Genomic DNA, 60,948 nt, shown 5'->3' with positions numbered 1-60,948 from the left:
TTAGGAGAGGGAACAAAAACTTCAAGCAAAGCAACCAAACTGAAGGTAAACAAATCCCAGTTGGTCAGTTCAGCAGCATGACAACTCCATAATGTGAACTGTAAATTTCCCTGCCCCCAAAAGATTTCTGAAAGACTCCCTTGATCTCTCTACTGAATAATTGAAAACTATTTCCTTTGTGTAAATGAGGCAAGCTGTAAAATGTGCAAGTGATTAAAGGCTAAGGTGCAAACAAGCAGATGCTTACTTTCTGACTAAGAAATCAGAGACAGTATCCTTTCGACTGCGGCAACTTGCAATACTGATTTATGGGCAGAAAATGTCCAAATCCTTTTGGAAGAACACTAACACGTTTTAGAATCAAATTGTTTTGACTAATTCAAATACTTCCAGAGCAATGTAATAACAAAAGCACATGATTGTAGTTTATTTAAAGCATTAAAAGTTTTAAAGTCTATAAAATGTTCAACTTTACAAATGTTCAAATACAGCCTTCCGAAGTGAAAAAGGTACTGCCTCTTTTACAAATATGGTCACTTGAGAAGTCAACTCCAACTTACTCAAAGGTCTCATCAACCCTCAACAGCACAAAAACATATTCGTAGGGTCTTGTGACTCAGGGGTAGTATATCTACCTCTGAGCTAGAACACCCAGGTTCTTGTATCACCTATCCTAGACAAGCACCATAACATGTCTGAACAAGTTGATTCACTGAAAATATAACCAACATTTTTGTAGTTGAGATGATCAGAGGATTCGGCCTCTAAGCAGGAAGGATGAGGCGGCGTTGGAGTGAAGTGCTTGAGGTTGAGAATTCCACTGAACATGTCTGAACAGTCAAGTGAAGTGAGACTTGAGATGAGAAAATAACGTGCCCTGAGATTCAGGGTGTGTAGGCAGGTGGAGGCTGGAACTGGTTGACAATTTCATATTCCACTGGATACGGTTCGTTCTCTTCCATTTCTGATAGCAGTTCCAGTGCTTGTTCCTCTTCCTCAGTTGGGTAGTGTCGAAGGAGGTTAGCAGCCGTCGCCAAAATGGATGCTCCTCCAGCACCTGCCACTAAGTAAAAGCTAACTGCAAAGGTCACATAGACACGGGAACCATGATATTTTTTGTGTTGCTGCTGAAGTGCGAGGATTAATTCTGAGGCCCAGTAGCAGAATCCAATCACCGTGGCACACTGCAGAACTGCAAACAACAAACAAAGACAGTGAGTGGAGCAAGGATGGTGGGTGCCAGAACAAAATCTGAACAGAACTCATGGCTAATTCATCCTTATCCACCAGGCTTCAACACCATAAGGTTTGTTGCCAGGATTCCAAACAGAATTGGAAGGTTATGCAATGAGATGCTCCTCGAAGTACAGACAATTTAGTGAACCAATCAGCAGGAAACATGGGAAACAACTGGGGTCTAACTGGAAGCCTAGCAAACAAAGCCATCATTCTCACCGGGAAAAAGGAGGAAGGAAGACGCATGTGGGGTAGCATGAACTGGAGTAGGAAAGGGTAGTGATGTGTATCAACAGAGTTTGTACATGCAAAGAGAGTGCTCACAAGTGGTTGGAAGGGGACAAGAGATGGAGTAAGGACACTAGGGTAAGACTGCAATCTTGTCTCCGAGTGAACTGAGGTGTAAACAGGTAAACGTTCACAGCGAAGTGGGTACACGGAAATCATTTTCTCCTTTTTTCAACTTCATACCCACAAAGCGGGTTGCAACAGCACAAGCTTAAATGTAACCTGCTCCTGATGCCCACTTTTCTCCTAACTCCACTGAAGTCAGCTGGAAGCATGCAATACCAAGTCTGAGTATTTTGGTTGATATTTGTTTTAAATTCAACCAAGCCCAAGCTCAATCTCCACTCCCTATCCTGATTCTCACCCCAAAAGCTGAACATCTGATGTTTGACACATTTTTACAGCCATTTTAAGTTATTTATTTGCATTATTCTTTGTTCGCTTGGAGTTTTTCTCTGAAATTCATGTTTACTGCAGTGCCAAATCACCCCTTATGAAGAAAGGGAACAACCCTGCACCAAACAATGGCAGAACAATTATGATTAGTCAGTTCTGAATAATAAACACAGGCAAACAGCTCTTTCACATAATTCATGGGACATGGGCATTCTCTGCTTCAGCCTGCATTTATTGCCCATCCCTAATTACTTAGAGGACATTAAGAGCAATTCTTCAGAACGTTTGGATGAAGAGTCACGGGACTTGAAACAGGAACTCTACTTTCTCCCACAAGCGCTACTGGACGTGAATTTCACCAGCAATTTTCATTTTTGTTTCAGATCTACAGCATCAACAGTCATGTTTCATTTAGAAAGACGGAAAAAATATGTACTCAAAAGAAAAAAAACAATATGCTAATGAAGGGCCTCCTGCTCATGCACTTCAGCAGCAGAGCTGAAGGAGGAAGTCACCAAGTACTTATGCACTTCATATTAATGCCACAAATGCTGATTCACAAAGTAGAAACATCTTCCTTCTGAGGATGTAATCATTTCAAAAGCACCTTGCATAATGGTGGTTTAAGGGTTAAAAATAAAGCCAGATCAAGATATCACATTTACAAACATCTAGTTTCACTTGGACATACCTGTGAGAATATGAGCAAAGGCATATCTACGAGTAATCTTCAAAGCTGGATGTTTTGGTCCAAATACATCAAGGAGAAAAGCAGACAAACTGCAAATAATCCCCAGGAAACAGAAGGCACCAATGACCCGCAACAGGAGCACAGTCTGATGGTTCATACAGTAATCTGGAGACCAAAAGATTGAGTGTCAGGCCGTTTCACCAAATAATCAACAATCAAGCAAAATTCAAGATCATTGAAACTAAAATAAAACAGAAGGTTTTTTTAAAAACCATGACTGTAACTTTCCACTAACTTCAACTCATTGTTTAACATCAGAGGGAAGAAAATCTTCCTCCTTATGTCAAGATTCATGTTGCAAATGGATTTCTGTGGCAGCGTTCTGGAAAAGGGTCAATGGACCCCAAATGGTCACACTGATTTTGCTCCACAGATGTGGCCAGACCTGCTGGAATTTTCCAGCAATTTATTTCTTATCAGTTGGTACTTTGTTGGTCAGACTCTTGCCTCTGAGTCAGAGGTTATGGGCTCAAGTCCACTGTTGGACTCACAACAAAGATTCACATTTCACTGCTCAATTGAGGGAGTATTGTGTGGTTTGACATGCCCTCTAGACACAATGGAGCCTCTCTCAGGTGGACAACACATATTACAAAGCACCATTTCAAACGACAAGTAATAAATCGCTCGACTTCTGACCAGTATCTGGTATTAAAGTATCACGTAGTTCAATGGTTAACACTGCTGCCTCACAGCACCAGGAGCTCTGGTTCAATTCCACCCTCGGGTGAATCTGTATGGACTTTACATTCTAACCAGGTTTGCCTGGCTTTTTTCCAACTGCTCCAGTTTCCTTTCACAATCCAAAAGATATGCAAGTTATTTGGATCAGCCATGCTAAATTGCCCGTAGTGACCAAGGATGTGCAGGCTACACGGATTAGCCATGGGAAATACAGGCTTGCAGGGATAAAGTTGCGGGGTTTGGATGGGATGTTCTTCGGAGGAACTGTATTGACTCGAGGCACCAAATGGCCCCCTCCCCCACAGGGTTTCGGACGATCTGGTCACTGGGACCTTATTTGCTGCGCTGCCGGATTTGGGACACCTCGTCGTCGTGAAATGCGCGTTTTTCCCTCGGTATCGTGGACAAGTAACAAGTCCCAATTTATCCTTCGAGTGTGGTCAGGGAATCTGACACAGTTACAATCTTGAGAAACTAAAATGTCCAACATCGAGGCAGTGAAAGAGGAAATACGGAATGCATTCCGACGATACCGAGCCGAAGCGTCAGCACCGCCCTCTCCTCTCGGTCTCCACCTACGCTCACATATTACCTTCCCAGTTCATTACCTTCCAGCAGGGCCGAGTCCAGGCGTCCCAGGACATCCGCAACACCGAGCTCCTGCCGCGGGCACATACCCCCGTGCGCGCGCAGCCAGGCCGGTTCCGCCAGCGCCGTGCACAGCGCAGTCACCGAAAGCGCGCCCGGCACCGCCGACGCCAAACTCCGCTCCGTTTGCTTCGGTAGAGCACCCCCAGCTCCGGAACGCCGGCGTGATCCTGACAGACCGGCTCCCGCAGGTCCATACATTGTCCTTTCCGGCCTGGGCCGCCACAAGAGAACAACGAACCACCGAAACTCCGATATCAGTAACGGACGACGACGACGACGACAATAAACGATTCCAGCGCAGCCATCAGTTTCGCATCCGTTTTCGATCCGGATGTGACGTCTGAATTGTTGGGCCAGACTGCGCCTTGGTGATTGGTGATATCTGCGCTTGATGGACGGGGGTCTTAGCCAATAGAAACTGGATACGGGCAAGACCTCTAACCAATCCGGAGCAGGAGTGGGTGTGGCGACGGCGCTTCTGGTTCGGGGGAGGTCACACGCGCGCCTGGGATGAAGTGGCGGTTGACGCTCGAGTCCCGCTTCTTGGCGCATCCCGACTCCCGGGCCTGGTATGTGGCCTGGAGCCCGAGCGGTACGCTGCTGGCTTCGTGTGGAGGCGATCGGGCAGTGCGTATCTGGGCCAGAGAAGGTGCGGGCGGCTTCCCGATTGATCTGCCGGGGCGGGGGGTACGAGGCCTGGACAACCGCATTTCATTCTCCCGACTCTTGTTTTTCCACACCCCCCAGGGGCCTCCTGGCTGTGCAAGTGCCTCCTGGAAGATGGGCACCAGCGGACCGTGCGGAAGGTCTCTTGGTCGCCCTGCGGTACCTACCTGGCTTCGGTCAGCTTCGACGCCACCACCTGCATCTGGAGGAAGAAGGAGGCCGCATTTGAGGTAGTGCACTCTGAACTCCCGCGATGGCTTCATGGTTTTTGTTGCTGGACTCTTCATCCAGAGACCCAGATAATGTTCTGGGGAGAGATAGTGGGAACTGCCGATGCTGGAGAATCTGAGATAACGTGGTGTGAAGCTGAATGAACATAACAGGCCAAGTAGCATCAGAGAAGCAGGAAAGTTTGACATTTCAGGTCGAGACCCGACACGAAACGTCAAACTTTCTTGCTCCTCTGATAATGTTCTGGGGACCTGGGTTGGAATCCCACCATGGCGGATGGTCGAGTTTGAATTCAATGTCTGGAATCAAGAATCTAATGATCGTGAATCCATTGTCGATTGTCAGGAAAAACCCATCTGGTCCGCTAACGTCCTTGGGGGAAGGAAACTGCCATCCTTTCCTGGTCTGGCATACGTGTGACTCCAGACCCCAACAATGTGGTTGACTCTTAACTGCCCACTGGGCAATTAGGGATGGGCAATAAATGCAGTCAAGCTAGTGATGCCCTTACCCTGTTCATGAATTTAAAAAAATCACTTTATTGGGGAATAGGTGTTGAGGACAGAATCTTGTCATGAAGGATCATTCATTTAAGACAGAAACGGAGGAATTTCTTCTCCCCTGGGCTAGTGAATTTGTGAAATTCTTCACTGCAGACAACTGTCAAGATTGGGTTATTAAACGTATTTGAGAATGAGAGACAGATCTTTAGTCAGTAAGAGAAGGATGTTGCGAGTGTTGGAGTCTTTGAGCTATCAGGAGATGCTAAATAGGCCGGAGCTGTTTTCCCTGGAATGTCAGAGGTTGAGGGGTGACCTTATTTATAGAAGTTTGTAAAAGTATGGATAGGGTGAACAGCTAAGGTTTTTTTACCCAAGGTTGGTGAGTCCAAAACTAGGGGGCATACGTTAAACATCAGAGGGGAAAGATTTAAAAGACCTTGGGGCAACTTCTTCATGCACAGGGTGGTGCGTGTACAGATTGAACTGCCAAATGAACTGGTGGAAGCTGGGTCAGTCACAACATTTATAAGGTGCCTGGATGGGTATATGAATAGGAAGGGTTTTGAGGGATATGGGCCAAATGCTGGTAAATAGGATTAGATTAATTTGGACTATCTGGCTGAGTTGGACTGAATGGTCTGTTTCCATGCTGTACAGCTTTTATCAGTCTGCAAGACGCAGATGAGCAGAACACCCTGCCAAACCCACTGCTATCGTTGCGTTCTGAAACGGCTTTTGGAAATAATGTTTTCAAAATAATGCTGGCGACATTTCTGGCAGCAGTTTTATTTATAACTTGAGTCTTGTGTCAGCTTAAAACATGAGATAAAGTTGTTAGTTACATTGGGTCTTCTATGAACTGTTTGAATGGAATGGACTCGGTATAAGTTTGAGCGTTTGTTTCTCAGGCCTAGTGTTTGTTTTCATAGCTTTTGACAACACTGGAAGGACACGAGAATGAAGTGAAATCTGTCGCCTGGGCTCCATCTGGCAATCTCCTTGCAACTTGCAGCCGGGATAAAAGTGTATGGGTTTGGGAAGGTGAGAAGATATTTTGCATAGAATACCCTTTGAAAATGCCATTCTGTAAAAAGCACCCGAGACACCTGTCTTAAATGGTGGTAGAAGCAGAAACCGCTTAATATTTTAAACAGTTGGTGGAGATGCACTTGAAGTTCTGAATCTTAAAAGCAGACTCAGCTGGCACAAACATGCTGGGCTGGAAAGCCTCTTTTATACTTGAAATTTGCATAATTCAATGAGATATGTCTTGGCTGTTGAGCCTTAAAAGTCACCCACGATATTGATAATTTGTATAAAGGGTGTATTCTTTCATGGGCTGTCCCAACTTGTTAAGACTCAATGACTGTGATTGGTGAACTAGTAAGAATTGCAGGTTTCCATAGCCAAAAATCATCCATCAAATTAATACACACATTAATAGTATTATGGTCACTGTTGCTCAGATCTGTTTTCAGTTCCATATTTTGTTAACTGAATTTAAATTTGACTGGCTGTCCTGTTCTAAACCCACATTCTGCAGAACGTTGACCTTGGCCTGTCAATTCCGATTGTAATGATGTCAACCCTCTGCCATCAACTCCTTTAAAGATCATGTATTGTCTCAATGATAACGAAGCACAAGACATAAAAAAATGTAGATGGGAGAAAAACGTTACAAAGGCACAATAAACCTTGAGTGGATGCAAGAGTCAAATAGAATCAGATTTCACATAAAAACTGAAAAAGCTGCGGATGCTGTAAATCAGGAACAAAAACAGAAGATGCTGGAAAAGCTTAGCTGATCTGGCAGCGTCTGCGGGGAAAAAAAATTCAGAGTTAACATTTCAGGGCTAGTCACTGGCTAAACCAAGACATAACTTCCATCCAGAGCACTGTTTAAACATGTAACTTCCCTTTTGCCCCAAAAGGTGTGGCCATTGCAAAACTTGATTTATGATGAGATTGAGTCTGAGATACTGAAGAATAATGTTCCAACTGCATTAACAGTTTCAGAAACTAATCAGGTGATGCAATAGACTCCAGGACCAGTTCCTTGTCCTGTTTCATCATGCAGATGTTATGACTTGTTTATTACTGATGGGGAAATTAACAGAAATGCTGTGTATGGTTTTATAAACCTGTTATAGGCCTGTCACAGACTCTCAGCTGTCTGAAATTGGTAGTGTACTGTGTTGAAGGATTACAGCTCAGTCCACGGAGTAAGGACTCTATATCAAAAACTATTGATGACATTCTTATTTGCCTTTTAGTGGATGAAGATGATGATTATGAGTGTGTAAGTGTACTGAATGCTCATACCCAGGATGTCAAACATGTAATTTGGCACCCAAATGGAGAGGTAAGAGTTCACAAGAACGACATCGTTGACATTTCCAACTGCTGTACTTAGTTATTTGCAATGTCCGTGTTTTCTGATTTAGATTGGATATGTTGTCTTATGAGCAAGATACTGACGTACCTTTTCAAAGACTTGACATAATAAGGACTGCACAAGTAATTGTGGATGTGTATTTTGAATTCAACACTAGCTCCTGGCTTCTGGAAGCTATGATAACAGCATTAAGCTGTATAAGGAGGAAGATGATGACTGGGTCTGTGTTAACACTCTTGAAGGTCATGAGTCTACAGTTTGGAGCATCGCATTTGATAAAACAGGAGAGCATTTGGTATCTTGCAGTGATGACAAAACTGTTAAAGTCTGGAAAGCATACAGGCCTGGAAATGAACAAGGTAGAGTAACTGAACTGAGCATGATGTTATAATTATCATATCATCTTGTGAAATGTTTAAATTTAAAACTCATGACACTTACCCTCAGAGAGAGGTGCAACTGCAGGGTGGAGTGCGTTATCTACCCCCTTCAACTTGATTTTGATTTAATCCCTTCCATGGCACCCAACCCCCTCCCTCACCTTTTGGTCACATTACACTGTTGTTTTTGGGCTTTGTCAGTAATCTGATTAATTGAGAAGATGGGTGATGAGTGGTGAGTAAAAGAAGCAATCAGTTGTGTGTAATAACACTTCAGCGTGGAAAGAACCTGACACCGGATACTCCATTGGACACCCAAATCCCCTGAGCTTCCAGACCCCGCTGTAGCTGTGACAAAGTATTCCACTACTGTTTGTGTGGATTCCCGTGCTGGGCTCTGCTGGTTCAACTGCCAGGGCTCCTGACCCACGAATTTTCATCACCATCACCTCGAGTCGTATTAGAGACTTGTTCTCTAATCTTGATTGGAAGTGAGGCTTGTAACTTGGAATACAGTTAGAAGAGAAGATTTCAGTCCATCCCGTTCTGTCTCAGGTTATTGGGTCACAGAAGAGGTGGCTTTTGAGTTAATATTTCAAGAGGCCAATTAAAAATGATTCCTCTTTAAAGGTTTTTGTATTGTTGACAAAACAGTGTTGCATATTTTACAAATGTCCTTCCAACCTGAAACATTGCAACGTTTTGATTGTGCAGTGGGAATCAGTCTCACGTGGACTTGCTAATTCATTATCTTTTTGGTGCAGGCGTGATATGCAGTGGATCAGATCCTTCTTGGAAATGTATCTGCACTCTATCTGGCTTCCACAGTCGCCCTATCTATGACATTTCTTGGTGAGTTCAAAGACATAATTCCATCAGTAACCTTTTCAAATGGCAAATTCCCCATTTCAAATGCTTTTATGACTGTCACACCAACACCACCCTCATTCTAACTGGTGAGAAGAAACAGGATAGTTGCGAGACACTGGGCTCAATGCCTCTTTTTGATCTCATGTGGAGCCATCCATTGAAGAATTCACTTTTCAGCCAGTTTCTCCAAATTTATTTATCCAGTTTTAAATTTAATCTGTTGCTTCTGTATGCTGACTTGGTGCATTTAAGAAAACATTTTCTCTTTCTGGCTTTTCACCAAGCAACCTACATCTATGTTTACTTGATTACTAAGCACTGTGATACAAAACCGTTGATCTTGAACATCTTCATCAAGTCTTAGCACAATAACTGCTGAGCAACCTGTTCACATTGCCTCTTTCTTTCAGGTGTCACATGACGGATGCAATAGCAACTGCATGCGGTGATGATGCAATCCGGATATTTGAGAAGGACCCTGATTCGGACCTCCACCAACCCACCTTTTCACTCACGGCTCACATTCCAAAGGCACACACAGAGGATGTCAACTGTGTGGCTTGGAACCCCAAGCAGCCAGGGTTGTTGGCATCCTGCAGTGACGATGGGGACATTGCTATCTGGGTGTACAAGTTCGAAGATTAGTGCAAGCATGCATTCAGAGGTATGCTATGTGCCAATGCAACTATCCTCCGCAACTGCATTGCATGTGCACTGTCCAGTCTGGAATTATGCACCGTGACTACTTCATGTACCCATTTCCACATTTGCACTAATTATTTTGCCAGTTGCTGGTCATGTTCTGCAGATTAATAAATTGTATAGAACTTAACAATTAAAAACAATTTGTTTATACATTTTGGAAGACAATCAAAATTACTTTAGACTTGTACACAAGTAAGTGTTGTGCATCTGAAATTTGAAACAAATTCTGCAGATTTTTAAGCTTTATGTTTGGTACAAATACTTAACCTGCAAATGGTATTTGTGCATTCCGACAGGCCTGATCAAATGAGTAAAACAGTGCTAGTCCTCTGGTTTTTACAAGTTTTCCCTTGCGTAAGTCTGCACTACAACACTAGATGCGATCATGTTCAGATGCAGTTTGAATTTTCTTTTTTAAATGCTGTGATGGCTGGAGGATGATGGCAGGTTCTTGAACTGTTTCCAGCTCATGCATATAGCCCTGTGACAGATAGTTAAAATTTACACACTCCTAAACTAAGATTTCTACAGCATAGATGACCTTCATTCCATTTGTTTCTGAGAATTATAAATCGGTACTTACCAATTCACAGTTCTTGACCGTAAGTTTCAAACTGAATCACACTGCTCCAATTTCTGAATGTGTAGTTTTGGTAAAGATCAATCATAATCCACAATCCTTCACATGGAAAGAAATGCAAAAGAACTGGATACAAGGGACCGCTAACAGCCGAACAGGGGCCAAGCACTAATGTGGGAATTGTCATTTGAAACAAAGTGATTCTAAGAGAAACCAGTGGATTTAATATTAAACATTTATTCTGGCCAACATTTCATCAGAATAATTAAGGTTTCAGCTCACTTCAGACTGAACAACACTTAAAAACTGTACATTACCAAGGGGCATGTAAGGGTTAAAAAAAAATGCAGGTAGCCAAAGATCCAACTACAATTCGTAAAACAGGTATAACAAATGAAACTATTGCAACTCTACATTCAAAATCATTGCTCTAAACTGTAGAGACTGAACAGAAGTGTCAAGCCATGGTGCTTAGAATGAACGTGCTCCCCAGTCATTTCAGAAGAATAGCATGTACCCATCTCTCAATCATTGAAGATCTTCAGAAAAGTTTTTACAATGACACAGATCGCACGTGGATGCTTAGTCAGAGTCACTCTCGCCTTCACTATCCGCTTCCTTGACATCAATACTGAATTTGTATTCCTGATCACAGCCCATGTACGCATCGCTCATGAAATACAGTGTGTAATGTTGGGTACTTGGAGCTGGTGCAAGAAAATCGAGTTTTACCTAAAACACACAAATACAACCATTATTAATTTGCTCACCTTCAAGTCAGTTACTGGTGACTCCATCTATACAGAAATTGCTTGTGGTTAACAGGGCAAAATGTTAGTCATGTTACTGTAACAGCACAGAATGGAGCATTTCTGTACGTCATTCCAACTTACGGCTCAGGGAAACTGGCTCTCAAGCAAGTTATGTTGAAATTATGTAAAAGGAGCCTATCACTCCTTTTAAGCCTACCTTTATCTCACATCATCAATAGCATGATTAACAGAAATTTTCTGTAACATGCACAACTGAGTTGCGAACTTGTTGCACCTCAGGTAGAAATGTTTCCTCATTTTAATCTGTGTCCTTCGTCTAACTGACAAAGTTTTGAATCCACATCGAAGAAAAATATGCTGTAGAATCAGATACCTTGCAGTTCCAAGTCAGCGCACGTGATTAAAATATTCAGTATCCCTCCCATCCCCCACTCACTTTTGCTTTCTGTTGTAAGGTCAGTCTCTTGATGGATATCAGACTGTTTGTCTTGGGGTCTCCAACCACCACCCACCAACCTTCCTCGCGTTTCTGAAGGAGACAGAACATAAATTTGTCAGAAAACATCAGAATCCAAGATGGATGCTTGGAAATAATTTCCATCCTGCTAAATGGACTCACCTGAGGGAATAAGGGTGCAATGACAGGTCCAGTCACCTCCTCCTCTCGCTCCAGTTGCACCATCACTACGACTGAGGAACCACTGAACAAAATAGCATATTATCTCAGATGAGTATCTGGAAGTTGTATAACTATTCCAATCTCTGTGATTTCTTTTGTTAGTTGGGGATGCTCAACTCTCTCAATTCCATTGACCCAATAAAATAAAGTCTAACTTGCTCCTGACTTTCCTTCCATCAAACTATGGGAGATTCAGCTTCCAGTATCCTCTGTGTAGCCATCCATTGGAAAAATTCAGTCCATATGTTGGATTTGGAGACTTCCTTCACAAGTGAATAAAAATGTAACCCTCATCTGTTGAAGATTTGGTAATGTCCATTTCTGTAACTACCAAACATGTTCAATTCTTACCCTCTGTCATTGGCAACATGCAGTCATTTTCCGTGAAAAACATGGGACAAATAGGAACTTTGATGCTAATCTCTGCAGTTGGACTGGGCTTGATTTAAATTCACATCCTGCCTGAAAAGGGCGTAACACTCTCTGAGCCCGGGTAATTTTTCATTTACAACACTTACCTTTTAATATTTTCCCTGTCAATCACCTCATAGGAAAGCTCAATGTTGGGGTAACGGTTACAGAACCGGGCAACATCCATCATCTGTGCATCAGAGAGCTGGAGCAGTGCATTGCGTTCGTCATCCTCCATTTCCATGATATCAAAAATACTGTCAGTCCCCTGGAAGAAAATTGCATGATGTTACATGACTCAAATTCAGACCTGGAGATCACCTCAGTTCTCAACTAGTTTTTTTTCCTAATACAGCAACAAAGATGACGTTTCTGACAAGTTTCATAAGCAGACAACCAAATACTTAGAAAAAAAAAATTAATGTCAGACGCTCAAAGTTACTGATTCATTCATTTCATCAATTGTTCTTTTATCCCCGTGCTGTGAAGTCAATCCAAATCCCAACTAACTTGGTGCTTGCCAATACAGACCATTAAAAAAATACAAGCTGGCCAAGTTGAACACTTAGTCCGCTGTGATAGTTGCTGCTGTCTGGTCCTGCACTCTTTGCATAAGTACAACTGTAAGCCTAACTATGTCTTTAAACTGTCTGAACAGTGCTCAATGCCTGCCTTTTAATTTATCCCGCCAACATAACTGTGCGCCTCGTCCCATATTTAGCCATTTGTCACAGAATTCACTATCCTCACCCTGTCAGTACAGCGTTTGACATGTTCTGAAGTGAAATGTGGAAGCTGCTTCAAATAGGAGTCCTTGGACCACATCGCCTGGGTCACCATCTGGGCCAGTTCCATTGCGGCCAGAGCTGGGCTGAGCCAGCCGTTACTGGACAGTACATCCACACAAGCTTGGATTAAACGAATTGCCTGTTAGAAGATAAAACAGTGCAGGCTAACACCCTTTATGAAGGCTCCAGGGTGGAGCATAACAATTGTTATGTAGATGTCATAACATTTGACTACTTCAACTTTCAGTTTCACTTCTCACCTTACTGAGGATCTCCTCTGTGTCAGACTGTAGTTCGGCACTCAGTTGCATGCGGGAAAGATGTGCCTGAAGGAGCAAGTTTGTCTTCACATGAGGGTCATTGAATTTTGGGTTGTTGAGTTTGTGAGGAACCTTCTGATACAACTGTAAAAGTAAGACGTAGAAACAAAGTTCAAGTAACAGAAATGTGACCACTGACTCTCACGACATGACATGCGCGTTTCTCTGTATGCACTGACCTGTCGCAGGAGGTTATCTTCATGGTGCCTAATGGGAATATTTTCATACTCTGCAGCATTGGAGATGATTTCAATCAGACCTCGGATCTTTGTTTTGGCATTCAATGACATACTGAACAGCTCTGAAATCAAAACACAAAACTCATTCTTTCAAAGTCAGTGATGTAATCATGTTTTTAGCAACTCTGCTCACTGTAATATGTTATGATCTAGTAGCTGGCCACGCACGTACTCAATGCTACAAGGAGATTGCACAACAGACTGCTGACTCATCATTGAAGATAATTGATTGTGAGATGGCAACAACACACCTCAACTCCGTGACATTGCAGCACTCACCAATTGTGGTGTAATTGATATAGTAGTAAGCTGCAATCATTCCAAGATTCAGTGGTGCCACATCCATCTCATCCTCAATGCTGATGCACTTGGATTGTTCTAAGTCATTCAGAGTATTTTCCACCAACTGAGAAAGATGATCTGAAAGATGTCTGTGTGACACACCTGAAACATGAAATTAGATGCCATTAATAAATAAACCCAAGTGCTCCAGAAAATGTCATCACATCATACCCGAGACTCAGTTGGCAAAGTGGAGCAGGTTCAGATAAATACTGACGTTAAATATTTTCTATATGTAAATGTAACATCACCTAAAATCTTGGCCCCTCGTAAAATATACTGCCTGCTTAATTCAGGGAACATCTCTGCCCTTTGGTAGGGGACAAGTTTGATTCACAAGTGCATGAGTATTCACCCATGTCTGTCAGAATCACCCTTCACAAAATTTGAGGGTTAGCCAAGTTAAGATATTGACTGATCACAATTCTGTGGTCAGAGTGGTTTATACCAGCCCTTTTGCAAATCGGATGGATACTGCGAAAACATTTTATATGAGAAGACTGACTACAGCAGATCATACACACTTACATTGATGCAGAGCCTGTCACAACCTCAGGATGTCCCAAAGCAATTTAACACCATTTTAGTCTTCTGTAAGAGTTATCAACACTGGAACCTAAGGAATGCAATGCATGACCAAGTCATCTGTTTCAGTCATCTAAGATGAGGCGTAATTAATAACACTGGGTCATTTCCCACAGGACCTTTGGGATGTGCATCTCCAAAGAATGGAATGTTAATCCCTCACCCGAAAGATGGCAGTTCTTGCTCAACATTGCCCTTAAACAGCAGCCTAAATTATAAACTGGGGCTTGAACCTACAATCTTGTGATAAAGAGATGGAAGCGCAACCCAGTGAACCAATTATCGAGTCATAGAATCATAAAGCGCAGAAATAGGTCTGTCAGATTCTGGCATCAGAATGACTTGAACTTCTCTTCCCAATTCATCATGCACATACACACCCTGCAAATTATAGTAGTTTGGATTCTGGGTCATCCTACGGTAAAGGAAGGTCCAGGTCAGGTAATCCACAGCATCCTGCTTGTTCTCGATGGTCTTCGTAACGATTTCAGCATTGAAATGATCATGTAGACAATGATCAAGGTGGGATTCCACTGGCAGTGGCTCATAGAGAAATTTCTTGAAGAAATCCTGGAACAAAGGATCAGTCAAACTTTAGTAACCATACATGTGTGGTGCAAATCCTGGCAACATGCAGACAGGCACAGAGAAAGTACAGGAACTATTTTGAACACAGGCATTTGTGAACCAGTCAATCATCCTCACCTTCTTTGACCCTTGGCACATAATTACACATCGCCCCTCATCATCTTGTAAGGGACGATTAGCTCGCCCAACCATCTGTAGAACATCATAAATAGGATAATCCACATACCTGAAACCAAACAAATATGCGCTGGTCAATTTCCAAATACAGTTTTCTGCAGAAACAGAAATGAATTTACCGGTTGTGATTACTTAAAGTGAACTGAGTTGTGCCCTAAACATGCTCTGCACAAGAAAGAAACCTGGAATTGTTGATGTACTCTCCAAACTTGCTGGAATTCTGGGAGGGGCTCAAAGGTACAGCACCTGATGTGAAGCCAATAAAAAGGTTCTCATGCGAAGTGAACTGTGAAATTTAGTAATAATTGCTAAGTCCCAATAGATTTCAGAACTGCAGGGCAGCAGATGTCATGGTGTTCAACACATGGTTATTACAAGACCCCTCTGTTACTTAGTGTCTTGAAGAACAAATGGGAATAAGTGGTGTTATAAAACTGATCAGATCAATTCCAAATGGACAGACAATGAGCTAAATGTTCATTATGTATCTTGAACACAACTTGCAGCAAATACTGTATGATAGTAAATATAAAATTATTCATAAAGGATCCAGTCAAAATTATGCATGACATTTTAAGGGAGACCCTGGTTTCTGCATGAGGGATTCAAATTTGACTGACAGCAGAAAAGGTCAATTTCTTAAGCAAGATTTTACAAATCAGCCTTCAGTTCAATAAATCAAAATGAATTACATTTAAACAGTTGAATCAACGAGGTCAAATCCAGTGCAAACAAATCAAATATTCCAGGTACTGGCTGATTGCTGTGAATGCTTCAGAAATTTTGCAGGCCCTGAGATTTCCAATTATTGACACAACAGGTAAAAGCAAGGATTGCGAGTTAAATGGGTGCTCTTCCATTCAGTTTACTCAAGGTGATACAGTCTCTCAGTAGGACTTCTGGATCATTCTGTTAAAACTATACAAGCAAAGGATGCACACAGAATTGAAAGCTACACCAGGAAATACTCACGCATGGATTTTGCCATTGTAATATTGGGTATCCATGATGGTTACAAGGTGAGAGGAGATATTCATTCCCCAACAGAGACTCCTTGAGGCTACTACCACTTGCACTGCACCTGTAGAAAAAGGGGAGAATTGTTGAAGTTTATTAATTGACATTTATCATTTTTATGCAGTTGGCCACAATTTAAAGCACCTAGACAGTGGTAACATTTGTCCCAATTATGTACGAATACAACCGAGTTTGTAATTCCTATGTACAATCCTCACAAAGGAGTACAGGGAGGGGTCAGGAGAACTTCACGAACAGAGGAATAACTGGTTAAAATCATCAAGTCACTTGCTGAGGGAAATCAGTGCATTATGGGACAGGTGAACACTCACTCACCTGAGCCAAATATAAATTTCACATCTCATGGCTAGAATTTGTACCAAATCCGCTAATTCTGTTGTTAACATGAGTCACTACCACACCTGTCCTTGCACGTAATGACAATCAAAAGCATCCTTACCAGAGCGGAAGAGCTGTTCGACAATTCTGCGCTCAGCCAGATTGAGCCCCTCATGCAGATAACCAACTCCGTTTGCAAGGGTCTCCTTTAAAGTGTTGTCATTTAGTTTCTCAAGGTATGGAACCAAGTCTTTTTCTGTGCAGTGTAGAAATCTGCAGACAGGAAGTAGGGTTGAACATTAGTTCTCACATAGATCAGTGTCACCTAATTCATATATCAGGAATCTAGACACCTTCCAAAAATTTCACTACTTGTTTAAATGAGACATGGTGAATTATGGAGTTTTGTTCATTGAAATTTCAAAAATGAGGAACCAACTGAAACGGTTTAGAACAAATGGAATTTGAGTCCCCAAAATTTCCAAATACAACTGCTGTTTATTTCTTGAAAAAAATGCTTCTTTAATTTAACTTGCCTTTGTGGCTGGACATCAGCAGCACAGAACGTAAGGATATCAATGGCAGTCAGCCTCGTTTGCTTGCGAGAGGGCACAAAGACAATTACTGGCTTCTTGGGAGAGTGCTTCATGATGGCATGGTAGACAGGTTTGGACATGGACAGCAAGCGAGTCTGAGTGTGGCTGATATTGAAGCCCTGCATTCAAAACAAAATGTTTAAAATCTCATTTTCCATTCCTCTTTTTCTCTATTAACCATGTTATCACTCCTAGAGTATTAATTGATAATGACCAACTTTCCAATCCTCATACATCATTTGTGACTCAACGCACAGTGAGTGATTGCAGGGTGTTTCATTTTGACACTGAATGTTTGACTGAAAGTCACCAGATAGCACTCAAATGCTCCATGTCTGATTGATTGCTCCTTCCAGAAACACCGAGCAGCAGTGCTAGAGATGGAATTTGGTTGGGCAGCTTAATGACTTACTGCATCAACTAGGACAGCCATGCCATGATTTCACTTCAAGTGCTCTCTCACTGATTCTTGAGGAAATTGTGCTCACCTTTTTCAGTGGGAATTTTGTTCCTTTATTGTTTTTGACCAAGTGGATTTAAATTAAATATCTGGATCTTCTGGAATTTATTCTGTACTGTCTTTGAAGTTGAGATTCAAGTTTCAGACAAATTCACAGCCCGGTTAACAAAGGTCACTCAGCTCCCCAAACCTGCACCATCGTACCTGAATGTGTAGTTCCAGAGGTACTGGTCTCACGTTGGGATGAAAGTTGAATGTTGCTGTGGTGCTACAGCCAAGCCAATGTGCCACATCCTTTGCGTTGGACAACGACGAACTTAAAGCCACAATCCTAATGGACCGCTCAATCTGGGAGGAGATGTATCGCATTCGGGAGCAGATAACTTCCAAAACAGGCTGAAAATTTGGAGAAGTCATCAAATGACAAAAAAAATCAAAAACTAAGGCAGAGATGGGAGTAATTTAAGCACAAATTTCAAGCAGAATATTTTGCTCCATCCAGTTCTCTATATAGATGCCTAATGTGACTTCAGTCTGTCACCCAGTAACTCCTATCTTGAAACAAACAGCAGTTTTGTACATTCTTAACTGTTTTATCAAGACAAATCTCCACAATGCTCATTCTCTTACCCCATTCTCTCCACCAATCAGGTGAACCTCATCCACAACAAACAGGTTTACGTTTTGGACATTTTTCCTCTGCTTCCAACGCCGGGACAAGATGTCCCATTTCTCCGGTGTGCTGATAATGATGTTTCCTTTGCCCAACAGTTTCAGATCAGTGCTCGTCTCACCAGTCAGTAACACAACTTTCTTGCTGAGCTTCTGCTGAAACTTCTCATACCAGTCTGCATAAACCTGTGGGAGCAATTGACTGGTCAGGACTACAATCAGGGTAGCGCACCCAGGATTGAGAACCATCAGTATGTGCATGAACCAAAATAGTGCAGCATAGAATTATTAACAGGAGCAATCCATTAAGTGGAATATCACAGCTCAGTAAGACAGTTTCATGGCACCTTTCACAGGCAATGCCTGTAGCAGAAGTGTCTGCAACAATTCATCCTTCTGAACTTTGGACAGCATTCAAACTGGGAGCTGAGAACTCAGGAAGACATTCCTAGTGTGGCATGTACTCAGTTGGCTCTGCACCAGCAGCTGTGCTGACTTCCACCATCACACCTCACAATCATCAGTCTTCCAGAACTGACCAGGTGTGAAATGAAATCATTGCACAATGCTCATTGTGTCCTCCACTCAAATTCAATGGCGAATGCATAAATATTGGTCCAATTTAATAAGAAAGTAAGTTTTCAATGATTTTATCTTCTCTTCTTCCAACACAGCACCCTTCTAAGTCACTTCCCATCCTGAGTTAGAAATATATTATTGTTCCTGCGCTATCTCAGGCCAAATCCTGGAAATCCCTCCCTTAGTAGGTCTACCTACAGCAAATGGACTGCGACAGTTTGCTAGCTGGCTGCCAACTACTCAAAGACGACTTGGATGCCAGCTTATGTGCTGACAATGTCAGGACGATAGTTGACAATTGCCATACAGTACCAAATTGCAGAGCAAGTCAGAGCAGGAAACCTGGCTGATTAGCTCTTTCTGAACTGAGGCAGCTGAAATGATTTGCAGCAAACCAATCCCAGCTCTGGCTCAGATCAAGTAATTTAGCCAGCAGTCTGGACCTTACTTGCCTGCTTCACTCAATGGATAAAGTGCAGCAAGGAATGCTCTGAATATTTCTCCAAAAAAAAAAAAAGCCACCTTTTCCATCTGATTTATGAACTCGACAAGGCATTTCTTGCTCTTCTAGTCTCAAGATTGTCTAAGTTAGTCTTCATCTGCAATAACATTCTGACACTGTGCAACATATGGTCTCACCTGCTCAGCCAAGGCTTCCATCGGAGTAATGTACACACAGCGTCCTTCAGAGTTCTGCAGAAGCATTCGAAGGATTGCAAACTCTGCACAAATCGTCTTCCCGCTACCTGTGGGAGCTCCCACAAACACGTTGTCATCGCTGTTATAAACTGCATTGAAGACTGAAGACAGAAGACAATCAAGTATTTACAACTGTGGTTTCAACCACCCAAAGCTTGATAAGAAACTGTGAGAAGATTATGAAAATACTGAAAAAAAAAGTCTAAATAGAGTCACCTCAAGCACTTAATGCCAGATTTGTTGCCATTACTTAAGAGCACTGGTGCATTAAGAACACTGGCAGATGTACACTCACTATTTCCTCCAGTTGCAGCTGAAATCAAACCAGGCTTTCCACAACAAAAAACTTCAATGTGTCACTTTGTACAAGTCTCCAGGTGGCAAATTGTCCAGTCATGCTGAAAACTATTGGGCTGCAACAGCTGTTGTACAATTCTGTGCAGCACACCAATACAAGCAACAAGTGTTCCTTTAGTCTAAAGGTAGACATGACTGACTGGCTTAATTAAAAAAAAAAATTCTGCATTCATAAATACAGGACTATTTGGCCTTTTGAGCCTGCTGTGCCTTTCAATAAAATCATGGCTGATCTTGTACATCAATGCCTTTTTCCTGCTTTCTCTCAATGTTCCCAGAAGCCTTCAATATCTAAACATATACCAATCATTTTCTTGAATATGCCCAGAGACTTCATCTTGACAGCCTTCTGTAGTACAAAATTCCACAGGTAGACCGCGCAGTGAAGAAACGCTTCATCTCCATCCTAAATTACCTACCGTATCTCCTGAGATTTTGACACCTGCTTCGAGACACCCCAAATGGGAGAAACATCCTACTCACATCCAGTCAGTCCCAGCCACATTAGAGTTCTCTCAGTTTCAATCAGATTCCCTCCCATCCTTTAAAGCTTTTGTGAATACTGACTCAACTGAACCAATCTCTCATTCATAAAGACGCCGTAACAAATACAGCAAGTGCAAAAGTGCTTTAAGCACATGAATTATGTCTGAATATGTCTGAATTTTCATTACTGGTGTCTTGGCACTTGGAGCAAAGCCGGACATTCAACACCAGACAATTTTCTCACGATGTCCCATACAACAATTTAACCCACTTACATTCTGTATCCCTGTTCAGATCAACTCGGATAGAATCAAAAACATATTCAGTCAAGTCTTCTAGGGCCTGCATACCTGAATCTCTTTTCTTTCCATGTCTTGGCTCCCTTTGAAGTTTGAACATTGACTGTGTACATCCTATTCATTTATCATCTTGCATTTATGTTATATTTCACCAGAAATTGTTAGTCCAATCAATTGTGTCTACGTACTTCCTTGTTTTTATTTTTGAACCAGAGGTTTTCATATTTTTCATTTGCTTGACGATGACCTTAACAACAGTTAATCTTTTAGAACCATGACTGGAGCTATACTGTAAGAGTGAAGGAGGATGGTGGAGAGACTTAGTAGTAATGAACCTGATACCTTGTGTCTGGATTGGGTTGAAGAAAGGGAATTTATCCTGGTAGAGATGCTCAAATGCACTGTTCCTCAACGCTGACACTGGCAGTGGCTGCAAGTCCAGAAGCTCTGTGGGGGGAGGATACTTTTCTGGAAGTATCAGGTGCCGGAATGAAACTGGAAGTTGCGTCTCACAGGCTACAAGACAGAATACTCCATTAACAGGAACTGGAAAGCCAATGCAAATTAAGAACGACAAACAGAATATTCACAGCATAAAACAGTGAGACACCATTCGAGGACTTCAAGCAAAAATAACCAAGATAATTCAAAAGTCACTTCAGTGGTGATTAATTCTCAAATGTGCTCAATAGTAAATTCAGACCAAGAAAAGTCTAACAGTTTAGAAAGAAAAATATCTTGCTGCAACAACTGAGCATGTATTTTCCTTTTTTGTCATCCAGTTTGAAACACATAGTTACTCACAGAGCCAGCGGTCAGACACCACTCTGATGAAATATTGCGGAGGAAGAGGTTCAAATACTGGTACGAAGAACATCACCAAATGCTCATCTTGAGCGTATTTTGCCTTCAACAGGAAGTACTCATGGTGCAAGATAACTTCACTGTCTACATCCTCAACCAGGATCCAGAATGCCTCAGAGGATCCATGTATCTGTCGCAACAGACAGACAGGTGGGCAATCAGCAAACACGATCTACTCAAACTTTAACACAGAAAGACCAAATGATCTGCAACAATGAATCGTTTCAACAGTAAGCTGTAATTAATCATCCTGAGGCAAGCACTCAGCTGCACACAGCATTACGCAGACACTTTCCATTCAGAACATATTTGATTCCCAGAATTTTGAACTTGATTTTCTTTTAATGGTTGACTGTAAAGATAAACTAGATTCTAATCTACCTTCTCATCCCACTGGAAATCAGGTGTGATTGTCAGTTCCACTTTCAATGTTGAGCGTGTGATAGGCTGAATGTGAACAGAGAGTTCAAGTTTTGGGAATTGGTGAATGTACTTGTGAATTGTCTTGCCCATCTTTGGCATTCGGATCAATTCCCCTAGTAAGGAAAGAGGGTAAGCATTTTGTTACCTTCAAGTAAACAGCATTTACTTTCAATGTACCGGAAGGACTATGAACACATCCCAAATACAAAATCTTCAAACCTGCCCACGATGTAATCTCGTCATTGCGAACTGGCAGTCAAGTGGAACTGAGCCCACATCAGATCAGCCATGATATTACTTTTTCTTAGACTGTGTTTTCAGCTATTATATCGCTCATCTTCAACAATCAGCAACACACAAGTACACCAGCCAGTAAACATTTCATTCTGGTCAGACAATCAGCACAGCTGTTGGAAGCTGTCTTACCTATTTCATTATGATTCAAGTCATAGAGTCGCTCAAACGGAAAATTCTTCTTTTCTATCTTCTTTATCACTTCCTCTGGCAGCTTCCTGAACTGTCGGAGAGGTGACATAGATTGCCACCTGTCAAAATATAAAGCCTTCAATTACTGGAAATCAGTGGTACACATTCTAAACTATCTATTCTACTCTACAGCACCATGCTAAATATCAACTTATTTTTCAATGGATAAAGGCAGCACAGATCATATACTCAAGCGATCCATGTGAACCTCGACTGGTCAGACACCACCTCAGCCAACGAGATCTTTCAGTTTTGAGTTCACACTTAACCATGAGGATCTGCGAACCTGTCTGTCTATCAGCTTCAAGAGTTATACAGGAAAATAGTTTGAGAAACAGTTCTGAGTGAACATGTCTCACATTAGTGGTCGGGAAGCTACTTCAGAGAAAATTCTTAGGATTTACATGCTTTTGGAAAAGTACGGCCTAATTAGGGACAAGCAGCATTACTTTGTACAAGTCAGGTCATGTCTTACTAATTTGGGATCTAATTTGTCAAGGAGGTGACAAAAGTGATCGATCATGGTACAGTAGTCTATGTCATCTACGAGGATTTTAGTCAGGCTTTCGAAAAGGTTCTGCACGATAGGCTCATCCAGAAGACTAAGATGCATTGGACCCATGGTGACTTAGCCATGTGGAATCAGAACTGTATTGCCCATCAAGGCAGAGGAAGGATGTTTTTCAGGCTGGGCGTCCATGACTAGTGATGTTCTGCAGGGATCTGTACTGGGACCTGTGCTGTTTGTGGTACATATAAAATGACTTGCATGAAAATGTAGATGGGTGGATTACTAAATTTACAGATTATACAAAGATTGATGGGGTTATGGATAGTGCAGAAGGTTATCAAAGCATAGGACAGGATATCGATCAATTACAGGTATGGATGGAGAAATGGCAGATGGCATTTAATCTGGATACATGTGAGATGCTACACTTGGGGAGATCAAATGTTAAGGGAAAGTATTCAGTTAATGGCAGGACAGTGAACAACAGTGATGTGAAGAAGGATCTTGGGATCCTAGTCCATAACTCTGTGAAACTGGCCACTCAAGTAGATAAGGTGGCAAAGGCGGCATATGGAATGCTTGCCTTTATTGGTCAGTGAATTGAGTACACGAGTGAAGACGTCATGTTGCAGCTTTGTCAGACTTTGGTTAGGCCACACTTAGAGTACTGCATTCAATTCTAGTTGCCACATTACAGAAACAATATGGTGGCTTTGGACAGCTTTAACAGATGCTGGCTTGATTAGAGGGTTTGAGTTCTGAGGAGAGGCTAGAAAAAAACTGGGCTTGTTTTCTCTGGAGTGATGGAGGCTGAAGGGAGACTTGATAGAAGTCTATAAAATCATTTGATGCACACAGAAGGTTGACGGCGGGAATCTTTTACCCCAGAGTTGAAATGTCTGTAATTCGGGGACATGCATTTGAAGTGAGAAGGGCAAAGTTCCAAGGAGATGTGAGGGGCTTTTCTTTTTAAAACACAATGTTGTAGGAATCTGGAGCGTCATGTTAGGCACAACGTTGTGGACCAAGGGCCTGTTTCTGTACCATACAGTTCAACGAATACAGGTCTGAAAACCAACATTCACCATTATACGGGCATCTAACTGAGAACTCACATATGGTTGATGTGATAAAATGCCACATGCTCTAGAGGGCTGCTCTCCTTGCATTGATGCGTGGTGTTGGACAAAAAAACTTTCAATTCTTAACATTCGCTGATGCACGAAGACAAGATCTAGCTTTAAATTCACATTGAAATGCTGGCTTTTGACAATCCAAGAGGGCAATACTGCAGTGTCACATCTTTGGATAGTGCACTTGTGTGAATGACATCCTCTGTGCTATATACAAGCAAGAGAAAACGTACAAGTTTATAGTGGAAGTTGCAAGGTTCTGACTCGAAGAACACACTGACACCAGGCTAACATGACAGAAGAAACTTTTCTTCATATCTCACACATGTTGTATGTGCTGGGGGGTGACTTGATGACTGAACTAAATCTTTAAAACAGTCAAACTCAGCATGAACATCCTTTGTTCGAAGAACACAGCAGTGACCAGAGGAGGATACAGAATGAGCTACCGATAATATCTGAGTTTTGCGGTTAGATGATCATTTTTCCCCTGTGAACATGGGTATCATTTTGTGCACATTTCTTACATTCGTTTGTCAATCATTTTACAGAGATTGACAGTCTTGTCTGTCAGCTGAGCCCAGCCTCGATTAAGGACGATCTCAAATATACAGCGCATCAGGCGGCCTGCAGACTAAAACACATGAAAGGAAAAATGACAGACCTTTACAATACAAATGGGCTCAGTAAGTATCCCTCAGCTAACCTCTTTGGGAATTGTTCAATGCATCAAATCCCACCCTTCACAAAAATGTATAAATTACAGAACATAATTAGACGCAAACCATTCCTTTTTACACCACTATCAAAGAAATGTTTCAACTAACTAGTGAACTGTATCACATCCAATGCACCATATGAAGCTTACCTGAGTCACGTAGACCATATCGGCCATCAGTGCGAACCCCTCCAGTTTCAGCTGGGAGATGTAGGCTTGAAGCAAGACATTGATCTGAAAAAACAGAATCATAGCGGCTATCAAGCACCATATCGCCAACCACGCTGACACTGCGGAATGCTAAGTCACATCACCCACCAAACACATGCGCACCTATCTACAGTGACAGCACTGCCAACACAAAGCCAGAGAAAACCATCTTTCCCAAAATGCACAATTATCAATTCCAATTATCGCTATCAAAGTCTAAGTCAGGTCCTCGTCCAGGTCTCAAGAGCTAAGAGCACTGCCTTTGCAACATGGCCAAACAAGTATCGGCTTCAACCTCAAACATAGGGAAATGACAGTTGGCATGAGTGGGAAAGTATCTTTACCAGTAATGTAATGGAAAGACTTTCGAGTTTACATCATCACCATTCACACAGCTCCACGCCAGAAACTGCAGCTACAACTGCATATTGCCACAATTACACTTGGTTACTTCATGGATCAGATGGTGAGTTGCTGGCATGAATCAGACTGCTGCAGCAGCAGGTGATTTTTGCTCCAGCATGGGCTGGATTTGTGACCTGCCTTTTTGCCCTACTCAATGTTTGAAGTCATGGTGCTGGAGGTTGGACCTGCATTTGGGCAGAGAACTCAAGAGGAGCAGCATCTAATATACAGTCAGAAAAACCCCAGGTTGGTTATCGTGTGCCCAGATAACCAAATTTTATGTGCAAAGCAAGGAGGTGAAGTTGAACTGTTATCAAGCACTTTTATCAACTGTAGGAGTGTGTCTATTTCTGGATGTTACTGTTGCCTTCACAACTTTTTAAAGGTGTAAGGGTGCAGAAGAAAATATCTCAAAAATGATTTCAAAGAGTAGGAAGTGATGAAGTTATGTTGGTGAATTTGAAATGTTAGGACTGTTCTTCTTGGACAAGAGAAGGGTGAGAGGATTGACAAAAGCTATTCACAGTCACAAAAGGTCTGGACACAGAAGCAGGGAGAAGCTGTTTCCTTGGAATCATTGAGAAAAAGACAGCACAAGACAAGACTGAAGCACCGGTGGTACACAAAGATTTCATTAGCACATGTTGAGGATCTGGCACTGCTGAAGCATGAACTGGGGCAGGTTTAAACAAAACATCCGGGAAGGAATGGGTTATCTGCAAAGAAAGAAAATGAAAGACTCATGGAGGAGTGGGATTGGTGAATTGCTCTTCCGGAGATGTGGCACAGAAACGACATGCTGAATGGCCTCCTTCATTGTTGTAACAATTCTGAGGTTTGTCTGTACCTCGCTATGCTCTCCAGGAAAATACAAAGAGCTATGGATTATTGATTCGTATTTTTCCCAAAAGTAAAGACACTTATGTTCAGAACTTTTTTCTTTTTTGAAACACAAAAACAAAGGAAGACAGCAGGGAGGGTCAGACAAACAGCTAGTGCTTGTTCTTTTGAGCCCCAAGGTTTTTAGTCTGTACAGTACATGTGCTTAAATGTACATTTCAATTTCCATTCCCCAACCTCTCCATTCCAGGTCGTCAGTTGCCACTTACAGCAGATTAGTTATATCTAAGACAGCCACAAAAGTTGTCAGATTGTTCCCTACCTTCGCGCTTGGCTCCTCAATACTCTCCTTGACAGGAATAGGAACTCGTTCCAATAACTTCTGCAACTCAAGTTTCTCCTCCTGAGGGGCGATTAAGAGGTGAAATATCAGTGAGTTAGATAAAGATGCATAAAATTAGCTGCTGGGCAATCTGCTGCTGCAGCTCTGAATAAACCTTCTAAAGATGGATCAAGTCAAACCATTTGGGTTTCCAAACTAAGTTCGCTGACACCTCCAATTTCACCAGTTCTGAAAATCAATTCATACAGATATGTTTTCAGCATATTTTGGTGTCTGCTGCTCCTGCTCTAACATGGTGGCATAAACATATCAGCTTATGCAATTAGACATGCATTTACAGCAGGGCAGTGGACCTTTATTGAGAGCACACAAGATCGATGTCCTGCGCCACGTCTGCCAAGGTATGCAGTTTTCAAATCAGCTTTCTCAGTCACAAAGATCTAAGACAGGAACTGTTCTAAAAGTGTATGTCATCCTTGAATTAAAGGGCTGCAACCTCAGTGGGAGTCCATTAAGTGGTGTTCAATGCTTTGTTTACCGTCAGAAAACAGAATTCTGGGCACAATAATCCAGTAATGCTTCAAGAACATTCATACTCACCTCTCTGACACTGATGTTCTTGAACTCAGAGGACAGTGAAAATACTCTAAAGAGCTCAATCTCACTCAGGGTGGGTTTCAAAAGCTGATTATACGTTGCCATACTTTCATGTGTAATGTAATAGTGACTTGCAATCCGGCCTAGATCAGTCACCTACACACAAAATGGTTTCAAATTATAACAAAGAAGGAACAAAGCATCTGATGAAGAATGACTGTCAGTTGTGAACAAAGTAATATTTATATGTTCATCAGCTTCTCTCTACAATAAACAGCAATTTAAATCCATAAACCAATAATATATTTGCAGACTTAAGCTGGTCAAATATCACCAGCTATCCGAAGTTACTGTTAACATCAGTTTTGTACTGAGTACTATTTCAAAATTTCAGACAGACCACCACTGTTGGCATGAGAGCGTGTAATCCTTACCTGGAAGTTGCCACCCTTTTTGTCATATTTCACAAGGTTATTTTTGTCAAGGATGATAGCAGCAGTGTGGACAAGGTCTAGTCTGCGTTGCTCCAATAGGGGGTCACTCTTTAGCTCATCATGCGAGATCCCATAGAGAGTTGGGGTTCGCAACATGCGAATATACAGGTATGTGTACCCCAGCCAATTAATAGCATCCTGCAAGATCAAAAGTTGCTCAGTTCAGATTTTGATAGTAAAATACCTTAACAATCACCTCTGGGAGCCCTGGTCAACCCCCAGTGAGTGGTTGGTACTTGACACGTCTTCGCCAGGATAAGCTTAGGTAGGACCAAGATTGAAATACTTATTTCTCACCTTTGCCGTCTGGACATTTCCAAGGACAATCTCAGCATTGAGCATGTCAGGGAGTCTTGTGATCATCTGGCTTTCAATGGGCAGCTGCTGGTTGAGGAGGGACAGGTAATACTGCAGCTCACCATGAGATGTGATAAGGATACCCTCACCTTTCGTATCATACTGTGGCCGTCCTGCACGGCCCAACATCTGTAAGAAAAGTATGTATTTTCTTATAAGCATGTGCAGATCAGAAGCTAGCTATCAGTAGAAGTAAAAGGTTTGAGTAGTGCAAATTGTGGCATGCTCACGCATTGACTCTGGATCATGTATATGGAACTTCTGAAGCGGTTTTCTAAAAAACCACATTATTCAAAATGATTCAAAACACATCACCTGAAGTACATCCAGTGCACCCAACTCAGTCCAGCGTCCCTTCTCTGGGCTGTATACCTGTGTCCCTTTGATAATAACTGTGTGCGCAGGTAGATTCACACCCCAGGCCAGAGTTGCAGTGGAGACCAGCACCTGAATGCAAAGTACATTCGTTTCAACTCAGATTATATGTTCAATTCAACATTAAGGGGTAAAATTTTGTACTGCACCAGGAACATTATTTTCATTCTTATTCTGGACAATAAGAGACATGAGACTGCATTCTGCAAAACATGAAGACAGTAAAGACTGGTGTACAGAGGAAGACTGCAAGAACACGGAGGAACAGGTCAGGCAGCAGGGGAGCAGGAAATTTGACGTTTCAGGGCAGGACCCTTCTTCAGCCCATTTCTGAAGAAGGATCCTGCCCCAAAACGTCAGATTTCCTGCTCCTCTGATGCTGCCTGGCCTGCTGTGTTCTTCCAGCTCCATACTACGTTATCCCTGACTCCAGCATCGGCAGTTCTTACTACCTCAGAGGAAGATTGCTATTTATTTCTCTCTCCATCCTACGTTTTGTCTGCAATCTGACTGATTTGGTTTGCATTTTTGTTCTTTTTTATTCTCAGGGTTAGGTTCACAAAGAACCCATCCAGCAACACTATTCAAAACATGAGCTGACACAGTTACTCACAATGAAGCAGTATGGACCCAGGACTGTTCACAAACAACTAGATTAGATTTACCTAAGTTGCTGTCAACTTTGTGTATAAAGAAAACATGTACAGCTAGGGGGACAGGTTTGTCCAGTCAAGATTTAAGTGGCTCCCCACTAAGGGCATCGTGCTGTTCAGCTGTCTTTTGGTTCTTAGAGGAACATCTTGTGACCATTGAATGGCCATGTGTGCGTTTACCACCAGAGTAGTTGAATTTCAAATGTGTAGTGCTTTGAGATGTCCAGGGTTTATGAACAGCTTTGTCTATGCAAGTTCTTTCCTTCTGCATTCATGCTGTCCATGCACTGCTCGCCTGGGTAGCATCAAACAGAGTCTAGTTTAATGGCAAACGTCAGACAGCAGGATGTTTGCAACTGAGCTACACTGAATCCACCACAACCAAGGGTCATTTTTTTTGCAAGACATAGGTGTTGAAACAGACAAGACCCAAAGATTTTCCCATCTTAGTCCATTTACACAGAATCTACAATATATATAGCACAGCCAAGGAAACAATGTTGTGTGACACCGTGCAAGAATCTATTACCTGAATGTGTCTGTCAGCAAATAAATCTTCCACCAGTGTTCGATCCACCCTTGTCATACCAGCGTGGTGAATAGCAAAACTGTATGGAAGCAGGTCCTTCAGCTCTAGATTCTACAACAGAGGCATACATAGATTTTAAGGAAAAATACAGCCAGACTGAAAAATCTGAAACAAAAGCAATAAACTTGCAGTCTGTGTGTAAGCATCTAAATTCATCCAATTCCAAGTTTTAAGCTTTGCTTTTATTTCAAACACAGTGTGAATGATGCTGAGATACAGAAAGCCCAACATAAATGACACAAGCACTGTTGGCATTGTTTTTCCAAGGATAGCAACGATTTAATTTCTCTTGCCTTGGCCTATTTCCTTAGGTTAAAAGCATAGTATAAAAGTTCCACGTTTTCTTTTGAAGTTGTTCTCAATGAGCAGAATACCAATGTAAAATCAACTTATATGTTTGTAGAATACTGGACCAAATGTGGGAATGGAATGTGGTACAGTGCTTACAACTGAATTGAAAAAAAAAATCTTTGCTGCATAGTATCAATTCCAGAAAGACTGGTCAAGATCACAGCTCCATACCTTACATTGCTCTGCCTCTGTGCGTAGCACCTCTGTGGAGGCTGATCCTTCTCTCAGGAACAAACCCAATGTGTCTTTCTCCAGACACATATCTCGTATCGCACGTGCTGTCTTTCCCGTTTCTTTACGGGAGTGAACAAATACCAGCACCTGAAACAAATCATCATATCAGACTTGAAGAGAAGCCAGAAACAGAGTAAAATATAGGCAGGGTAAACTTGACGAAGAGACAGGGCACAGAACAGGGGAATGGCAGACTTGAATCTTACCATTTCATGGAGGGGGTTTTCACATGGACAGAGAGCTGGTTGGAGTAAAAATGAAACACATGCTATATTCTCTAGACAAAAACAAGTTGGCAGTCTTATCTCATGTGTTCCAAGTCCTGAAACCATCTCCACCACAAAGAGATTAGTGGAAACAAAAGGATGGTGAAGCCAGTTTTATTCTTGTCTGTTGCGCTGAAGGGGCTGTTGTACTGCATGCTGAACTGTTCTTTGTTCTACGATTGTCCCAACTCATCCCATCAAACTACCTCACAGACACCATATGCAGTACTTGCTCTTTGTCAGCTTTTTCATCCACAATTGGGCATGTTTCATACATCATTGGACTGCAACTTCTTACCACTAATAACGACAGGTCAAAAATCTGTCAAGTCAATTCTGGGGTAATCTGACTAGCATTCCAGATCTTCATCTAAGAACTCTCAGTGGATAAAATGAGAACAAAACCCTGAAGGATTTTGCGTGGACTGCAATGAAATGGCAATGGAGGTGTTACTTGCCCCTGCAGAGTGAACAATAATGGTTGCAACCGCTCCCATTGTTGGTGATATCAAACCAAGATTTAAGGAAAGAGCTTAGCTTTGGTGAGACACAAAAACTCAATCTCAAGTGAGGCAAATATACATTGAGCCAAGTTTGAGAGCCCTGGCCTGTCAGTGATAATCTAAGTGTGGTACCTCTTGGGTAGTGGTGGGTTGGGAATACAACTGACATTTCCAGACAAGATCACTGACCTGATTTTTTCCAGCATGCTCCATCACCTTCTCATACACAATCTCATTCATAATCTGGAAACGTTTGATGGCTTTCTTTTCTGTTATTCCAACGTATGTCTGCTCCAGAGGTACAGGACGAAAACTGGGTGAAAGACACTGCGATGAATACTCCATGCAGGAAAGTGACATTCTGCTTCAAATGAAGACTACATTCCCCATTGCAAATTGCATCTTATTGTTTGAACAGCGTTTTGCTTTTGTGTTCTGCCTCTTCCTCCTCCCCCGAAACGTTTTCTAAGTACTGTCAATATGGTCATAATGATAGACACTGATGCACAAGCCAGCCATATTAAACCTAAGATAATAAAATGTGAGGCTGGAAGAACACAGCAGGCCCAGCAGCATCTCAGGAGCACAAAAGCTGACGTTTCGGGCCTGGACCCTTCATCAGAGAGGGGGATGGGGTGAGGGTTCTGGAATAAATAGGGAGAGAGGGGGAGGTGGACCGAAGATGGAGAGAAAAGAAGATAGGTGGAGAGGAGAGTATAGGTGGGGAGGTAGGGAGGGGATAGGTCAGTCCAGGGAAGACGGACAGGTCAAGGAGGTGGGATGAGGTTAGTAGGTAGGAGATGGAGGTGCGGCTTGGGGTGGGAGGAAGGGATGGATGAGAGGAAGAACAGGTTAGGGAGGCAGAGACAGGTTGGGCTGGTTTTGGGATGCAGTGGGTGGAGGGGGAAGAGCTGGGCTGGTTGTGTGGTGCAGTGGGGGGGGGGGGGGGGGGAGGGGACGAACTCGGCTGGTTTTGGGATGTGGTGGGGGAAGGGGAGATTTTGAAGCTGGTGAAGTCCACATTGATACCATTGGGCTGCAGGGTTCCCAAGCGGAATATGAGTTGCTGTTCCTGCAACCTTCGGGTGGCATCATTGTGGCACTGCAGGAGGCCCATGATGGACATGTCATCTAAAGAATGGGAGGGGGGAGTGAAAATGGTTTGCAACTGGGAGGTGCAGTTGTTTATTGCGAACTGAGCGGAGGCGTTGTGCAAAGCGGTCCCCAAGCCGCCGCTTGGTTTCCCCAATGTAGAGGATGCCACACTGGGTACAATGGATGCAGTATACCACCTTGGCAGATGTGCAGGTGAACCTCTGCTTCATATGGAAAGTCATCTTGGGGCCTGGGATAGGGGTCAGGGAGGTGGTGTGGGGGCAAGTGTAGCATTTCCTGCGATTGCAGGGGAAGGTGCTGGGTGTGGTGGGGTTGGAGGGCAGTGTGGAGCGAACAAGGGAGTCACGGAGAGAGTGGTCTCTCCGGAAAGCAGACAAGGGTGGGGATGGAAAAATGTCTTGGGTGGTGGGGTCGGATTGTAGATGGCGGAAGTGTCGGAGGATGATGCGTTGTATCTGGAGGTTGGTGGGGTGGTGTGTGAGAACGAGGAGGATCCTCTTTGGGCGGTTGTGGCGGGGGCGGGGTGTGAGGAACGTGTTGCGGGAAATGCGGGAGACACGGTAAATTGGTATGCGCAAAACAGTTCCAAATCACTTGCCAATCACTCTTGTCCATCACAGAAAACGATATCATGTATAAGCATAAGGCACAATCTCAGTACTGGTACGAAATACCTATTATCAAAGTAGAAAAGACCTTTAGCTGGATCAACTCTCAGAAGAGTTGCAACATCTTCATAATTAGGCAGTGTGGCACTCAACCCAACTAATCGCACATCTTCTTGAGTCATTTCAATGTTCCTAATTGTCCTGGCAACTAAAGCCTCCAATACTGGACCACGATCATCATGCAGGAGGTGAATCTCATCCTGAGGAAGAAAAGTCAAGGTGTAATCATTTTCTGACAAGCCTGGAAAGTGAAGGACAAAAACAAATTGATGGAAAAACTCAGCAGTTCTGGCAACATATGTGGACAGATAGGAGTTAACGTTTCAGGTCCAGTGACCCTTCTTCAGAACCTGCTGAGTTTTTCCACCAATTTCTGTCCTTGTTTCTGATGTCCAGCATCTGCAGTTCTTTCAGTTTTCTGTAAAGCAAAGGGACTAGCTGTTTTCTGCTAAGAGGGTTATCGAAGCGGAGGTACAAAACTTTTTCCATTCCATGTTTCTAACATCAATATTATTAAGCACGCCCAAGTAAGTTGGGGGAGTAATTAGAGGCAATAAAAATGCTTTTTACTTCAACCTGCCCACAGGCTTCAGCCCCCATTTTTACAAGAGTAGCACAAAGCAAGCGACAGTTCAACATGCTATGTTGTGACCTCAAGGGGGATTTTCAATTAGGAGCACCACATCCTGCAATTCACACCAATTAGGAAGTGAAATATACATCAACACTATTGAAGGGTCAAAAATTCTTGCACTTAATTGCATACTCACAATTATCATGAGTCGCACAATTTGCGTGTAGGTGCGCTCTCCTCCCTTGCGAGTAATGATATCCCACTTCTCTGGGGTGCACACAATCACCTGGGTTGCAGTGATTTCCTCTTTACACAGTTGATGGTCCCCTGTCAGCTCTGCAACACTGATCCCATAACTTGCTAAACGCTGTCAGCCGAAACACAAAACGGTGTGAACTCATCAGGTCAAAAAAGTTATTAATTCAATTCCGAATATCATAGCTGTTTCAAGTTGAACAATTCAAGTGGGTTGTTGTTATTCCTTGTTGAAAGACCCTGAAGTGCCTTTGCAGAGATTCTTCAAATGGCCCAGGCAATGCAGCCTTTAAATATTGTGACCACTGAGAAAGATCAGCATCTAATGATTATTCTACAATTTTTGTGCTCTCCTTTGGGTGCTAGGTGCCAAGGTGAAGAAGAGTCTTGCATCCTCAGTTATCCCAAAGCACTTCATCTTTTTATGATTCTGTTACTTTGGCAGCAGCCACACAAGACATACCAACACTGCACAGTGGTAAATCAAACGGTGATCAGTGTGTGTTGGTGCCAGTGTTCGTTGTAGGATAAATGTTGGTTCAGACACCAGGATAGATTCAACATTCTTCTTCAAATCATGAAATGGTTTGTTTTAAACCTATCTGCAGGTAGACAGGAGCCTACAACGAAACAACCCATCACTGGTGCACGGACGTGCACTGACAGCTCAGACAATGCTGACAGCCTTTTACAATTGGAATTTAAACCCAGAAGTGTGACAACCAATCCCAGGTCAACATCAAAACAAGATAAGCCAGTTTTCATGAGCTCCTCTATGACCTCAAACATTTGTCTCAACTTCATGAAAGCTCCACTGCTTTTATTTTGACTTATGCTAACACCATTAAAAATTACCTTCAACCTCAATTGTGCTGATTCTACCAGGCCCCTTCTGCCTCTGCCCAATGGACTAAGTGAAAATCCTGCATTCCAACTGCTTCATCCTGCCTATTGTTCTTGTTTCTTCTCGACTCTTATCTCAGCTCGTTCTTCATTCCGGAGATCTTGGGCTTGGAATTATTGGATCATTGCCGAATGGATACAAGTCAGATGAAGACAAGAACAGATTTGTGAGGGAGGGGACGTGATATTATGGGGACGCACTGGCCTTCTGCTACTGTTGCCAGCTCTTAGTCCAGAAATTCAGCTCATGTTGTGGGGACCCAGGTTTGAAACCTGTCAGAGCAAATGGTGGAATCTGAACTCAATTTTTAAAAAAGCTGGAATTAAGAATCTACCGATGACCATGAAATCCTGCCGATTGCTGCAAAAAAGCCATATGGTTCACTCATATCCCTCAGGGGAAAAAAATCTGCCATCCTCACCTGGTCTGACCTACCTGTGACTCTGGAGCCACAGCAACTATGTGACTCTTAACAGCCCTCTGAAATGGCCCAGCAAGCCACTCAATTGTATCAATCGCTCTGAAGTCTCAAGGAAGAAATGAAACCATATGGACCATCTGGCATCGACCAAGGGACTGCTTCAGGCATCGACAGAAATCTGCAAGGTCCTCCTTACTGATGTCAGAACCACACTGTGCACAAGGATTAAACACTGGACATAGCCATAATCAGACACTGTCGGGTGAAATTGTAGCTGAAGTCCATCATTAATCAGTGATAGTTACGTTGAGATGTGAGGTTTCATGTGTCTTATATTGGTTGCTACATGCAATAAACTTGGAAGAATTCTTTAACTTTGATTGTCTATGCAATTTCTCATGTTGCAATATGAAAGGTTGTTTGTGCTAATTCACATACAATAACGGGGGAATGGAACTGTCAAGCCATCTTGCTGTAGTGATAGAGGCTACTGGTGAGACCACAAGTGTAGTACTATGAAAGGATAGAAATTCACAAGAAGCAGACAGAGAAGGTTCACTCTTCTCATTTCGGGGGTTGGTTATTTGTTTGAGGAAGTGGGCAGAAAAAGGGAGAGATTATGTTCATCTCACATTAGGTAATGTTGGACAGGTTGGACCTGCATCTGTTGTTATTCACAAGAGTGGCAAGTATTCAAATTGAATCACACAATCCTGAGGCAACTTTAGAAAATGGGTGCTCAATGGATAACTCCTCTTGTGGGGAGTGAGTGAAAGTCGGGGACATTTTAAAAATGAAGAATCGTCCACTTAAAACTGAAGGACTACCCATTTAAAACAAAGACGGACAGAACTGTTTTGCCTGAGAAACTCGAGTGTCAGTGGAACTCCGGTCCAAAGGGCAGTGGTGGTGGTCAATGAATATTAAGCCAGAAGTACACAGAATCTGACCAAAAAAGGAGTCACATGCCACGCTGCATAGGCCAGAATGTGGTACCAAGACCATGATCAGATCGGCTATTACACAATTAAATGGTGGACTAGGCCTCATGGGCCAAATGGTCTAAACCTGCTCTTCATTTTTTTGTCTGTATGTCAAGAAATCAGAAACTTAATCATTTGTTCCAGTTAATTCATTTCTGGGCTGTACATGGTGCTAGCAAGGGCAGCATTTAAAAGGTTATCATCAACTACCCTCAAGGCAATAATGGTTGTGGCGAGTCATTTCTTTGAGTAGCTGTTATTCTTTGTGATAATTTTTTTTCCTTCCCATTACTGTTACTAGCATATGTCAGTTCATCTGAATCAGTTGATTTACTGAAAGCAAATCAACAAATGTGCTGTGTTATCACTCACATGTTACAATGATTATTGGTCCAGGTCTTCGGATTTCTAGACCAATATAACATCTAAAAAGCTTCTACACCAAGTAACACTTGATGCAAAGCAAAAGAAATGTATCTAATGTTGATATAACCAAGTTACACTTGTTTTTGAAGACTATGCTGGGGAGATGAATCTTCAGACACCCTTCCTCACCTTACTAAAACTGCCCACCATCTCCTGAACCAGGGATCTCATAGGTGCAATGTATATAATCTTGAAGTCATCGACATTGATGGTTCCATCCATATTAATGTGCTTCCCAATCTCACGTAACATGCACATCAGAGCCACATTTGTCTTGCCAGCACCCTACAAGTGTAGAAAAAAAACTTCACTTAGATTTGGAATTAATAACAGGTACTCACGGCCATGCTGCATAAACTGATCACCAATTCCAAGGTGTTCATCACCTTCTGCACAGGGATACATAATCAGACAGATGGACAGTCTAAGTTAGTGTTTACTCACAGTCGGAGCACACAGAAGCAGGTTTTCATCAGTTTCCATTGCTGCTTTGCACAGCTTACTTTGAATCCGATTCAGTGTTTTGAAGCCTTCGAATGCTGCTTGCGTGTACTTTGGCATCTTCTCTACAGATATCAGTTGCTACAAGATAAGAAAAAAAATCAAATACTGAGCAGAAAAACAAAGCAACAATATCCCAATCTCACTGGTTCTTCAACATTTCTCTAACATATCCAGGTTCAATGTACACAATCAGAATATAGTAATGATGTGTTTGAGCATGATAGTGACCACTCCTGTCTGAGGACACGTCTCTGCACTTCGGTGGCAGCTTCAATTTGTAAACATTTCAATTGCTGAGGAGAAATTGTTACTGTGCACGCCACTAAACTTGTGCAAAATCTCGTAGAAAAGACGGAATTGCATTTTGGATACTGAATGGCCTGCTATGCGTTTCCAGTTTCTAATTTACATCTCCAGAGTTGATAGAGTATGTTTGTCATCATCAGCAATGCCACTTAGCAGCTGATTATGCATCAATACTGACAAACAAGAGCTGGTACAATCGAATGAAGACAGTACACTGATCTCTCACCTCATCTGAGCTGAATGGCTTTGGTTTAAGAGCTGGTACATGCACCTCCTCGTACCCTTTGCGCTGCTTGCGGAATGAACCATCTGGTAGCTGGCATCGCTTGTTTGCCATTAGATGACTCCCCTGTGCAAAGGCCAAATCCTCCAAATCCAGAACCTGTCTGGGAGCCAGAATCTAAAAGAATGAACAGTTGAATTAACAGAAACCACAAAATTATCTTTGTCGAAGGAAGCATTACCGCAATGGAGGAGTGTTATCCATGATCACCAGCAACTTGCCAAGACATAATCACAAGTTCTCCTGGCATAGATAATTTTCTTTTACTGGCTATTCAGACAACTGTAAATTCAGTAGATAGCCTGACAATGCACTTCATATCACAGACTGACACGATATTGGCAATGCGCTTCCTCAAAGCTCTTCACTGGCACAGAAAGGCCAATAACACCAAGGTGAAATTTGAATCCACATTTCACTTGAACTAAAATTCATCTTTTCAAGTTACATTTACGTTGTAGAGAGTTTCAGGCACAAGGCAAACAATTAAAGCATTCTGCTCTAAACCTCCAAGTGGTGTCAACCGCAGTGCTGTCTCCTGAGGTTTTATGTATTGACAGGGTGACAAAATGAACTTTCCCCTTTCTACACAATTCATGTTTGACTTTTTCCAGGCAGTATACGTAATCACTTCTCATTCTTCCATGCTAGAATGCAAGGTCCCACTTGAACCTCATCACACGATCACAATCGATAACAGTGCCTGTCTTATTTTACACAAATAACTGTAGGTATGTGGAGTAAAGGTTCCTGTTGATTTCTCTTAATACCGCAAAATAGTTTGTTATTTTTAAGCTGGTCTCTGCTCACGATTAAACCTTTCAAACAATATGTCAAAGATCATTTTCTTGATAATTTTGAACAGTTCAATCTGATCATGTCAGGTAAAAGATTCTTAAATTTTCACTGTTTAAATTTGTAATGCTAAGAGCCTTCTTGATGTTCACACATCATCTCTTGATCTTGATTCCAATATGAATCAGGACTTTATCAAGGCAATATGACTAATTCCACTAATCAGCAACAGAAAGGTTCTTTCCATTCTCCCTGACAGTCAAAGAGATTGTGCCAAACTTGCCCCAGAATTAGTGTCAGGTGAACATGTTTCTCATTTGCTCTCGTCCTTAGTACCATTTTCATTAACCATAAATCTCTCTTCACAAGGTGCGCAACCATTAATCTGTGTTTTTCTGCTTTAGATTTATTATCTAGGTCACAGGAACACTGCTGCTGTAAATGATCCCAACATTATATTTGAACTCAGTCTAACCTCTCCTTCTCGATCAAGATCCATTGCTTCGAGATCTGTATCCACACGGGATTGACGAACTCGTTCTCTACGGGATCTTTCCTCCTAAAAGAACAAATGACTTTTGATAAACATACTGGATAAGTTATAATTTGTCCAAGTAGTATTGATGGTCAGGCCTGGTGTGTTCACTGATTATTTTGCATCTTACCCGAATAATGTCCTCTTTTTCAGTCTCTTGAAGTTTGTACAGAACTTTGGAAAGCTCTGCATCTGCCTCCATCTTATTCTGAATTCTTTCCTTCTCTGCCTCACTCTGAGCACTGGCCAACAGTGTACAGTACAAAACTTTAAGGATGAAGTAAAGAACAGTTAGCATGTGGGATAATAAAAGTAGTTCTGAAAACATACACATCATCTTCATATGAGGTGCAGAAAACTCTGATTTTTGACTAACAAGCAAACACCACTCAAAAGTTCAATGTCATCACTCATTCTTCCATGCATCTACCTCACTGTTTCACTCAAGGAGAAATCTAAGATCAGACATGCCAATGGCACAATCAAGCAGTCCAGTCAAACAGTGATCCATGGCTGACTGATTAAAACATTGATTATTTTGACGCTGCTACCATTTGTTCTAAGCATAGGTAGGAGGGAAAGCACTTTTTTTCACCTAATTTGATGCTGTGGGTGGAAGCATATCTATTTTGCCAGAATCAAATGCTAACGAGCTCTTTCCACTCAGCCTCATCTTCAGAAAAATACCCAAAGATGAAGTTGCCCAAAAAGCCAAGTGAAACTGACACTTGCACTGCATTTGTACCATTTGCGTTGGGAGACTCACATCTGCTAGAAGTTGAGTTTTGCAGAATCCTATCTTATTTTAGATTAGACACACACAGTCAATAACATCAGTTCAAGACAGTTGAGAAACTTGTGCATTTCTGAACATCAGTCTGAATCACTGTGAGAAGGCCAAGAGAGTGCCTCAATGCTGTTCCCTTAATAGGTAGGTGTTACATGTTGTTGTGTGCACACACCCACATATACCTTACGACACTCACTCATCATGCGATGCTGTCTGAGAATCTTGATGAAGTCAAAAGTGTTGAAGCCAAGAAGCAAAACAAGTTGATTCTCACATTCACGGTCATCACCAGCCGTCTGATGAGGGAAACGTGCAAGGTTAATATGAAACATAGTTAAAAATAATCAATTGTCGGCAGCTCCAACTGTATTATCAACTGAAATTTGACTAAAGATTTTAAGAAGTTAAAGGGGTATTGAGTACAAAGGATAGCAATGTCAAAACAGATTCCAACAATCAGGTAACCTCAATTTACAATGCAGTGCCCACTTCTGACAACCGTTCCAGCAGCTGGGAGCTCACCTTGAGGATGTCGAGGACTTCATCAGCCTTTTTCTGTGACATAATAGCGTCATCATAGAAGCGGCTGAGCTGCCTCTGGAGCCAAAAAGCATCAATGTCTCTAGGATGCAGGTCTTTCTTTTTTGCACTCAGCACATCTCCAGCAGCACCCAGCTAAAATACAAAATAAAGCACTCTTTCAATGAAATGCTCAGTAAGCATTCTGCATAAGACTTGGTATCTGCAAAATCAGAAATTGCAAATTTGCCTATCCGTGCCAAAAAATGTGTCCACAAAATTCAGCAACTGTAAAACTCACATATCCATAATTTTAAACCTATTTTTAACCTTCATTTTAAATGAGCTTTGCACTTGCAAATTTCATCTTTTGCAACGGTTCTTCGGAACAGAATCCTCGCAGATACAGTGAAATGACAGTATGATTAACAACATTGTAAAATTTTAATTTGGCTCCAGGCAGTGTACTGTAAGTGGAGATCCATACCACTTCTGTTTGTATAGTTTGGTGCATGGCACGAGCTCACTCTCACTCTAGTGGATCATTCAAAAAGTCATGATTTCATCAAGACAAGTCTTTTCATGTTCATAACATACCAAGGTTAACAGCAGGACTTACATTAGCTGAAAGTGTGCAGCTGATGTCAGCTTCCTCGCCTTCCGTGTCCTCATCTGATGCTTCTTCACGCACTTCACCAAATGCATCCTCATCACCTTCCTGAATTAAGAAGTGGATACAAAACAGCAGGCATACTAAAACAAAGTGAATACAAAAAGGAAAATAAAACCCTCAGGTGCAATCTACAGGTATCCTCGGTCATTACCAATCACCTATTAATGAAATCTAAACAGATGGCAACATTGTGGACTGATGAATGAGGATGGCGAAAGACAATAGTGAAGCCAAATCCATGGGCCAAATTGCCAACTTCTGCTCATCATCTATTCAGTGCGCCATGTCAACTACATGTAGCAGATGTGTCCATGTGTCATAATGCGTGAACAATTCTCACTTAGACACTCACGCAGTCACAATGCAGTCTGTGCCACCACCGATCTATAATCAATAGTTCAGCTATCTCCCTGGAGCAAGCACCAAGTTTCAGATCCTACTAACCATGTTAGTCTACAAAGTCTACAAGTGGGTTTCAGCAACTTCAACAAGATTTTTAAGGTAACTGCACTCACCTCTTCATCAGACTCGAACTGCACATTCACTCCATATGTCTCGTCAATGTTATCGTCTGAAAAAGGAGCACAAGCTCTTAATTTGTTCCGATTCAAAGCAGTTTCCTTCAGAAACAGAAGCAACTCCTAAGACAGAACTGAGAGTTTACGGACAGCATGCACAACAGTGTCTAAAAACAAAGACAGTACGAACTGCAGATGCTGAACGATCTGAGATAACAAGGTGTCGAGCTGGATGAACATAGCAGGTCAAGCAACATCACAGGAGCAGGAAAGCTGACGTTTCGGGCCGAGGAGGGTCTCCACCCGAAACGTCAGCTTTCCTGCTCCGGTGATGCTGCTTGACCTGCTGTGTTCATCCAGCTCTACACCTTGTTATCTCTGTGTTCCAAGTTGCTTTTAGACACTATGTGATTTGCTGCCAATTGAAAAATTATAACTTATTATCATATTAACATGATGACTCTCCTGTAACACAGACTCAGTTTCAGTTCAGTATCACCAAAGCAATCATAACAGTTTGAAGTATAAGATTGTTCTTTTGTTTTATTTCAGATGGTAAAGAAAAGCTTTTGGACAAACAGTTGACCGTCCTTGCTCAACTGAGGATTCCGACTGGCAGACAACAAAACTGATCCAATGGTCATCAAAAAAAATGATCCCAAGCTTCCAGTTCTCCACGTTAACATGCCACCATGTCCACAGCCAACATTTCTGTCTCTGCTCCAGCAAGGCTCAGCACAAGGGTTCGGCAATCTTTTTTCGGAACTATGAGTACAGCATCTCATTGGTTTGCTTGGGGACCCTGAACCATTTAGGACTCAACATCAAGTTCCATAATTTTTCAACCTGAACACCACACCCTCATGACATGGACAGCTTTCAGGACATTTAACCCATTTTCACCAGCTTATGGCCCCCATTATTATCTTTTCTTTGTCCCTTTGTCTGCCTAACTGTCTTACTCTCTCTGTGCTCCATCCTCAGCTATTCACTTACTCCTGTACATCTCTGTTCTCCCATCTTCAGCATATCGCCTTTTTAGAGCTACAAATAGTTCTGAAGAAGGGTCACTAGACTCAAAACATCAACTCAGCTTTCTCTCTCCACAGACTTTCTCCAAACATTTCTGTTTTTGGTTCAGAGCTGATTCAACCTTTGTAGACACAATCTTGACAATCTGATCATCTGAACTGATACAAATCAATTAATACTTAGCACAATTATCATTTGCTGGAGAACGCTGCTTTTAATAATGTTATTTCAGATAAATGCTAATTATTAGTCCCATGTGTGAAAACTTTGGATATGAGGATGAAAACTCAAAAGACCTCGGCCACAAGTGCTAACTTCAAACATATAGCTTTGGTTGCTCAAAAGCAAACAGCACGAGCATTAACAAAAGCACCACAGAATTAAATGCTCAGTTAACAAATACTGAAACAAGATGATACGAAGGATCACTGAGGCAGAAAGCTCAGTGACTCCAGCTTGAAACTTAATGACATCAGGTACTCCACACAAGCAGCCAAGGGAAGAAGTAACAGCTCCTGTTGAACATTAAAATGGCAAATTAATCGAATTTAATCAAAAGGGTGGGCAGACAAGGTCCCAAGTTATAATTTTCCAATTGGCAGCAAATCACATTGTGTTCCAATTTGCTTTTAGACACTGAGTTAACGAGTGAAACTTTTCCCACATATTGGGACAAATAAATCAAATATTTTAGCAGAGGCTTCTTAGTTTTCAAACCTCTGTCCAAACTGTGGCATCAAGACAAGTCTGAAATGACTGAACTCTTCCATGCAATGAAGGGGACAACTTATTCTAATCCATCTGGGGTAGGGTTCGGGAAAATAGTGGGGAAGTTAAGATAATACAAAACAAAATACTTTATTGGCACTTCACTGGCCTACTGATGTGACACTTCAGCCTTTAACAGTTCGTCCTGCATACCCATATTCTGCACTTCTTTATCTCCTCCATAGTCACTGATTTTCTTTCCTAGATTCACCAGTACATGGTAACGGGTATCCTCCAACTGTCCCAGGAGCATTTCTATTTCCTTCCGTCGCTCTTTGTCACGCAGTTTATCATTTTTCAGCACAGCGAGGACCTCATCTGCTGCTCCACAGAGAATATCACGTGGCTAGAAAGAAAAGCCCAATCAATATAGAAAAATTGCCAGCTAATGCAGATGCAATACGTCTCCCTGTAACAATTTATCTTCCTTGTTCAACCTCTAAAGTGATCATTGATGAATTACTGCTCACGCTGTCTATGGCACATGCATCTGTCATATGGAAGTAGGGCAGGCAAATCAGCATGTTAGCTCAGTGGTTAGCACTGCTGCCTCACACTGCCAGAGACCCGGGTTCAATTCCAGCGTTGGGCAACTGTCTGTGTACAATTTGCACATTCTCCCTGTGTCTAACTGGGTTTCCTCCAGGTGCTCCGGTTTCTGCCCAGTCCAAAGATGTGCAGGTTGAGTAGATTGGCTATGCTAAATTTCCCGAAGTGTCCAGGGATGTGCAACTAGGTAGGTTAGCCATGGGAAATGCAAGGTTAAGGGAATGGGATGGATCTCAGTGGGATGCTCTTTGGAGGGGTGGTATGGCCTCGATAAGCTGAATGGCCTACTTCCACACTGGCCGTGGTACAGAACGCCTCAAAGAGCAAGAGTCAAAGAAATCAAAGGAACGGAGTCAATCAACTTTGACTAAGTCTCAGGTACAAATCAGGTTAAAAGTAAAAGAACCTAAAGGAAGACAAATGCATGCAGTGGAAGTGCTGAAACATCAACATCCCAAGAAACAAGCCAAGACAAATGGAAACCATCCCCTTTGCATAAAGTGGCATCCTGTCTGTGATGTAGTAGATCTTAAAATTAGTTAATCATTAAAGAGATCAGTTATGTCCATCACTTTTAGTAGCAGGGGATCTGTCTGGGATATTTTTTCACTGGAGACTCTCACCTGGTCACCAAGTGCAGCCTGAATGAAACTGAGCAACACCTCGTAGGTCTCTCTGGTCTCCTTTGTTTTGGGTTTGTACACAATTCCAACCATTTCATCAATGCCCTCTGACAACAAAGTGTATCCCCTCATTTTGTTCATGTCATGTCGGTCTTCATCACGCTTTCTCCTTCTGCATGAGACAAATTCAAAACATTTTAACAGCCAAGAAATTCAAGTAAGAATTCTCACTTAACCAGAGCACAAATATATATTTGTGCACAAAACCACCAATCTAAAGGATGGGTTGAAAAGTGCCCAATCTGATTACAAATAATCTCCCCTGTGCAGAATAGGAAGCTCCAAACGACTGAAATTTGACATGCTCAACTGCAAACCTCCCTCAACTACTATTACAATGAGTAAAGAAAGCCTTGGCACTTATTCAACATTTCAGTACACCACTGAAAATGATAGACAGGAGCCGGACTGGACTAGTCGCTTTGTGGAGTGACCCTCTCTTTTGCCAATTCCCCACATCCCTCAATTCCCCGAGACACCGAAAACCTGTCTATCCTATGAATGAGTAGATACCTGTTCTGAACCTTCATGGTTCTTTTGAGTTAAGAGCAAGATATAATCTGTGGAATGTAAAGACTAGGATGTGGACTGTTGAGAAACAAATGCTTGTAAATGTTCATAATGTTGCTTACATTAAATAACACCATGCACCAAAGTCATATGTTTCCCACCATGAGGTGGAATGATTATTTTACTATCACCTCAGGTCTAAATTTCTTGTTTAATCTGACACCTTTGCTCATTGTGAAGCATTAAAATTTTTCAGTAAACCAAAATATCAAGTGCTTTGAACTGATTGACCCACCTTGTCTGTTTACCTGCATTTTACCAAAAAACATTTTATCATTCAGGATTAAACTTTTTTAGTTCATAAAGATAGCTTATTAGTATAACTCTGCTCCCAACTCCAAATAAACTGTGATATTTGACAAGATATGTCCTTACTTTGCTCGTCTTTCCTCCTGCAACTGTGGCTTTGTTCTCTGAGCTTTGTCTCCCATTCGCGACCCTTCGAGCTTTCCAACCAGAGACAGCACTTCTCCTGTGGGCTCATCTCGTCTTGTTCGGTCGATCAGTGAACGATCTGCTTGCAATACAAGGTTGGAGTTCTGCAAAAAGAATGAAGAAACTAGTCTTATTCTCATATGGAGCGGTTTGCACAAACCTGTCGGTATTGCAAGATAACAAAATGTGGAGCTGAACGAATACAGCAGGAACTTCTGTGCTCCTAAGATGCTGCTTGGCCTGCTGTGTTCATGCAGCTCCACACTTTGTAATCTTGGGATTCTCCAGCAACTGTGGTTCCCACTATCTCTGTCAGTATTGCACTTGGGTGTAAACCATGCAAAATTTCCAGTCCTTGAGCAAAGTTGGGAATTACACATATTTCCCTGTATCCCTTCCAAAATTACTGATTTTAGAGGATTTTCACGAGAAGTTGAGGGTCGATTGGCATTTCCAAAAAAAACCAGCATTCATTTTTGTCGAGAATCTGATTTCAAAATTGCCCAATACTAATTTTTTGTTGTGGGATGGAACTGGGACATAAATTGTGTACTCATTTAAGACAAAGAATGAAAATAAAAAGCCATTAGAAACAATTCGATAACAATGACAAGGGCTCTAGAGACGTGTTCCTAGGTTGCCTGGAGGTCCCTTCAATTTCCTGATTTCAGCTCAACAGAGATGCCAACCCAGTTCTTATGTCGCATTCACCACAGCAAGGGCTAGGCCTCAACCTGGCGGTGTGCTTAACAGTGGCACTGTACTCGCCCAATTCAGCTCTGGCCATGCAAGCCCGCGCACGACTGTATCCAGCCTGTCTAGGGGATCAAACCGAGGGTTATCGATCCTCAACACCGACAGCACTCACCGCTTTGTACTCATACTGCAGGCTACGAGCAGTAACATCCGCCATTGCTGCTTGGCGATGCCTCCGCCGCCGGATGGCACTCAAACCTGACCTCCGGCCGCCGCGGATTCGCCTTCCGGGTCAAAGCCCAACGGTCTCCATGGGAACGGGAAACCCGCATCGTTTCTCAACGCCAGTTTAATTTTCCCTTTGGCGACAGGTGAGTTCCTGAAACATGGCCAGTATTGTTTACTTTTTATTTATTTGTTTAATTCTGTCGCCACCGTAAACAACGGTTATCTCACCCCCTTGGAAGATAGCAACCGTTGGCTGTCTCCCGCCATTTTCGACACTTTACCCACAATTTCTTTTACCCTTCCCTCCATCTGGGGGGAGTTCGGGCAGTTAAATTGGTCCGATGCTCTTTACTGCGAGGGGCAGAAACCGGGCATCACTGCTTATCCCGCATCAGCTGGAGACTTGGCCAACTGAAGTCAGGACAGGGAAGGTTGAATAGGACGCAATGAGCTTTTTGACACCATCAGAGGGCACCACCTCACCCCAACCTGTCAAACATGAAAATAGATGCCGGCGTTTTCTGTTAGTTCAAGCTGCTAGAGTTATTCATACTGTTTGCTTCCAGGCCAAAAAAAGGCTTTTCAGTGCTGGGTTCGCCGCTTTAATCTCTCTGTTCCCTACTGCACCTCTTAATATCACTTGTCTTCTGGACGAATAATAATCTCTCCAGATCTCCCGACAGCAATTTTCTCCCTTATATTTTCCAGCGATCTCGGCTTCTTTTCTCCTGTAACATGCATAGTCTGCAAGAAAAATTTTGCTCAGTGCAGTCGTTTTGTCTTCATTCTTAAAACCGTAAGACCATTCGAAAGAGGAACAGGGGTAGGCCATTCGGCCCTCGAGTCTGCTGCGCCACTGGATGGGATCATGATTGATCTTACACTCCTCACATCCACTTTCCTGCCCTTTCCCCAAAACCCTCGATACCCCTACTGATCAAGAATGCATTTGAGCCTTAAATATAGGGTTCTATGCAACACTGGTAGTGTCCCTATTCTCTCTGCCCGGAGACCCAAGTTCACGTTCCACCTGCTCCAGTAATAACCTCTCTAACAGGTTGAGTAGAAAATCCCTCCACAAGGACTGCTGTGTGCGGCAAGGAATTCTGAAGATTTGCAACCTTTTGAGAGAAAACATTCTTGCTCAAATCAGTCTTCAGTTGCCATTCCTGTATTCTGAGACTATGCCCTCTAGTCTTTGACATTCTCATGAGAGGAGATGTCGTTGCAGGAATTACCCTGTCAAGCACTTTAAGAATCTGATATGTTTCAATGACATCACCTCTCATTCTTCTAAATTTCAGTGAGTAGCTGTGGAGGCAAAGTCATTGTGTTTCTTTAAGACAGAGATAGATTCTTGATCAGTACAGTGATCAAACGTTATGGGGAGAAGGCAGTAGAATGGATTTGAGAAACGTATCAGCCACAATTGAATGGCAGAGCAGGCACAGTGGGCTAATTCTGCTCCGATAACTTACATAATGGTGCTTCCCCACCACTGGTTCCATATCCCATGAATTTGAACCCGTTTTTCCCATACCAATCTTTGAGTCACATGTATATGACTTTAATCTCATTGATCCTGTGCCAGCGAGTTTTGAGAAGATTTGTAGGTCAGGTTGAGGTTCTGGATGTGAGTTTGCTCGCTGAGCTGGAAGGTTAGTTTTCAGACGTTTCGTCACTTTTTTATTTGAAAAAATATACTTGATTCATAAGATGTACAAAAAATAAAACATATTTACACACCTACCCAGTCATGCAAGCCGCTCCGGGTGACCCAGGGGGTACATACACCAACTAAAGGAAAAAAAAACAAAAGAAAAAATAAAGCAAAGAAAACACCCCAGCAGTCGTCACCCCCGCACAGTCCCCGTTGGCTCCCTGACCAGTTGGGGAAGGCGCCAGCTGGGCCCATTTACCAGATACGGCCCTTTTTTCTATTCTGGATGAGGGGTTTCATACTGTGGTCTTGCCCACCGCGCCTTGGCGGCGGCTGCCCCAAGCTTTAGCGCGTCCCTCAGCACGTAGTCCTGGACCTTGGAGTGCGCCAGTCTGCAACACTCGGTCGGGGTCAGTTCTTTCAGCTGGCAGACTAGCAAGTTGCGGGCAGACCAAAGAGCGTCTTTCACCGCATTGATGGTCCTCCAGGCGCAGTTGATGTTGGTCTCGGTGTGCGTCCCGGGAAACAGCCCGTAGAGCACGGAGTCCCGCGTCACGGAGCTGCTCGGGACAAACCTCGACAAACACCACTGCATCCCCCTCCAGACCTCCTGCGCATAGGCACACTCCAGAAGGAGGTGATCAACAGTCTCGTCTCCCCGGCAGCCACCTCAAGGGCAGCGTGCGGTGGCGCAGAGATTCCGGGCATGCATAAAGGATCTCACTGGCAGAGCCCCTCTCACCGCCAGCCAAGCAATGTCCTTGTGCTTGTTTGAAAGTTCTGGCGATGAGGCATTCTGCCGAACGACTTTAGCAGTCTGCGTGGGGAACCACACGACGGGATCCACCCTCTCCTTTTCCCGAAGGGTCTCGAGGATACTACGTGCTGACCGCTGCCTGACGGCCTTGTGGTCAAAGGTGTTTCTTTCAAAAATTTCTCCACGAAGGACAGGTGGTATGGAATGGTCCAACTACTCGGAGCGTTCCGCGGCAACAAGGCCAGGCCCATCCTTCGCAACACCGGGGACAGGTAGAACCTCAGTAAGTAGTGACACTTGGTGTTTGCGTACTGAGGATCTACGCACAGCTTGATGCAGCCGCACACAAAGGTAGCTGTCAGGGCGAGGGTGGCGTTCGGTACGCCCTTTCCCCCCATTTTCCAGGTCCTTGTACATGGTGTCCCTGCGGACCCGGTCCATCCTCGACCCCCAAATGAAGTGGAAGAAGGCCCGGGTGACTGCAGCGGCGCAGGTCCAGGGAATAGGCCAGGCCTGCGCCACATACAACAGTACCGAAAGCCCCTCGCACCTGACAGCCAGGTTCTTACCCACAATGGAGTGGGACTGGAGCGTCCACCTGCCCAGCTTCTGCTTCAATTTGGTGATACGCTCCTCCCAAGTCTTAGTGCACGCCCCAGCTCCACCAAACCAAACACCCAGCACCTTCAGGTAATCTGTCCTGACGGTGAAGGGGATGAAGGAGCGATCGTCCCAGTTGCTGAAAAAGATGACCTCGCTCTTACCCCTATTGACTTTGGCACCCAAGGCCAGTTCAAACTGGCCGCAGATGTCCAATAGTCTACTCACCGACCAACGATCGGTGCAGAAGACATCGTCCATGTACAGGGAGGTCTTGACCTGAAGGCCTCCGCTGCCTGGGATAGTCACGCCCTTCAGGCTCACGTCCTTCCTGATGGATGCAGCGAAGGGCTCCACACAGCACACGAACAAGGCAGGAGAGAGCGGGCAGCCCTGCCTGACTCCAGATCTAACAGGAAAACTGTCTGATTCCCACCCGTTGATCGAGACTGCGCTAACGATGTTGGCGTAGAGCAGCCGGATCCAATTGCGGATGCCCTCCCCGAACCCCAATTTGGAGAGGACGTCCCTCATGTAAGCATGAGAGACCCTGTCGAAGGCCTTCTCTCGGTCCAGGCTGACGAGGCAGTTGTCCACCCGCCTGTCCTGTACGTAGGTGATCGTATCCCTGATGAGCGCGAGGCTCTCAGCGATCTTCCTGCCTGGCACAGCACAGGTTTGGTCAGGGTGAATCACCGACTCCAGGACAGACCTGACCCGGTTGGCTATGACATTGGCCAGGATTTTGTAGTCCACATTCAATAGTGAAATGGGACGCCAATTTTTAATTTCTTCCCTCTCCCCTTTCTTCTTGTAAACGAGGGTGATGATGCCCTTCCTCATGGACTTGCACATTTCCCCTGCCCGAAGCGCACTATCGTACACCTCCAGCAGGTGCTGGCCGACCAGGTCCCACAGAGTGGAACACAGCTCGACCGGTAAGCCGTCGCTTCCAGGAGTCCTATTCCTCTCCAAGGACTTGAGGGCTCTGGTCAGCTCGTCCAGGGATATCGGCCGGTCCAGCCACTCCCTCGTGCCATGTCTAAGACCTCCGTGAGAGACGACAGGAATGACTCGGAGGCCGTGCTGTCCATGGGCGTCGTGTTGTACAGTCCGGCATAGAAGGATCTGCTGATCCTCAAAATGTCGGGCCGAGACGACGTCACCGAGCCGTCGTCCTCCTTCAGCCGGCTAAGCACAGAGCTCTCTTTGTGCACCTTCTGAAAGAAGAAACGCGAGCATGTGTCGTCCTGCTCCACGGAGCGGACCCTGGACCGGAAGATTATCCTGGAGGCCTCCGCGGCGAAGAGCGAGGCTTGCTGGCCCCTCACCTCGCGGAGGACCTCTGTGACATCGACCCCCATCAACTGCAGAAGGAGCAGGTTCTGCACCCTTTTCTGGAGTCGTGACAGCTTTCCCCGCTCTCTCGCCTTCCGAACACCCTTGAGGACAAAGAACCTCTTGATGTTCTCCTTCACCGTCTCCCACCAGTCGCCCGGAGACTCAAAGAGGGGTTTCACGGTTCTCCAACCGGCGTACTCCCTCTTAAGCTCCTCGATGTTCTCTGGGGTCAACAGAGTCGTGTTGAGCTTCCACATCCCCTTGCCAGCCGGCTGGTCGTCCTGTAAGTGACAGTCGGCCAGCAGGAGGCAGCGGTCAGAGAAGAACACCGGCTCAACGCCGTGGACCTGACCGAGAACGCCCGTGACACAAACAGGAAGTCTATCCTTGAGCGAATAGACCCGTCTGTCCGCGACCAGGTGTACCTCCGCTGCGCTCCGTCTGCATGGGTGCTGAAGACATCAAGCAGCTTGGCGTCCTTCACCGTGCCCATCAGGAATCTGGAAGTGACATCCAGTTGACTCCCCCCACCCACTGTCCCCACACCGGATCTTCCATCTGCATCAATGATGCAGTTGAAGTCTCCGCCTAGGATGACCGGCCTGGACGTAGCCAGTAGGGGTGGAAGCCGCTGCAGGACGGTCAACCGCTCATTCTGTACCACTGGGGCGTACACGTTGATCAGCCTCAGGGGAGCGTTCCTATAGGTGACGTCAGCCACTAGGAGGCGCCCCCCCCACCACCTCCTGAACTTGAGTGATGGTGAAGTCGCGCCCCCGCAGCAGAATAGCCAGGCCCGAGGAGCAACAGTCGTTACCCCCCCGACCAGATCGAAGGCCCACAGGTCCACGTGCCGGACCATTTCCCGTACCTGCCGAGGTGCGGTATCCCGCACTCCTGCAGAAACAGGAGGTCCGCCTTGATGGTGGTCAGGTAGGCCAACGTGGATACACATCTTGTGGTGGACTTGACACTGCGCACATTAATGTTCGCAACTGGTACCCTCATTGTGGGCAGTGACCACAGTACCCTCCCCAAGTCCAAGGTCCAGCCCCTCCATCTGTCCCTTCATGCCCATTGCCCGGGCTAACTGCTGGACACTCTCCGGGCTGAGGAAACCGTCCGTGCTGCCTTCCGGGTGGCATCCCCTCGTCAGGGGTGCGGAGGCAGGAGGGTCCAGCTCTGGGTCAAGCTGGGGACGCGCTGCTTCCTCCTTCCTGCCTGGAAGTTCCGGGGGCCCCTCCAGTGCCCCAGCGGCACTTGACTGGGTGTCGGAGGGAGCCTCAGGACGACTCCCGTCACCTGGAAGCGGGGTGCTGCTTTCCTTCTCCCTCGAGATCTTTAACTTCTGCTTCGGCCAGGCCCTCTCCAAATCCCCCTCGTCAGAGGAGCTCTTATAGCACCCCCCGTAGCTGCCTCGTCCCACCTGATGGTTGCAGTTCCTGGGCCCGTCAATGCACCTTCCTCCTCGCTTTCCAGACCGTCGTCCACTCCCCTGGGTCGCCTGTCACCGCCTCCATTGAATCCGGGTTGTCGGGGGGGAGCGGAGCCTGCAGGGGCGCTTTGCTGGCCTCGGGCCCATCCTGCGGGGCTGGGCCCTCCTGCACGACCTGGCCCTCCTGCACATTAGTGGGGTCCTTGCTGGGCCCTGATACCTTCCTCTCCTCTGGGCGGGGGGGGGGGGGGGGGGGGGGGGAGCGGTGCTGGCCCCACATTGCCCCTGCCAGCGACCTGGGCGTTGGTGGTCCCTTGCTGCGGGCATGTCCTATAGAGGTGGCCCGCTTCCCCGCAAAGGTTGCAGCTTTTCTCTCGTGGGCAATCCTTTGCAAGGTGTCCCTCCTCCCTGCAGTTCCTGCAGATGGTGGCTTTGCAGTCGGCCGCCACATGACCACAGGCATGGCAGACTTTAGGTTGCCCTGCATAGGTCAGGTAGCCCCTGCTCCCGCCGATCGCGAAGCTGGACGGTGGGTGTACGACGTTCCCGTCCGCGCCCATCCTCAGCGTCACCTTGACCTGCCTCTTACTGGTCCAAATGCCAAAGGGGTCCATGATGTCAGTTAGGTCCCCTTCCACCTTCACGTACCTTCCAAGGAAGGTCAGGACATCAACTGCTGCCACATGCGGGTTGTACATGTGTACAGTCACCATACGGCTCCTCTGCGCTGGCATCACAAACAGCGGGACAGCGGTCAATACAGAGAGGGGGCCCTCACCTCCTTTCTCCTTGAAAACCTCCAGGAAGCGCTCGCAAAGCTTGGCACTCCTGAAGGTCACATCATAAAAACCTCCTCCGGGGAAATCCTGCAGGCAGTAAATGTCCGCAGCAACGAACCCGCAACAGTCCAACAGGACCCTCTTCACGAAGGAGGTGCAGTCCACAGGTGCACCTTCATCCACCTTCTTTGCAGAAACACGCATGGTGTTCCAGACCCCCTGATCTGGGGCACGAGCACTTGCCGCAGCCATCGTTGCAGGTTGGCTGCTCCCCTGAACCAGCGTTAGGCCAAAGCCAGCATTAAGATCTACCGGTCACAAGGGTGCACAGCCAACCTGACGTCTTCCTCTCACCTCCAACACAGCGCTCTCCTCCTCTCGGTCCACAAGAGAGTGGTTCTTTATTTTGTTCCAGATGTAAGCTGGTTCACTGAGCTTGCCGGTTTGTTCCCAGATGTTTTTTCACTTTTTTTTTATTTGAACAGATATACTTTATTCATAGAATGTACAAAAAATAAAACATTTATACACCTACTCAGTCATGCAAGCCACTCCGGGTTACCCAGGGGGTACGTACACCGACTAAACGAAAAAGCAAAACAGAGAAAAATAAACAAAGCAAAGAAACCACCCCGGCAGTCGTCACCCCGCACAGTCCCAGTTGGCCCCCTGACCAGTTGGGGAAGGCGCCAGCTGGGCCCAGTTACCAGATAGGGTTCTTTTTCCTATTCTGGATGTGGGGGTTCATACGGTGGTCTTTCCCCACCGCGCCTTGGCGGCGGCTGCCCCAAGCTTTAGCGCGTCCCTCAGCACGTAGTTCTGGACCTTGGAGTCCGCCAGTCTGCAACACTCGGTCGGGGTCAGTTCTTTCAGCTGGCAGACCAGCAGGTTGCGGGCAGACCAAAGAGCGTCTTTCACCGTATTGATGGTCCTCCAGGCGCAGTTGATGTTGGTCTCGGTATGCGTCCCCGGAAACAGCCCGTAGAGCACGGAGTCCCGCGTCACGGAGCTGCTCAGGACGAACCTCGACAAATACCACTGCATCCCCCTCCAGACCTCCTGCGCATAGGCACACTCCAGAAGGAGGTGATCAACAGTCTTGTCCCCCCACCGCAGCCACCTCGAGGGCAGCGTGCGGTGGTGCAGAGATTCCGGGCATGCATAAAGGATCTCACTGGCAGAGCCCCTCTCACCGCCAGCCAAGCAATGTCCTTGTGCTTGTTTGAAAGTTCTGGCGATGTGGCATTCTGCCGAACGACTTTGGCAGTCTGCGTGGGGAACCACACCACGGGATCCACCCTCTCCTTTTCCCGAAGGGTCTCGAGGATACTACGTGCTGACCACTGCCTGACGGCCTTGTGGTCAAAGGTGTTTCTTTCAAAAATTTCTCCACGAAGGACAGGTGGTACGGAACGGTCCCACTACTCGGAGCGTTCCGCGGCAACGAGGCCAGGCCCATCCTTTGCAACACCGGGGACAGGTAGAACCTCAGTAAGTAGTGACACTTGGTGTTTGCGTTCTGAGGATCTACGCACAGCTTGATGCAGCCGCACACAAAGGTAGCCGTCAGGGCGAGGGTGGCGTTCGGTACGCCCTTTCCCCCATTTCCCAGGTCTTTGTACATGGTGTCCCTGCGGACCTGGTCCATCCTCGACCCCCAAATGAAGTGGAAGATGGCCCGGGTGACTGCAGCGGCGCAGGTCCAGGGAATAGGCCAGGCCTGCGCCACATACAACAGTACCGAAAGCCCCTCGCACCTGACAACCAGGTTCTTACCCGCGATGGAGAGGGACCGGAGCGTCCACCTGCCCAGCTTCTGCATCAATTTGGTGATACGCTCCTCCCAAGTCTTAGTGCACGCCCCAGCTCCACCAAACCAAACACCCAGCACCTTCAGGTAGTCTGTCCTGACGGTGAAGGGGATGAAGGAGCGGTCGCCCCAGTTCCCGAAGAACATGACCTCACTCTTACCCCTATTGACTTTGGCACCCAAGGCCAGTTCAAACTGGCCGCAGATGTCCAATAGTCTACTCACCGACCGATGATCGGTGCAGAATTCGGCGACATCGTCCATGTACAGTCAGTTCTTGACCTGAAGGCCTCCGCTGCCTGGGATAGTCACGCCCTTCAGGCTCACGTCCTTCCTGATGGATGCGGCGAAGGGCTCCACACAGCACACGAACAAGGCAGGAGAGAGCGGGCAGCCCTGCCTGACTCCAGATCTAACAGGAAAACTGTCTGATTCCCACCCGTTGATCGAGACTGCGCTAACGATGTTGGCGTAGAACAGCCGGATCCAATTGCGGATGCCCTCCCCGAACCCCAATTTGGAGAGGACTTCCCTCATATAAGCATGAGAGACCCTGTCGAAGGCCTTCTCCTGGTCCAGGCTGACGAGGCAGGTGTCCTCCCGCCTGTCCTGTACGTAGGCGAGCGTATCCCTGATGAGCGCGAGGCTCTCAGCGATCTTCCTGCCCGGCACAGCACAGGTTTGGTCAGGGTGAATCACTGACTCCAGGACAGACCTGACCCGGTTGGCTATGACCTTGGCCAGGATTTTGTAGTCCACATTCAATAGTGAAATAGGACGCCAATTCTTAATTTCTTCCCTCTCCCCCTTCCTCTTGTAAATGAGGGTGATGATGCCCTTCCTCATGGACTTGCACATTTCCCCTGCCTGAAGCACACTATCGTACACCTCCAGCAGGTCCTGGCTGACCAGGCCCCACAGAGCGGAATACAGCTCGACTGGTAAGCCGTCACTTCCGGGAGTCCTATTCCACTCCAAGGACTTGAGGGCTCTGGTCAGCTCGTCCAGGGATATCGGCCGGTCCAGCCACTCCCTCGTGCCATGTCTAAGACCTCCGTGATAGACGACAGGAACGACTCGGAGGCCGTGCTGTCTGTGGGCTTCGTGTCGTACAGTCCGGCATAGAAGGATCTGCTGATCCTCAAAATGTCGGGCCGAGACGACGTCACCGAGCCGTCATCCTCCTTCAGCCGGCTAAGCACAGAGCTCTCTTTGTGCACCTTCTGAAAGAAGAAACACGAGCATGTGTCGTCCTGCTCCACGGAGCGGACCCTGGACCGGAAGATTATTCGGGAGGCCTCCGCAGCGAAGAGCGAGGCTTGCTGACCCCTCACCTCGCGGAGGACCTCCGTGACATCGACCCCCATCAACTGCAGAAGGAGCAGGTTCTGCACCCTTTTCTGGGGTCACGACAGCTTTCCCCGCCTCTCTCTTGCCTTCTGAACACCTTTGAGGACAAAGAACCTCTTGATGTTCTCCTTCACCGTCTCCCACCAGTCGCCTGGAGACTCAAAGAGGGGTTTCACGGTTCTCCAACCGGCGTACTCCCTCTTAAGCTCCTCGACGTTCTCTGGGGTCAACAGAGTCGTGTTGAGCTTCCACGTCCCCTTGCTGGCCAGCCGGTCGTCCTGTAAGTGACAGTCGGCCAGCAGGAGGCAGTGGTCAGAGAAGAACACCGGCTCAACGCCGGTGGACCTGACCGAGAACGTCCGTGACACAAACAGGAAGTCTATCCTTGAGCGGATAGACCCATCTGTCCGCGACCAGGTGTACCTCTGCTGCGCTCTGTCTGCAGGGGTGCTGAAGACGTCGAGCAGCTTGGCGTCCTTCACCGTGCCCATCAGGAATCTGGAAGTGACGTCCAGTTGACTCCCCCCACCCGCTGTCCCCACGCCGGATCTTCCATCTGCATCAATGATGCAGTTGAAGTCTCCGCCTAGGAATGACGAGCCTGGACGTAGCCAGCAGGGGTGGAAGCCACTGCAGGACGGCCAACCGCTCACTCCATACCGCTGGGGCGTACACGTTGATCAGCCTCAGGGGAGCGTTCCTATAGGTGATGTCAGCCACTAGGAGGCGCCCCCCCCACCACCTCCTGAACTTGAGTGATGGTGAAGTCGCGCCCCCGCAGCAGAATAGCCAGGCCTGAGGAGCGACAGTCGTTACCCCCCGACCAGATTGAAAGCCCACAGGTCCAGGCGCCGGACCATTTCCCGCACTCCTGCAGAAACAGGAGGTCCGCCTTGATGGTGGTCAGGTAGGCCAACGTGGATACACATCTTGCAGTTGACTTGACGCTGCGCACATTAATGCTCGCAACTCATACCCCCATTGTGGGCAGTGACCGCAGTACCCTCCCCAAGTCCAAGGTCCAGCCCCTCCATCTGTCCCTTCATGCCCATTGCCCGGGCTAACTGCTGGACGCTCTCCAGGCTCAGGAAACTGTCCGTGCTGCCTTCCGGGTGGCATCCCTCCGTCAGGGGTGCGGAGGGAGGAGAGTCCGGCTCCGGGTCATGCTGGGGACGCGCTGTTTCCTCCTTCCCGCCCGGAAGTTCCGGGGGGCCCTCCAGTGCTCCAGCGGCACTTGACTAGGTGTCGGAGGGAGCCTCAGGACGCCTCACGTCACCTGGAAGCGGGGTGCTGCTTTCCTTCCCCCTCGAGATCTTTAACTTCTGCTTCGGGTGGGCCCTCTCCGAATCCCCCTCGTCAGAGGAGCTCTTATAGCCCCCCTGTAGCTGCCTCTTCCCGCCTGATGGTTGCGGTTCCTGGGCCCGTCGACGCACCTTCCTCCTCGCTTTCTGGACTGTTGTCCACTCCCCTGGGTCGCCTGTCGCTGCCTCCATTGACTCCGGGTTGTCGGGGGGGAAAATCGGAGCCTGCAGGGGTGCTTTGCTGGCCTCGGGCCCATCCTGCGGGGCTGGGCCCTCCTGCACGGCCTGGCCCTCCTGCACATTAGTGGGTTCCTTGCTGGGCCCTGGTGCCTTCCTCTCCTCCGGGGGGGCTGGCCCCGCATTGCCCTTGCCGGTGACCTGGGCGTAGGTGGTCCCCCGCTGCGGGCATGCCCTATAGAGGTGGCCCGCTTCCCCGCAAAGGTTGCAGCTTTTCTCTCGTGGGCAATCCCTTGCAAGGTGTCCCTCCTCCCTGCAGTTCCTGCAGATGGTGGCTTTGCAGTCGGCCGCCACGTGACCTGACCTACCACAGGCATGGCAGACTTTAGGTTGCCCTGCATAGGTCAGGTAGCCCCTGCTCCCGCCGATCGCGAAGCTGGACGGTGGGTGTACGACATTCCCGTCCGCGCCCATCCTCAGCGTCAACTTGACCTGCCTCTTACTTGTCCAGATGCCAAAGGGGTCCATGATGTCAGTTAGGTCCCCTTCCACCTTCACATACCTTCCGAGGAAGGTCAGGACATCAACTGCTGCCACATGCGGGTTGTACATACGTACAGTCACCATACGGCTCCTCTGTGCTGGCATCACAAACAGCGGGACAGCGGTCAATACAGAGAGGGGGCCCTCATCTCCTTTCTCCTTGAAAACCTCCAGGAAACGCTCGCAAAGCTTGGCACTCCTGAAGGTCACGTCATAAAAACCTCCTCCGGGGAAATCCTGCAGGCAGTAAATGTCCGCAGCAGCGAACCCACAACAGTCCAACAGGACCCTCTTCACGAAGAAGGTGCGGTCCACAGGTACACCTTCATCCACCTTCTTTACGGAAACATGGATGGTGTTCTGGACCCCCTGTCCTGGGGCACGAGCACTTGCCGCAGCCATCATTGCAGGTTGGCTGCTCCCCTGAACCAGCGTTAGGCCGAAGCCAGCATTAAGATCCACCAGTCGCAAGGGTGCACTGCCAACCCGACATCCTCCTTTCACCTCCAAGACAGCACTCTCCTCCTCTCGGTCCACAAGAGAGTGGTTCTTTATTTTGTTCCAGATGTAAGCTGGTTCACTGAGCTTGCCGGTTTGTTCCCAGATGTTTCGTCACCATTCTAGGTAACATCAACAGTGAGCCTCCGACAAAGCGCTGGTGTTATGTCCCACTTTCTATTTATCTGGTTAGGTTTCCTTGGGTTGGTGATGTCATTTCCTGTTCTTTTTCTCAGGGATGGTAGATTGGCTCCAAATCAATGTGTTTGTTGATGGAGTTCCAGTTGGAATGCCATGCTTCTAGGAATTCTCGTGCGTGTCTCTGTTTGGCTTGTCCTAGGATGGATGTGTTGTTCCAATCAAAGTGGTGTCCTTCCTCATCTGTATGTAAGGATACGAGTGATAGTGGGTCATGTCGTTTTGTGGCTAGTTGATGTTCATGTATCCTGGTGGCTAGCTTTCTGCCAGTTTGTCCAATGTAGTGTTTGTCACAGATCCTGTGCCAGTTAGCTCATGCAAAATACAGTAATCCAAGATTATCATCAATTTGTTAGTGCCTTCCAATTTAAACCCAAGATGCTCATATTAGCTCAGCAGAATGTTTTCCCTCTTTCTGCCCATATTGTTGGTACTTTATCTCAATGTGTTCTAGTTTCTCATTGTGTTACAAATAAAATTGCCTTTTTCCTCCACTTTCCTACAATTTCATTTGTTAACATGGTTGGAATCAGCATTGTTTTTTGTACATGATTTTGTTCAATGTCTGAAGCTCTTTCAAGCATCTTTTTCCTTCGAGCATTTATTTTTTCTGAAGTCTAAATTCATCCGACAGTCCAATATATTGTCATTGGGCATCCAAGTGTCATTGGGCATTTCTTTCAATACGTTCATGAGACGTTGGCATAGATGATATGCCAAGTCCAATGCGCATAATGGGAAGGATGCATAAACACATAACGCAAAGTGATTTTTTTGGAACCTTTTGAATTGCAAATACAAAATTTTCCTTACATGTGCAACTGTAGTTATTCTTGGAATTTAATAAGTTCAAATATGTTTATTTGCTGTCATGATTGCTTCTGCTTGTTGCCGGTGCATTGGAAGTACAAGTAAATTATTGAGAAGACTTCATCCATACTTTACACTGTTGAATTTGAAGCCTTAAATATATGTTTGATAATTTTTGGATAAAAAAGCAAAAAACTAATGTCTCCACCCAGTTAGTGAAAAGACCTGCTGACAAAATAGGTTGAGTTTCAGTCAGCCTTGTGTATTGAAAATTATAATTTTGATCCTCTTATCTGTTGTAAAGTTCGTATATCAATGCAAATGAGATTCCTGTAACACAAGCAATCTGTTTTCCATAGTACAATGATATTGAAATGCAATCCAAAGAAAGCTACATTTTTAAGGAATACAAAGCAGATATTCAAGTTTAACTCAGGCAAAATAATTGGGAATAAGGTTAATTACAATTTTTTAAAAATTTGCTGGATATTTAACTATTAATGCCACTTAAACCTGTCGTTCTTGCATCAACTTGGGCCAGGTCTGTGCATAGGTTTGTTGAATTTACTGCAATGTGCCAGGTCCAATGTTGATATTTCAGATGTTTTCAATGTAAATATAATTCAGTTCCTAGTAAAAACTAAATAATTTAACAGATGGCTACTCTACCATGGAATTATCCCAGACTGGTCTTAAAACATGTTTGTTGATCCTCTCACATAAAGCAGTCTGTGCCTGCATATGTGTCTGTTCAAAAGTGAATTTGTATAGAGGTCAGACCCCAACTTGACTTGCAATTTGAATAAAACCAATAAATATCTGTTATGAGTTTAGAATTTTGATTCTCTTACCTGTTGTAAATTTTGTGTATCAATGCAAATGAGATTTCTGTAACATAAGCAATCTGTTTTCCATAGTACAATGATGTCGCAGTGCAATCAAAAGAAAGCTACATTTTTAAGGAATACAAAGCATGTATTAAAGTTTAACTCAAGCAAAATAATGGACTATTCATCAAACAGGAAAGTGATGCTCCAATTCAAGTCTATAAATTATTTAAAGCTAGAGCTAGCCACAAATATAATTTAACTGATAATCTATCCCTCGTGGCATGATGGAAGGATGATTCTTGGTTAGTGAAAGTCCTTCAAGGGGCCATCTTTGCACTGACTCCTCCCCAAGAACTGTAACATTATTGAAATACTCAGTTTCTGAAAATACTCAGTTTCAATACATACGTCAACAACACCAAGCTCCACCTCACCATAGTTTTCGATGCTTCCACTTTCTGTGATTGTTGCAGTTCTTGCCTGACATCAAATATTGAATTCACAGAATTTTTTTTTGCAATTAAATGTTGGGAA

The 60,948-nt window shown here is 44.9% G+C and overlaps 3 protein-coding genes across 5 annotated transcripts; 1 reads left to right on the top strand and 2 right to left on the bottom strand.

Annotated features, from left to right (window-relative positions):
• Nucleotides 1-400: 400 nt before the first annotated feature.
• tmem127 (transmembrane protein 127) lies at nt 401-4,354 on the bottom strand. The gene is made up of 3 exons (XM_048523142.2): nt 3,964-4,354; nt 2,612-2,776; nt 401-1,192 (listed from the first exon to the last, which is right to left on the bottom strand). Exons 1-3 carry the CDS (start codon nt 4,202-4,204, stop codon nt 885-887), a joined length of 714 nt encoding a protein of 237 aa, XP_048379099.1. The 5' UTR covers nt 4,205-4,354; the 3' UTR covers nt 401-884.
• Nucleotides 4,355-4,462: 108 nt separating this feature from the next.
• On the top strand, nt 4,463-11,947 carry ciao1 (cytosolic iron-sulfur assembly component 1). Of its 2 annotated transcripts, none has more exons than XM_048523143.2 (8): nt 4,463-4,655; nt 4,754-4,902; nt 6,336-6,447; nt 7,680-7,768; nt 7,959-8,160; nt 8,946-9,033; nt 9,462-9,715; nt 11,565-11,947. In XM_048523143.2, exons 1-7 carry the CDS (start codon nt 4,517-4,519, stop codon nt 9,694-9,696), a joined length of 1,014 nt encoding a protein of 337 aa, XP_048379100.1. In that variant the 5' UTR covers nt 4,463-4,516; the 3' UTR covers nt 9,697-9,715; nt 11,565-11,947. The 2 variants fall into 2 exon arrangements, with proteins under 2 accessions (XP_048379100.1, XP_048379101.1); XM_048523144.2 differs by having other exon boundaries at nt 4,475-4,598.
• On the bottom strand, nt 10,554-46,401 carry snrnp200 (small nuclear ribonucleoprotein 200 (U5)). Of its 2 annotated transcripts, XM_048523134.2 has the most exons (45): nt 46,270-46,401; nt 45,342-45,505; nt 44,337-44,508; nt 43,318-43,510; nt 41,362-41,417; nt 40,793-40,891; nt 40,177-40,329; nt 39,851-39,950; nt 38,995-39,131; nt 38,805-38,888; nt 37,478-37,651; nt 36,886-37,023; nt 36,571-36,726; nt 33,649-33,819; nt 32,885-33,078; nt 31,284-31,407; nt 30,263-30,412; nt 29,681-29,791; nt 28,439-28,570; nt 28,064-28,252; nt 27,707-27,904; nt 27,276-27,428; nt 26,655-26,735; nt 25,028-25,111; nt 24,687-24,793; nt 22,456-22,574; nt 21,988-22,142; nt 21,547-21,736; nt 21,085-21,258; nt 19,541-19,701; nt 18,281-18,508; nt 17,855-18,046; nt 17,131-17,309; nt 16,716-16,867; nt 16,211-16,319; nt 15,179-15,287; nt 14,854-15,043; nt 13,826-13,990; nt 13,487-13,608; nt 13,248-13,391; nt 12,950-13,126; nt 12,307-12,467; nt 11,729-11,810; nt 11,546-11,638; nt 10,554-11,068 (listed from the first exon to the last, which is right to left on the bottom strand). In XM_048523134.2, exons 1-45 carry the CDS (start codon nt 46,312-46,314, stop codon nt 10,919-10,921), a joined length of 6,417 nt encoding a protein of 2,138 aa, XP_048379091.1. In that variant the 5' UTR covers nt 46,315-46,401; the 3' UTR covers nt 10,554-10,918. The 2 variants fall into 2 exon arrangements, with proteins under 2 accessions (XP_048379091.1, XP_048379089.1); XM_048523132.2 differs by having other exon boundaries at nt 11,546-11,810.
• Nucleotides 46,402-60,948: the final 14,547 nt, after the last annotated feature.

Source organism: Stegostoma tigrinum, chromosome 40, assembly GCF_030684315.1.
Source record: "Stegostoma tigrinum isolate sSteTig4 chromosome 40, sSteTig4.hap1, whole genome shotgun sequence".
Taxonomy (NCBI): Eukaryota; Metazoa; Chordata; class Chondrichthyes; order Orectolobiformes; family Stegostomatidae; genus Stegostoma; species Stegostoma tigrinum.
The sequence above is the reverse complement of the archived record's forward strand: the minus strand, read 5'-3'. Positions and strand labels throughout refer to the sequence as shown.

What these genes read in the sequence shown, in the direction of transcription:
- tmem127 (XM_048523142.2), bottom strand. Translation starts at nt 4,204, where the DNA reads ATGTATGGACCTGCGGGAGCCGGTCTGTCAGGATCACGCCGGCGTTCC. An exon ending in GGACTCGGCCCTGCTGGAAG is followed by an intron (nt 2,777 to 3,963) that starts GTAATGAACTGG and finishes TTTGGTCTCCAG; the next exon opens with ATTACTGTATGAACCATCAG. An exon ending in CTTTGCTCATATTCTCACAG is followed by an intron (nt 1,193 to 2,611) that starts GTATGTCCAAGT and finishes TGTTGTTTGCAG; the next exon opens with TTCTGCAGTGTGCCACGGTG.
- ciao1 (XM_048523143.2), top strand. Translation starts at nt 4,517, where the DNA reads ATGAAGTGGCGGTTGACGCTCGAGTCCCGCTTCTTGGCGCATCCCGAC. An exon ending in AAGTGTATGGGTTTGGGAAG is followed by an intron (nt 6,448 to 7,679) that starts GTGAGAAGATAT and finishes TTTGCCTTTTAG; the next exon opens with TGGATGAAGATGATGATTAT. An exon ending in CCTATCTATGACATTTCTTG is followed by an intron (nt 9,034 to 9,461) that starts GTGAGTTCAAAG and finishes TCTTTCTTTCAG; the next exon opens with GTGTCACATGACGGATGCAA.
- snrnp200 (XM_048523132.2), bottom strand. Translation starts at nt 46,314, where the DNA reads ATGGCGGATGTTACTGCTCGTAGCCTGCAGTATGAGTACAAAGCG. An exon ending in TGCAGTATGAGTACAAAGCG is followed by an intron (nt 45,506 to 46,269) that starts GTGAGTGCTGTC and finishes TTCTTTTTGCAG; the next exon opens with AACTCCAACCTTGTATTGCA. An exon ending in AGTTCGAGTCTGATGAAGAG is followed by an intron (nt 40,892 to 41,361) that starts GTGAGTGCAGTT and finishes TTCTTAATTCAG; the next exon opens with GAAGGTGATGAGGATGCATT.